Genomic DNA, 61,270 nt, shown 5'->3' with positions numbered 1-61,270 from the left:
AATCACTGGATTGTGTGGTCCAGACTCGATTATTTACAGATCGCCGTCATATAGCTGGAATAATCCTGAGTGCGGCGTTAAACAACAAACCCACCAAACCAGCGTAAAAGACGACTATGCTTGTCGTAAGAGGCGACTAACGGGATCGGGTGATCAGACTCGCTGACTTGGTTGATGCATGTCATCGTATCCCAATCACGTTAAACAACAAACAAACAGAGAAATAAACACGTGGAACTAGTCTCGAGTCTCTTTTTATCTAATTCGACTTCATAATTTATTCACAGTAACAATAAGAACAATATGGCGCCTCATGAGGATAATTTGCCCCACATTTTCCAGGTGAGAAAAGATAACTTCGGATTCAATACTGTTCCCTGTTTTCTCTTTCCTTTTTTCTCATTCGCGACACTTGTTATTGGATCTAAATGGGAATAGTCTGCAGGACATACAACTTTAAAACTTATGTTAATATACACTGTATCATCACTGTTAATAGATAAGTGTAATCTCCACACACGTGACGCCCTCAGGGCCCTTTCCCACAAAGCTATCATGTAGCGCTGCGACAGTCGTAAGTCTATGTTAAAGTATAGGAGTTACGATCGTCTTAGCGCTACGATCGCTTTGTGAAGCGGGGACCCTCGTTTCGAAGTTTCTTTGGAACCCTCGCCTTCTGGGCCCCGTTCCACAAAGCCATCTTAGCGCTAAGGTGATCGTAAGTCCCATACTTTAACACTGGCTTACGATAGTCGTAACGCTAAGATCGCTTTGGGGAACGGTGCCCAGACACGTGTGAATATTAAGGAACCCTTCACACCTCGTTTGGGCGTGTATTGACATCAGCAATCTCTCTGTAAACAACAACCAAAGGTGGAACAGGAATGATCTAATCTCGTCTACCCTGTCAACCAATGCAGGGAGAAAAACTATACTGACGGATACACCCGATGCGAGCTGTATATATAATATGACACAAGCGTACATTGAAAACAGCTTCACTTGAACGTATAGCTGTCTGTGTTTCGTGGCGAGTCGGTGTGTTGACAGTCAGGCAACATGACGCTGGTGTTGGTTTCGACGCTTTTTTCTGTCATCATTGCGCTAGGTAAGGATATGGTATTTTGCCACACATTATAAATTATTCCTTGATCGTGATAGACAAATCTGTAAATGGTATGATATTGATATTAATTTAGTGCAGGGTCACATCATGTTTATCTTTACGAAATAATTATGTTTGTTTGTTGTTTAACGCCGCATTCAGCAATATTCCAGCTATATGACGGCGGTTTGTAAATAATCGAGTCTGGACCAGACAATCCAGTGATTTACATCATGAGCATCGATCAAAGTAATTGTGATCGATGACATGCATCAACCAAGTCAGCGAGCCTGATCACCCGATCCCGTTAGTTGACTCTTACGACTAGCATAGTCGCCTTTTACGGCAAGCATGGGTTGCTGAAAACCTATTCTACCCCGGATCTTCACGGGTCGATTTCTGTAGTGACATTAGTGAATGGTAATATATCCTAATCTTATGAAATTTTGAGATTGATGTGATAAAGAGACAGCTGACACTGTCAACGTTTTCCATTTTTATAGCTGTACATAATTATATTCTGTCAACAAATGGATTAAACTAATTCATGATTTTGCGCCTAATTGTTTGTTGTAAATATACTCACCGACAAAAGAAACGCGAATACCATACTTGTTGGTTATTATATGAAGAATTACCTATATTCAAGAGACATCAGATTGGTTCAATGCACAAACGAATATACTGTTATGTTGTGTGAACCGACGCTCATGAACGCATCACATGTGACGTCACAGATCCATGAAACGAGATGCACCATTTGTCTCATGCAGGATTAGCGTGTAAAGTTTGGAAATCACGTACAGCATATTGTAATAAGAATACAGACACTGTGGTAACACTTGACTGATTGTTTGTTTTGTCATTAAGTGGTACACACTGGAAACATCTCTTCTTAACGTACATACTTCTTTATATGTTTCTATGGTTCGCGTTTATTTTGGCGATGAGTATAGTTGATTGCATGTATTGATTTAACATACTTATCATTCTATACTTTTGAAAAAAAAGGCAGGATCGAGTAAATTCTGGAGCGTTTTTGCAATCTTGTTGATTGTCAATAAAATTTTATTTTGAATCAGTTGTTTATAGAACAAATTCCTGCATTTCCGTTTCATCTCAGCAATCTGCAACAACGCCCCAGTGTTTCGCAGTGGGAGATTCATGATAGTGCGTGAAGACACCGCGATAGGTGAGTGGTACAATGGTAATGTGGCCATTTAACCCTGGTGCCTCAGTCTGGATTCAGGGGGTCTCCTGGGGGTCTCCTGGGGGTCTTCTTGCGTGTTGATCGGTGCTTCTACCACTCACATATAGCTTCCGTCCAGATGCGTTTCTTTGTAGCTCGCCATGAAATTTTTGGTTATGGTGTCTTTAGTTGCCATATAGGGTGTCATATTAGATTAGCAGAAAAATATTGGGCAAGGTTATAGCCAATATTTTTTCTGCTAACCTAATATGGCACCGTATACGGCAACTAAAGACACCATAACGAATTTATTATGCCGAAAAGTTTACAATATTTGGTATCTTTGTTGCACTTGTCATGTCAGAACTTAAAAATTAACACTTACAACCTAAGACGTTAAGGGTCAAAGGGAGACTACTCTTCAAACCTCAGGGGCCATACCTTGTTGATAAATTTAACTTCATCATTGTTAAAGGGGCACTGATCTAACGCAATTCCCCGTACTGGTTGTTGCCTTTGTTATTGTTTTTCCCCCGTGAGTACCCGGATGATGCGCAACGCAACTGAGCGTGACCAGAGACTGGGCTACCGTCTGCAAGGACAGCTAAATAAACTTAGAGGTTGGAGGCAATATTTGTTTTACGCATTTTTGAACACTGATGCGTTAACTATGATCTATAAAGATTTCGACAAAGGTCGCATATTAATTAATTTCTTCAGCCTAAACAAACAGACAAAAAGAACGGCGGAGCTCATCGGATGTCATCATTTGGAAATACCCCAGATGGTTATAGTTTAATAATAATAAAAAGTATCCATGCAGTGAAAGCATTTTCGGTTTTCGGATTGCGTCGATAATACGATTACTACTCCCTTGTTGCCATCCACGTTTTCTGGTATAACCCTACACTTGTGTATTTGTCGTCATTCACTTGATGCTCAGTTAATGAATTTATTACAGGTACAAAGGTTCCCATTTGGCATTTATTGTGTCTGGGGTAATTATTCAATCTAAATCCAGGTTTGAAGTGAGGTGAAATGTGTGTTGTGTAATATGCACGTGGCAGCCCAGCAAGAGGTGAATGATCAGTTGATTTACTTTTTTTGTAAATCAACGGATCGTTCGTAGTCATCAAAGGATTAACAGAAAATACGTTGATTGATTAATCACTGTTATCTTGCACAGTGGATATGTCAAAAGTGAGTGTTTACATGTCTAGGTTTACTAAAACAAAGGGAATACACTCATATCATGGCGTGAAGTGCCGATGTAAAGACAACATACTTTGTTTAAAGGGTTAACTGATAATACGTTGATTGATTGCTCATTGTTATCTATCACTCAATGGATTTTTTAGGAACCGTGGACGTTATGAAAATAGTTGTCACGTAGGCTTTCTCAGCCGACCCTTGAGACTTGACACCTATGTGAAACACCTGAAACAATCTAAGTGATCAGTTGAGAAACGAACACGGGTTATAATATCCCGAAACGATATATATCTTTTAAAGTATTTGATTGTTACAGAGACACGTGACATCGAATAAGTTTCTTTGTACAGCTGCAGATGAGTGAGATATTGTTCCTTTGTGTGGATATTCACGGATACATTCCTCGAACAAGGAAGCGGCCTAAAATTATACACATAAATTTGGTAGGTTGTAATTATGGTATTTGCATTTTGTTTTCCTTCATTTGCTGTAGCATTGAACCGATTCGTTCTTGTTCCTCTATGTCTTGGTTGGGAAATTCTTCAATGCGCGATAGATGTTGTTTTCATAAGTCTTTTCCTTTGTAAGCGTGTATATATTACCGTCAATTTGTAAAATGTGATTCTCTCAGGCAATTTATAAAATGTGTAAATATTTCAGTCATTTTGACTGAAAAATCTGTCTAGATTGACTTAAATTGATTAAGACGATCAAAAGGGCCTACAAACGCCACAACAGATTATTATGTAGGATTTAGAAGCCAAACAACATAGAAATGTACTTTTCAACGTAACATTTTCAGTCTCTTGGTGATGACATTAAACATCAAAATGTTTGAAATTCGTTATCATAATAATACAGATGGAAATGTTTTTCAGTCACTTTGTAAAATAACTGAATATTTAGGCGTTTAATAAATTTGAAAATGTTACACATTTTGACAGTAAAGAAATATACACACTATAAAAAAAGCAATGCTCAGGTGAAATATTTACTTTGTGTTGCAAGTCAAAATAGTGTTAACGAAAATCGCAAAATTACCAAGCAAGTGACTTATCAAAACTTCGTCACCATTACCGATGTTACCCACAAAGATACCTACATTGCCTTATTATCTCGAAAACTGTATTTCATTTTGTTGGTCAATGTGACCATACGCTCTTATTACTACCCATAACAGTGACTAATGCGCTTACGAATGGCACAGCAGAGGTCGCGAACTAGTCTAGATTTCTGCTATACATCCGGGTACTCACAGGGGAAAAACAGTAAAAAAGGCAACAACTAGTCCCGGGGAATTGCTTTGGATCAGTGCCCCTTTAAAGTCACGAACGTGATCCACAAAACAACATTAACGTCCATGCACATCAACATTAATTATATTAAAACACAAAACCGTGTCGAATAACGATTTTCATACCAGATTTTTCATGTGAAATATGTGAGGTGGGTGTTGGAAGATCCAAAATGGCTGTTACTGTCGGCATATGGTCTCATCATGTGGGGTCAGTAGTTCTGCTCTCTGATTGGTCGATCTGACTTTGAGGCATAATAAAGCTAAATATTGCTTACTGTGGCCGAAAAGATATCCTCCAGACAGAATATTTCTCCTGTATTCCCCTATCAAGCTAACCGAGTGAAAGGCGACTAAACGATGCGATTAACGTAACGCACCTGTCAATCAAACCATTATGACTGACAAATCAGAAAGAGGGACTTGACACGATTTCAGAATCCACCGTCTTGACCGGCAACTTTAACCAGTCGTGCCTAAGCGTTTGTAAATGGTGATCATCACTGTGAATTTAATATATTTTTAATACATAATATTTTTCGAAAAATAATTCCCGACAAAGACAACTTGCACAAAGGTCTATCCATGTCAATTTCTTTACCGATTCACCGTAAAGTATTGTTTCGTAAGATTTTTTTATGAATACATACCGATACATGGATATAGGGGTCTATTTATATATTATAAGGTGCAACATTAATGGTATATTTAGCGGGTAAATGTTGCTTTAAGTCCAGCTATTCGCGGCTAACATTAATGGTAGAAACTTGATTCGTATAATAAGACGGTACATGTAAATACCCAATGAAGTCCGTGTTTTCTTGTCAGGGACCGTCATAGGAAAGCTGACGGCGGTAGATCCGGATGGGCCCGAGGACCTTGTGTTGAACATCACCGACGATGCTACTGCGGAATTGGTGAGGCTGGGCCCGATGACCGACATGCCGAACCACGGGAAGACCGCCGACATCATCCTCAACACTATACTCGACAGGGACTACGTAGGTTGTCATCCCGGCCTCGCTGTCGGAGAAGGCGCTTTTGACATGAAATATAGTTCATGCACCCACGGGATAGCATGACATATAGATCATGTACCTACAGGATAGCATGACATATATGTCATGCACCCACAAATACCGCGTGCATTTGTGCATAGCACAAACGTAATTAATCCGCAAAGGTCATAAATCAGGTGCAGTTAAGCAACGTACGTATGTTGGTGGCGGAGAGTAGTTTCATGGGTGATCGTGATCTTGATTCCTGGAAGATTCTAGGTCTTCGGTCCCGCCCCACACGGAAGCACGCGTGGGACTCCTTTAAATAGGCAATAATTTGAATTTGTTCGAAATATGATTCTGGGTACCAGATGGTGACCGTTAACCTTTTAGCGCTTCGCAAGCACCTTCGTTTGTATACTCCCCAAGGAGCGGAGAATGAGAATCAAGTGCACACTGATCCATTGACGGGGTAATAATGTAGCATCATGAGCATTCACTTTGTGAATGGAATTTTGTAAAAGAGTGAGTGAGTGAGTGAGTATCGTTTTACGCCGCTTTTAGCAATATTCCAGCAATATCACGGCGGGGGTCACCAGAAATGGGCTTCACACATTGTACCCATGTCAGGAATCGAACCCGGGTCTTCGGCGTGACGAGCGAACGCTTTAACCACTAGGCTACCCGACCGCCCTATTTGTTAAAGAACTATCACTCTTTCTCCACGCTCAATGGCAGTTGGGTAGCTCAGTTATACATAAAGGGCTTCGCACGTCAAGCCATACACAAGTGATTGATGATACGTTGCTTCCTACGGTATTAATTGTGCTAACGGTATTAATGCTCCCTGCGGTATTAATTGTGCTAACGGTATTAATGCTCCCTGCGGTATTAATTGTGCTAACTGCAAATGCCGGACCGAAACCCTCCCATTGATAAAATGTTCTAAATAGAAAAAGCACTCGTAAAATCTGTTTTGGGTACACTTTTCTGTTTCCATCTCGTGTGAGGTGAGGTGAAATGGGGTTTAGCGTCGCGTCCAAGATTATTGCACTTATATAGCGACGTGCATGCACACGTGTGTATGTGTGTGGCTGCTTGTACTAGTTCGGACTGATGCCGATTTATAGTGCAAGTCTACTGAGATACCATGCCGCAGTGTGACATGAATACCCCACTCCGAGCCGACCAGTCCTTGTTTTAGCCCCTTAATGCCGAGCGCCAGACAGGGTAACAACAAGTACCATATTTTAACGTCTTTTGGTATGACGCAACCGGGGATCGAACCCCGGACCTTGTGCTCTCCGGTTGGACGCTCTACCACAAAACCACGGAGGCGGTCCAATCTCGTATGGAAATGACACAATCTGTATCATGCAATATTCAGTTTTCTCATGAGGATGTATCATCTTGTAACACCGACTTAATTTTCATGATTGTTTCCTGTATAATGCCTAGTGGTTTACTCGGCCTCCTGTCTATGTTGCAACAGGCGTCCCCGACACGGAAACTGGTGTTCGTGGCAACCGACGGGGAAACCTCGGTAGGTATATTTGGAAAGCCCTTTTAGCCTAAGAACGCAAAACACGAGTTCGTATTGAAATGCAAATCAGACTGGATATTGTCGTGCAGTTGGTCCCGCCTTCTTGTCAGTATTTTCGTTGCAGACTACAGGGACAGTGACTCTCAACATCGACGACGTCAACGACAACGCCCCTCAGTTCACGCAGAAGTCGTACGCTGCCAGGATACCCTCGGTAGGTGTAGAGTTACATTAAGAAAATAACTACTACTATTGAAACTAATACTTCTGACAAACAAACAAACAAACAAACAAAAGCTATGATTACTACTGCTGCTACTGCTACTAGTATAACTACTGCTACTTCAACAAGAACTACTACTACTGCTACTCCTGCTGCTACTTCTACCACTGCTGCTGCTGCTACTACTACTACTACTACTACTACTACTACTACTACTACTACTACTACTACTACTACTACTACTACTACTACCACAACTGACCGCCTCCGTGGTCTAGTGGTAGAGCGTCCGCCCGGAGAGCGTAAGGTCCGGGGTTCGATCCCCGGCTGCGTCATACCAAAAGACGTTAAAAGATGGTACTTGTTGTTACTCTGTCTGTCGCTCGGCATTAAAGGGCTAAAACAAGGATTGGTCGGCTCGGAGTCAGTATACTGTGTCTGAGTGGGGTATTCGTGTTAAACTGCGGCATGGTATCTCAGTGAGCTAGCACTATAAATCGGCATCAGTCCGGGCTAGTACAAGCAGCCACACAAACACACACACGTACATGCACGTCGCTTTATAAGCGCAATTATCTTGGACGCGACGTTAAACCCCATTTCACCTCACCTCAGTACCACAACTGCTGCCCAGTCGTAATTCGCTGTGCAGAGTTGCGTCCCATGGGCACGTCAAAAACCTATGATTCGCCCTGATTATGTTTCTAGGTCTGTCAGCACCATACCCCGTCGCTCTATGGCTGAAAACATGCCGATGCGACGTTAAAGTTTAACGCCCTCACTCACTGTTCCTAGCGGCCAGCAAATAGTATCTCTGCCACAGACCTGCGCCATGTGACGATTCGTCACATCTTACAAAGTCCATTCAAGATATCGCATTTGCTTTTCATCCCTTTCATTTTTGACGACTCCGCACTTTTTGACCACTACCCGTGAAGATCCGGGGTAGAAAGGGTCTTCAGCAACCCATGCTTGTCTTGAGAGGCGACTATACTTGTCGGAAGAGGCGACTAACAGTATTGGGTGGTCGGGCTTGCTGACTTGGTTGGTGCACTTCATCGTATCCCAATTGCGTGGATAGATGCTAATGATGTCAATCACTGGATTTCTGGTCCAGACTCGATTATTTACAGACCGCCGACATACAGCTGGAATATTGCTGAGTGCGGCGTTAAACAACAAACAGCTACGATTACTACTGCTGCTACTACACAACAACAGCAACTACTGCTACTACTGCTGCTGCTACTACTACTACTACTACTACTACTACTACTACTACTACTACTACTGCTGCTGCTGCTGCTGCTGCTGCTGCTGCTGCTGCTGCTGCTACTACTACTACTACTACTACTGCTGCTACTACTACTACTACTACTGTTACTGCTGCTGCTGCTACTACTACTACTGCTGATGCTACTACTACTATTAGTACCACTGTTACTGCTGCTGCTACTACTACTGCTGCTACTACTACTACTGCTGCTACTACTACTGCTGCTACTGCTGCTACTACTACTACTACTGATACTACTACTGCTACTGCTGCTGCTGCTACTACTACTACTACTACTGCTACTGCTGCTGCTACTACTACTGTTACTGCTACTACTACTACTACTACTACTACTACTACTTCTACAGTCCCATTACTCATACTACTGATATACAGCTGTGTGGCAGATAATGGAGATGGTGTCGTTGTTGTTGCAGACCGCCGCTGTAGGCGTCATCGTCGCCATTACCACGGCTATCGACCCCGACATGTCGTACGGCGGGATCGTGCAGTACACAATGAATGTAAGCAACATCATCAATATTTTTCTTTTCGTTGTAAGGACCTGATCACATAAAACATAAACCGGCTGTGCTGTAATCAATGCAGAATGTGTTCATAAAATAGACTTGTCCGACATGGCCGAGGACGGATTCTATTCAGGGAGTCATTATTGAATACGGGTAAATGTTTTTTGTTTTATTAAAAGTTTGTACGGTTTATCACCATCCTTAAGGAGGCTGTACATTTTGTTGATATCTCATATAAGAAATAATCGATCCGTGGTCGTTGTTTATCGTATACAGTAAACCACGGTTATAACGAACACGCTTATAACGAACTGACGGATATAACGAACTTACGTTTTTGGTCCCGGTTATGCTGTATTTATGCTTATAACGAACTACGGTTATAACGAACTAAAATTAGTAGTCCCTTTGAGTTCATTATAACCGTAGTTTAATATATATATATAAATATATACATATATATATATAATGTTTTCGAAAACTCTGAACGGAGAAACTGAGTAGTCATGATGTTTATTTTACAGAATTTCTAATATAGAGAACTCACAGTTGTCCAATTCCCTGAAATCCGTAAAACATCTTGACGGAATGCGGATAAACATAGGCCTTTCTCACCGGAAAGCATGGTACTCGCTCCATACCCCAAGGGAGCTAAAAACAATACTCACCACTAATGAGAAGAAACAATAAAGCGCTATTAAAATATCTTATTACCATATCTGACTGACTACCGTTACACTCCCCCCGAAATTAGAATTAACCTAATTTACATTAAACAATGAGAAATGCTGATGTGGTATACATATAAACACAATGGTTTGGCTAACAATACAGTATTGCAAGTGCAGATAGGCAAGTGTCATACCCTGACAATAAACAAAGGTTAATGCTTTTTGTCAAAACACATAATCATACAAAATAATAAACATGAAATTACACATCAATGTGACAAAGTTTATAGTTCGGATCGGATTCGGAATCATCACTCACAAAGTTTATAGTTCGGATCGGATTCGGAATCATCACTCACAAAGTTCAATAGTTCGGATCGGATTCGGAATCATCACTCACAAAGTTCAATGAACCCGAAAATGAATTTAGCACGGTTCGGAACATGAATTTACACACATTTGAACACAGTTAGTTCTCTTTTTCTAAGAGAAGCACAAGTTTGTGAACTGGTCTCACAAAGTTTGATTCACCACAGTCTACTTTCACAGTTCTGACTAGACTATCTTCACTAAGGTACACTTCTGAGATGCGTCCAAGTTTCCAATGATTCCTTCGAATATTGTCGTCCTTGATTATCACGATGTCGTTTACAGAAAGATTTCTACATGGGGCAGTCCACTTCTGCCGCAACTGAAGACTTTGCAGATACTCTTTCCTCCAACGACTCCAGAATTCATTAGCAATGTATTGAACTCTGCGCCATCGCTTCCTGGAATACATGTCCTCCTTAATGAATGTTCCAGGTGGCAGAAGGATTACCTTAGACTTCATGGTAAGAAGGTTATTTGGTGTCAGAGGTTCTGGAGAGGACGGATCACACAGAGTGTCAACAGTCAAGGGTCTGCTGTTTACAATGGCAGCAGTTTCACACATCACAGTACGGAGGGATTCATCATCCAACTGTGATCCAAAGTCATGAAGTAAAGCAGATATGACGTTTCTTGCAGTTCTAATCTGCCTCTCCCAGACACCACCCATATGGCTTGCACATGGTGGGTTAAACTTGAACTCAAAGAAATCACAGTCTCTCTGCAATAGGAATTGTCTCAATTCTCTTTGATCAAGATTTGTTAGAACACCATACAGTTCGTTCTTTGCCCCTACAAAGTTAGTACCTTGATCGCATCGTAGTTGACGGATCGGACCACGCACTGACATAAAGCGTCTTAGGGCGTTGATAAATGAGTCTGTACTCATTGACACAACAGTCTCTATGTGTATTGCTCGGCAACACAGGCATGTGAACAGAACACCGAATCACTTTAACTCCTTTCTCCCTTCCTTTATATAAAAGGGTCCGAAACAGTCTACTGCACAGAATGAAAATGGAGGAGCTTCTTCTGTCCTATCAATGTGAAGATTTGACATCTTCTGGACTTGAGCCTTGCTCCTGAGTTTCCTACACGAAACACATTTCAAAATGTAGTAGGACACACCTGAGCTACAACCTATGATCCAGTATCCACTTGATCTGATCTGATTGAGTGTTAGACCTTTTCCCTGATGATGAACTTGTTCATGGCAATGGCGGATAACAAGTGTTGTTATGTGGTGCTTCTTTGGCAAGATAACAGGGTGCTTAAGGTTTTCACTAATCTGAGCACGTTTTAACCGTCCTCCAGCACGTAAGATCCCATTGCTGTCCAGGAATGGATCCAGACGATACAAGGCACTGACTGATTTCAGAAATGTGTTGCGTACAGTTGCCTTCTCGTTCTTGAATGTTCCTGTTTGATTCAAGGACTGAAGCACTTTCAGTTCTTCGCCGAATGCTTCTTCCTGAACCAACTTTAAGATTACAATCTCTGCTTGTTCAATATCTTTGACTTGCACTGAACCAGCTACTGATTCACAATCTCTTTGTTTACTTTTCCGAAGCTTTCGTTTCAGATTCAGACAGTGAGCAACAGCACGCTTGGCACGGAACCAGTCGGAGAAATATTCCAAGCGCTGAAGTATTGAGTACGGAGGGCTGTTCTCATCTGTCTCACAGGCAAGTACCACAGATTTCTTTCCTTTCATTTCAGGGTCATCAGCTGCCACGAAGTATTCGGAAGTAGAGTTTGGTGATGGAATCTCCTTTTCCCAAAGGAAGTCTGGGCCACTTAACCACTTGGATGTCAACAGTTTGTTGACGGTTAACCCTTTGGATGCACAATCAGCAGGGTTGTCAGATGAACTTACATGATGCCACTGTTTAGGTGACGTTTTGTCTCTGATCTGTTGGATACGATTGGCTACGTACACATGAAATCTGCGAGAGTCATTTGAGATGTAGCCCAACACTATTCGACTGTCAGTCCAGTAGAAGTTTTGCACTTCGCCGAGATCTAATTCATGAGTGAGGAATTGTCCAACTTTGACTGATGTAAGTGCAGCGGTTAGTTCCAATCTCGGAATTGGGACGGATTTGATTGGCGCAACCCGTGCCTTACCCATTATCAGAGAACAATGTACCTGTTCATGTTCATTCATTAATCGGAGGTAGGAGCACTGTCCATAACCGGTCATACTTGCGTCAGAGAAGTGTTGCAATTCTGTTGCAACAACATTCCCAAAGTCATGTGGTTTCACACATCTTGGAATTCTCAAATCATGAAGTGATTTCAAGTCTGTTTTCCAAGCATTCCATGCCTTGAGGATACCATCAGATACCGGAGTGTCCCAATCATACTGATCCTTACACAACTCCTGAAGAATCGCTTTACCTCGGAGAATAACTGGGGCTAGTAGTCCAATTGGATCAAAGATGGAACTAACCATTGACAATATTGTGCGTCTTGTGACAACTTTGTCCTGGTGACTGTCAAGTTGTATCTGAAACATGAAACAGTCCGATTCTGCACACCACTGTACTCCTAAAGCTCTTTCTGTTGGCAAGGCGTCACAATCAATCTCAACGTCCTGAACACCACTTACATGATCCTCAGGCGGTATAGCTGACATGACCTCCTTAGAGTTGGAGATGAACTTATGCAAATGAAGGCCTTTCATTGCACATACACTTCTGCTTTCATTAATGAGTGTCACTGCATCACAGGGTGTAGGAACAGAACACAATCCGTCGTCGACATAGAAGTCGTTCTTGATGAACTGTGCTGTGGCTGAACTTATGTCTGTCACATGGTCTGTCACTGTTTGCTTTAGTGCAAAGTTGGCACAGCCTGGGCTTGACACAGCACCGAAAAGATGCACTTTCATTCGGAATTCGACAACTTGATCCTCAACGTTCCCATTTCTCCACCAAAGGAACCTTAGATAGTCCCTGTGTTCCTTGTTGACAAAGAACTGGTGAAACATTTGTTTCACATCACACATCAACGCAACAGGTTCAAGCCTAAATCTGCAGAGCATGCCTAACAGATTATTGGTTAAGTCGGGTCCTTTCAGGAGACAGTCATTTAAGCACTTGCCATTATATCTGGCACTACAGTCGAAAACCACTCTGATTTTATTTGGCTTCTTAGGGTGATATACCCCATGATGCGGAATATACCATCTGTTACATGCATGTAATTCACCTACAGGAACTTCCTCTGCATGTCCACCTTTAATCATGGCATTTATAAAGGCGGAGTAGTCACTGTGGAACTTTGGATTTCTACGGAAACGTGATTTTAGTCCATCAAGTCTTTGAAATGCCATCCTCTTGTTATCTGGAAGCTCTGGAGTTCCAACCTTGAACGGAAGCGGCATTTCATAATGTCCTTCTGCTACATGAATGCCTTCTTCCATCTGTTTCATGAATATCCTATCATCATGAGAGATGTTGGAAGCATTGTAGTCATTCTCATTAAAGTCTACAGAGAACATGCGGATCACATCATTTGGAACAAACTGCTCCTTCACAGATGTTCTTTGAGATAGATGAACTTCGGACGGCGGACGTAGCTTGAGCGGAATTTCACATGACATCACTCTGTGACTGATGCCAATTGAATTGGAGTTCTCAATTTGTGATTGATCAATGATACCGACAACACCCCATCCCAGGTCGGTACGTTGTCCAAATGGCTGACCTTCCTGAACTGGTGCGATAACCTCACGAGGTATGAGTGCTTGTGGGCAATTATAGCCTATCAATAGACCGATGTCAACATCGTATGTTGGCTTCAATACATCACACAGTTGTCGTAAGTGTGACAATGCTTGCACTTTGTCGGGGGTCGGAATATGGTCCTTATTGGCTGGTATCACATCCCTTGAATATGTTCCAGGGAGAGCAATCCTGAACACATTGTCCATTCCTCGAACTTGAAGACCTCTGACCTTCTCGCTTCTGACATGTGCATTTGCTGAAGTCATTGTAGAGAGCAACAGATTAACTGGTGTACCTGTGACACCGAGTTTGTTGCACAAGTCTTTTAACACAAAAGTCGCATCGGATTGGGTATCCAGCAATGCATATGTCAACAGTTCATTTGACGGATTATCGGAATGAGATACCCACATGGGTAAAATCATGGAGCACTTATCCACAGAATTGCTTCCATTACTGAGATGGCTAATACCTTTCAGCTTTGTCCCCTCAGAAGGTTTAGGGAGATCACCATGTAACATAGTAGCATGAAGACGTGAGCATGTCTTACATGTTAGCCTGTTCTGACAAAACTTTGAAAGATGTCCTGGCTTGAGACATCCAAAGCACACTTGACTGTCTATGAAGAACTGTTTTCTTTCAATCAAAGGTTTAGACAACAATGTCTCACAATCATCAAGCTTGTGTTGACCTTTACAGAAAAGGCAAGTTTCAAATTTCACATTTGATTTCTTGTCTAATTTACCTGTGACAGTGCTTAGAGATGAATCTCTCAGATTTATGTCAAACACTGTACCATGTGGTCGTTTAGCTGTCTGATGCTGTGACGATGCACGAGTGTTCCGGGACTTGTTCTCATGTTTCAATTCCAAGGGAAAAGAAGTGACAGGATCACACATTATTTCTGCTTCCTTAGCAATGAAAGTCACAAATCTTGAGAATTTAGGAAATTCTGATGTCTGTTCCCTATATTCGGCGACTTTACGTCTCCAACAATTGAGGAGCCAATCAGGTAGCTTCTGAATAAGCTTACGATTTTCACGTTCATCATTTAGGATGTCTAGTGATCTGACGCTTGACATTGCTGTTTCACACTGTCTGAGAAAGTCTGCAAACTTACGTAATGCATTACCATCCCTTGCTGGTAGTTTCGGCCATGAATCTAGACGGTCACGAAACGCACCTCCAATAATGAAATGGTTTCCAAAACGTTCATCAAGCAATTTGATCGCCTCACTGAATGCATTCTCTGACGATAAAAGAAAAAATCCCTCGACAGCCTCTTTGGCTTGTCCGTCAAGATAGCGTTGCAAATAATAGATTTTTTCACCTTCAGGAATACCTCGCCTCCCTATGAGGACATTGAATGCACTTTTCCATTTTGGGTACATTAGAGGGTCCCCAGAGAAAGTTCCTGGCTCTGGTGGAGGTAAACGCCCAATGTTTATCTGATTTGCTAAGGCCTTGATTAAATCTTCATTCTGAGAGTTTTGACTGAACAGAACATTTTGCGAGTCTTGAACGTTTTTAATCGGAACAGATTCTATGTCTACATTCACAATGTCACTTTTGACACATGACTCATGTGGAGCTTTAATTTCACTTTGTGTCAGATTCTCAACCTGAACTGAGTCAATATAATCTGGTACAAACATGTTTTTTCCATCCGGACATAAAGCAGGAGAATGAACAGAATCCTCATTCACTTCACTTTCTAATTTCTCTACAGCTTCTAATTGTGCCATAGCCATAGATAATTTCATTTCAGTTTGACACCTTTCAAGCTCAGCTCTCTTTTGATTTTCAACTTCAAGAAATTTCAATTTAGTCTTTAATGCTGCAGCTTCGGCTGTAGCAGCAATTTTGGTCTCATACAGTTTTGACACATTAGACATTTTTGATGACTTAGTCTTTACAGATTTACATGATTTGCTGTCAGCGAATTTCCGTTCACTCAAACCAAATTCAAGTTCACACAGTTTATCACTCACGGATTTAATTAAATCAAAATGTTTTGATTCAATCTCGTCAAATTTTGCAAGCAAATGTTCATCAGAATAATTGAATTCAGTAAGTTTTCCATGTTCACTACACACAATTGCCATACGGTCTTCTAAACAATCACGAATTGAACGCAGTTCAGATATGTCCACACTGTCAGATACTAACTTCATGACACTACTCGCCTGCCGACGCCATGCAGATAGTGCAGATTTTAAACGTTTGACACATAGTTCAATCTTATAATCAGTGTATTCTTGTGTAGGTTTAGCCGCACGGCTACTTAAATCATCATCACAATTGTTCATATTGTCAATATTCAAATCCATGCTGACACTATTGAAATTCAACTTACTCCCGGTACACGTTCTTTCCACTCAATCGATGTTTTACTATAATGTTTTCGAAAACTCTGAACGGAGAAACTGAGTATTCATGATGTTTATTTTACAGAATTTCTAATATAGAGAACTCACAGTTGTCCAATTCCCTGAAATCCGTAAAACATCTTGACGGAATGCGGATAAACATAGGCCTTTCTCACCGGAAAGCATGGTACTCGCTCCATACCCCAAGGGAGCTAAAAACAATACTCACCACTAATGAGAAGAAACAATAAAGCACTATTAAAATATCTTATTACCATATCTGACTGACTACCCTTACAATATATATATATATATATATATATATATATATATATATATATATATATATATATATATATATATATATATATATATATACACACACACACACATATATATAGTAATAATTAAATTAGTTGACATGACACTACTTCATGTCCGTTATTCACTTATGGCCTGATGAGACTCGTACGTGGTACGAGTTGAAAGCGCTAGCCAATTAAAACTGTGTTCAATCTTACTCCACTTATTTAATTATTACTATATTGTGCCTGAGAGTTAGAACTTTACTGTGCTTTTATATATATATATATATATATAAACAAAAAAACACTGCAGGGAGAATATTCTCTCTGCAGTGTCTTGTGTGTAGGATAAAGCACGCCCGAATGTTTAAACCAAGGGGTGTGAGGGGTGTTAGGTGTTAGACCCGAGGTTTATCCCAAGGATAAGGGTTTTTAATATCATTAAACCAGAGTGTGTGTGTGTGTGTGTGCGTGCGTGCGTGCGTGCGTGCGTGCGTGCGTGCGTGCGTGTGTTTTATCAAACTTATAAACCGAAAAAAGGAACTTAAAACAACATTTATCAACATTTTTATGTTTCAAACATACTTTCCATGAACCTTAGGAAACAGACGTAAAATATCTGTTGCTGGCGTACAGTACTTTAAAAAGGCAATGTGATTCATCAGAGCCTCTGTAGCCTTGTTAATGAGGAACTGAAGAATAACGGACGTCAACAGTTTGTGTATAGGCCGGACACTTACGATAAAGGGAGACGATTTGGGGGAGGTAACTCTTGTATGACAATGGTTCCGTCAAAGTGTTAAGTTCAGTTCGGTGAAATATCAATTGTTATGTTCGCTGCAGTGAAAATATCACTTTTCCCAACTTCAGAAAACTCAGTCGTTCACACTAAAAGTAGTTCACAGTAATGTTATAGTGCAAGCGACTTTCTAAAGATTGTGTGTCTCCATTGTCTGTTTAATTTATACAGCAAACATTCGGCGTATCCCCTCTAATCGTAAGCTCTCTCCAGGCCCTTAATCTCCAGCGTTATCTATAAATGTCAGTTAACACCTCCTGTAACTTGGTCACTGACCATGCATCACATGATGTCATACCTCCTCCTACAAAACGGGTTCGAATCCCGGTTCGCCCCGATTATGTTTCTAGGTTTGTCAGCACCATACCCGTGCTCGTGGGTTTCACCGATGTGGTAAACGTCTGAGACCTGCATCACTTCGGGCTTTCCTCCCACATTAAGCTGACACGCCGTGATATAACTGGAATAATGTTAAAAGCGGCGTTAAACCCAACTCACTCACTCACACTCACTCCTACAAAACCTGACTGACATGATCACTGAGGGAGACGACCCAGACCATCAACAGAAGCGGACGGATTGTGCGGCTAGTCGTGGCGTCGGACAAGGCCGTTGCCTCACAACGACCACGTCCGACTTCCTGCCTGTGTGTGACAGAGCGGGCCCCCGCACCGGGACCATTAGCAGCTTGGTCCCAGTGCGTTTGTCACGTTTTCACTATTATGTACTTTGTGGACTGTTTTTCATCCATCTACAATAAACATGGCTGCTGTCTTTTCAAGCTCAAGCCCTGACTTCTGTCTTCGTGGTCCACACTAAGCTACCACCCGCGTGCGAAACACATGCTCTTGGACAGTAAGGTGACCTCTGAAGGACAAAAATTGCTGGGACTGAAATCAAAATATGGTCTATTGTCTCTCTACGTGAGGGATTGTCCGCCTTACGCGTAAACCACATCGAATCGGGAGTACAAGATCTGAGTTTAACGGTTCCGCTGTTATATATCGTGAAAAAACTATGTCCTGAAGCATTTATAAAATACCAGTATGTGTTTGTTTGCTTGGCATTCACATCCCTTGTCTACAGTCTGCACTGTGCATACATAGCGTGATCAGGTGTAAACGTAGCACGCAGGGGAACGGCTGGTTTTCGCCTCAGTCTGTTTGTTGTTTAACGCCGCACTCAGCAATATTCCAGCTATATGACAGCGGTCTGTAAATTAATCGACTCTGGACCAGACAATCAAGTGATTGACATCATGAGCATCGATCTACGCAATTGGGATACAATGACATGCATCAACCAATACAGCGAGCCTGACCACCCGATCCCGTTAGTCGCCTCTTACGACAAGCATAGTCGCTTTTTACGGCACGCATGGGTTGCTGAAGACTTATTCTACCCCAGGTCTTCACGTGTCTCGCACCTTAGTATCCACGCATCGCCGCCCCACAGGGAAGATTTGTCACTCCGGAAGAAAGCTCAGGGATGACACAAAATCTGAAACAAGTCTGCTTGTCAACTATCGGTGGTCAGCAAAACTGATGGTGGTTGAGATGAGTGAAGATGTTGAAAAAAATGTTACCAAACCACCATCTAAGACGTTCCAAGGACTTGACCTTTCTACACATTTTCACTTTTTACACCATTCGAATGTGACCTTGGGTCAAGGGGACGCAATTCAACTTGTAGAGTCATGTCAGGGTCCATCTTCCCGAGGCAAGAGCGTCCACAAGCCAAAGTCTTGTTTCCACCCTTGCCACATCAAGCCCACTTTCCCGTGCTAAATATGATTGGACTATCGCACACATCGATAGTCCAATCAGAGAACGTTTCACAAAATCAACATCCATAACTGATAAACCTTCGTATGAAAGTGATTTACAGCTGTCTTTGTTGACGAATGTCTTTTTCATCTTTTAACCACCCGCATTGTTACTAATCCAGTTTTCTTCATAAACTCATTTTACATTAATTTGTAATATTGACACTTCAATGATTAGTTGTTATTATTATTGTTACATCTTTCAGTGGACATCAAAGTGAAAATGACAACATTTCTATCTCTGTTATCACAAAATTAATGACCTACATGTAAACAATATAAAAGTAGTTTCAGTGAATATGTCTAAAACACTTTTTGAATCAGGGAAAATGTATAATACCTTAAAGTTTTAGGGATTATGTTTATTCCCCGAGTAATTAGACATTATATTCCCTGCACGTTTCAGGGATTATACATACATTATAAACCTCCAGTGATGCATGACCATTGTTACAAGAGGTTGTTCTTTTCTCCGAAAATCCCTCTGCCCACGGGATTCTCGAACTTTCGAGTGCTACAATTGAAATTTCAGAATTAAAGTTATGTCATGTAAACGAAAAAGCATCTTCATATCTGTCGGTTTATAAGTCAGATATAAACCTTCTCCTTCGCCTACGCCCCGCGGGCTTTTCCTTTGCCGGACTGCATTATTTTCACGGATAGCCCGCGGAATCGGTTTATATCCTATACGTAAACTACGGATATAACGAACTCAAAGGGACTACGAATTTTAGTTCGTTATAACCGTAGTTCGTTATAAGCATATATACAGCATAACTACAGCAAATAGTCGGGACCAAAAACGTAAGTTCGTTATATCCGTCAGCTCGTTATAAGCGTGTTCGTTATAACCGTGGTTTACTGTATTCTCTTTTTAGCCATATTCCCTGTATCATGACGTGTATTCATGTGGTTGAGGATTGGTGTATTTGTGCATAGTATGCCAAGGGTTGTTATTTTGTATACATGTATTTCTTTATTTCGCATTGACAGACCAAAGAGCTGTTTGCCTATCAAGCATTCGACGTGAATCTCTACACTGGCCTGATATCTCTAAAAATGCCTTTAGTCACACAAAAAGGACGAGATCTCCATTTGGTGGTGGTAGCAACAGTGAGTATATTTGCAGACCGTGCCAGGGTCAGGCTGAGATGAGTCGGGGAGGTGGGGTGGAGTAGGGTTGGGTGTGTGTGTGTTTGGGGTGGTCAGTGCGGGACCCCTTCCTCAGAGGCATTATGGTCACTTTGTTTAGATAACCTAGGTGAGGAGGTAAGGTGACATTGGGTTCAGGGTTCCCACAAAGCCATCGCAGCACGGAGACAATTGTAACTCACATACTTTAACACAGACTTACGACAGTCGTAGCGCTTCGGTCGCTTTGTGGAACGGGACCGGGTATTATAGCAATTATATAGCGACGTGCTTGCGTGTTTGGGTGTGGCCGCTTGTACTATTCCGGACTAATGCCGGTTTTGTATTGCTTGCCCGCCCGGACACTGTATACTGACTCCGAGCCGACCAGTCCTTGTTTTATCTTCTTAGTTCCGAGTGTCAGGCAGGGTAACACGTACCATCTATTACCGTCTTTTGGTATGACGCGATCCAAAGACATATTGTATATACGTCTTTGCGCGATCGGAGATCCAACCTCCGATCTTCCGCTCTCAAGCTGCAGCCATACGTTCTATCCACTGTACCAGATAGATAAAGGTTAAGATAAAGTTAATAATTTGGAGTTTGATATAACAGTCCCCGTAATGTAGCAGTCCTCCGATGTAGCCGTCTTCGTGATGTAGCAATCCCCCGATGTAGCAGTCCCCTGATGTAGTAATACCCCGATGCAGCAATCTCCCGATATAGCAGACCCGTGATGCAGCAGTCCCGTGATGTAGCAGTCCCCCGATGTAGCAGACCCCCGATGTAGCAGTCCTCCGATGTAGCAGTCCCCGTGATGTAGCAGTCCCCCGATGTAGCAGTCCTCCGATGTAGCAGTCCCCCCATGTAGTAATACCCCGATGTAGCAGTCCCCGTGATGTAGCAGTCCTCCGATGTAGCAGTCCCCGTGATGTAGCAGTCCCCCGATGTAGCAGTCCCCCCATGTAGCAGTCCCGTGATGTAGCATTCCCCGTGATGTAGCAGACCCCGTGATGTAGCAGACCCCGTGATGTAGCAGACCCCGTGATGTAGCAGTCCTCCGATGTAGCAGTCCCCGTGATGTAGCAGTCCCCCGATGTAGCAGTCCTCCGATGTAGAAGTCCCCCCATGTAGTAATACCCCGATGTAGCAGTCCCCGTGATGTAGCAGTCCTCCGATGTAGCAGTCCCCGTGATGTAGCAGACCCCGATGTAGCAGTCCCCCCATGTAGTAGTCCCGTGATGTAGCATTCCCCGTGATGTAGCATTCCCCGCGATGTAGCAGTCCCCGTGATGTAGCATTCCCCGTGATGTAGCAGTCCCGTGATGTAGCAGTCCCCCCATGTAGTAATACCCCAATGTAGCAGTCCCCGTGATGTAGCAGTCCTCCGATGTAACAGTCCACGTGATGTAGCAGTCCCCGTGATGTAGCAGTCCCGTGATGTAGCATTCCCCGTGATGTAGCAGTCCCCGTGATGTAGCAGTCCTCCGATAAAGCAGTCCCTCGTTGAGCAGTCCATCGATGTAGCAGTCCCCGTGATGTAGCATTCCCCGCGATGTAGCAGACCCCGTGATGTAGCAGTGTCCGGATGTAGCAGTCCCCGTGATGTAGCAGTCCCGTGATGTAGCAGTCCCCGTGATGTAGCATTCCCCGTGATGTAGCAGTCCCGTGATGTAGCAGTCCCCCATGTAGTAATACCTCGATGTAGCAGTCCCTCGTTGAGCAGTCCATCGATGTAGCAGTCCCCGTGATGTAGCATTCCCCGCGATGTAGCAGACCCCGTGATGTAGCAGTCCCCTGATGTAGCATTCCCCGTGATGTAGCATTCCCCGTGATGTAGCAGTCCCCGTGATGTAGCAGTCCCCGTGATGTAGCAGTCCCCGTGATGTAGCATTCCCCGTGATGTAGCAGTCCCCGTGATGTAGCAGACCCCGTGATGTAGCAGTCCCGTGATGTAGCAGTCCCCGTGATGTAGCATTCCCCGTGATGTAGCATTCCCCGTGATGTAGCATTCCCCGTGATGTAGCAGTCCCCGTGATGTAGCATTCCCCGTGATGTAGCAGTCCCCCTTATGTAGCAGTCCCCGTGATGTAGCAGTCCCCGGATGTAGCAGTCCCCGTGATGTAGCAGTCCCCGTGATGTAGCAGTCCCCCGGTGTAGCAGTCCCCGTGATGTAGCAGTCCCCCGATGTAGCAGTCCCCGGATGTAGCAGTCCCCGTGATGTAGCAGTCCCCGTGATGTAGCAGTCCCTCGATGTAGCAGTCCCCTTGATGTAGCAGTCCTCGTGATGTAGAAGTCCCCGTGATGTAGCAGTCCCCTGCTGTAGCAGTCCCCGTGATGTAGCAGTCCCCGTGATGTAGCAGTCCCGTGATGTAGCAGTCCCCGTGATGTAGAAGTCCCCGTGATGTAGCAGTCCCCCGATGTAGCAGTCCCCGTGATGTAGCAGTCCCCCGATGTAACAGTCCCCCGATGTAGCAGTCCCCCGATGTAGCAGTCCCCCGATGTAGCAGTCCCCCGATGTAGCAGTCCCCCGATGTAGCAGTCTCCGGATGTAGCAGTCCCCGGATGTAGCAGTCCCGTGATGTAACAGTCCCCCGATGTAGCAGTCCCCCGATGTAGCAGTCCCGTGATGTAACAGTCCCCCGATGTAGCAGCCCCCCGATGTAGCAGTCCCGTGATGTAGCAGCCCCCCGATGTAGCAGTCCCTCGATGTAGCAGTCCCCGTGATGTAGCAGTCCCCCGATGTAGCAGTTCCTACATTACATCAGAAATATCAACTTGGGAAAAGGACGCTGGGTGGTCTGGAGAAGGACGAAAGTGATACACTGTTTGTCACTTGGCCTGAAAATACACGTGGCATGTATTTAAAGTGATCATGGAGCTGATGTGTGTTATGCAATACATAAGAAGAATACTGATAGATGACAATAAGAATGTTGGTATCTTGTGTATCACCTTAAGCAAAACAACCTGGGGCCCAGTCGCCTGAAGCCTCCTAAAGTTTATAACTCACATAACGTAAAAAGCATAAAGATAACGCGAGACGATCGCTTTGTGAATCAGGGACAAGAACTGGCATGGCTGCTTCATGACTATGTCAAATCACACGATCGCGTTTTGAATTTTTTTAAATATAATATAATAATATTAATAATATATATTGCGCTATACACACATGGGCATGCTCAAAGCACACACAAGCTGCTCTGCAAGCGCTTATCAATCAGAACTGCTGAAAAGTTTCGCATTAAGAGTGCTTTGGGGATTTTCAGTAAAATCAACTTCCTTTTTATGAGTTCCATTATCAGTATATCATTATTTATCCTGATACGCACCCATTCAACCAGAATCATAAAGTTATTGATGATCATTCGCAATTCGCCCACATCCACGTGCCTCTGTGTCGCACTGGTATTATAGCATTCAAGGGATTTCATGATGTCATAGAAGTATATCCACAAAATCTTTAGTCAACTGAACACCTTGTTTCTCTATGACAAGTAAGTGAAATAAACTTGAGTAGCATGCAGAGATCAAGCACTTTCAGAAAAAAGGACTAATACCAAGAGCCATCCATGGAGATATGAGTACAACACTAGGGAAGAATGCCCCTTTCTTTGCCACCATAAAGTGAGTGAGTGAGTTGTGTTTAACGCCGCTTTTAACAGTATTCCAGTCATACCACGGCGTGTCAGCTTAATGTGGGAGGAAAGCCCCAAGAGATGCAGGTCTTAGACGTTTACCACTTTGGTGAAACCCACGAGCACGGGTATGGTGCTGACAAACCTAGAAACATAATCGGGGCGAACCGGGATTCGAACCAACAATCATAGGTTTCTGGCGTGCCCAGGGGACGCAACTCTGCACAGCGAATTGCGGCCCCTTAGACGACTGGGCCACCCGTGGAAGGCCTGTCACGTCACCAGAAATGATCCAGAGAATCCAGGAAATGGTGATGACCGACCGGAGAGTGATTGAACGTCATTTTGCTGGTTCACTAGGCATTTCCGATGAGACTGTACATGCCATTATCACAAAAAAACTTTGGCATTGAAGAAAGTATCAGCTCTAAAGCTTCCGAAGCTTCTGACAGCTGATCATAAACACACCAGGCACACTCCAGCTCTGTTTGAAGCTGACCCGGCAAGGTTCTTGCAACGATTTGTGACAATGGATGAAACCTGGGGTCGTCATCAATCAAATCAGTGGAAGAATTTGACATCATCACCTCCAAAGAAGGCAAAGACTGCCCCGTCAGTTGGAAAAGTTATGGCTCCCGTGTTCGGGGATGCCGAGGGTGTCATCATGGTGAACTATCTTTCATGAAGCCAGACAATAAACAGACATACAGATTTATTCAGTATGATGGGCCATATGACTTAACGTACAATTGACACTACAACAAAGAGTATTGTCAGTTCAATATACAGCAAGTGCATCTTCTTGAAACTGATATCAAAAGTAGCACTGAAATGATAAATATACATTTTGTGAATTGGTAACAATCATGAACAGGTCAGATTTACTTTCATTGTCAAGAATATAAGAAGCGTAGATTTTAAACTCCAATACTCGTTAATTCTAAATATGACGTGGAATTATTCTTCAATTTCACCTCTGTCGCAATCGATACCATTACCAACATCAATACCGTTAGATTTACGACACATATTTACATTGAAATTATGCAATTAAATTATAAATTTACAAAAAGATGTTATTAAAGATGCAATTTTGAGGCAATCGCGGGATGTGAGACTAAGAGATGTCGGAAGCTGAGAAAAGAAGTGCTCTTCCATCACTACAATGCGCCAGAACACAAATAAGTCACTCCCATGGCTACAATCAAGGAATGTGGCGTTGAACGTCTTCAGCACCCACCTCATTCTCCTGATCGGGCTCCCCCAGACTTCCATCTGTCCCCAAACATGAAGAACCTTTTGGACAGCCAAGAGAAGCTGCGAAACTGGGATAAAATCCTTCCAACATCTTTGGCAAGAGTGTATCAATGTAAAAGGGGATTATGTTAAAAAAATATGTCACTTTAATGTCTTTAGGTAAAATCCTTCAAAGTGAGCCTTATAACTTATCATTCAAACCTCGTAGCATATGTTTGCTGACATTTATTTTCAGGACGGCGGCGGGCTGCAGTCTGCGGTTAACGTCACGATCTCCGTCGTATGACTCCGGCCACCGTCGACATCGAGCTGTGTGAGGACACGAAACATCAACCAAATTAACTGTTTTTATCATGAACAAACATTTCTATGTAGTCGTCGCGCATCAACAGAATGACCTAATGATAACAATAAACCGAATTGTGAACTAATTATGTCTGTAATGTATGTAATTATATCATATACGACTCATGTTAAACCTGTTCGCCTACATGCTACACCTCTAGTGAGTGAGTGAGTGAGTGAGTGAGTGAGTGAGTATGGTTTTACGCCGCTTTTAGCAATATTCCAGCAATGTCACGGCGGGGGACACCAGAAATGGGCTTCACACATTGTACCCATGTTGGGAATCGAACCCGGGTCTTCGGCGTGACGAGCGAACGCTTTAACCACTAGGCTACCCGACCTCCCCCTACACATCTAGGTGCATGTGACTCAAATGACGCATGTGCTTCAACAAGATAATGATACATGTAGAGTCATAGGTCATGGTTGTCAAGCTGATGTTAAGTGCACGACGTAGCATGTCAGTTGCAGATTATGCGACTTTGACATTCGTTACTAATTGAGGTATTGTGGGTTATAGAGAGATGCGAATGACAACAGATGCAAGGGGCGGTTGGGGGGAGAGGCGGGGTGGGGTGGGGTGGGAGAGGCGGGGCAGTAATTTAGTTGACTCTTTACCCTCGTATACTGGGGGTGTACACGTATACTGTTTCGTTACTGAGTCATTCTTCTGAGTGTATGTACTTGGTGTTCTTGTTGGGCTTTATGAAAATTAATCTGCACTCAGTGTCTTGTCCGCTGGGAGAAATGTATCAGAATGTAAAGTATCATATAGCACTGATCATTAGAATCAGGAATATGGTTATACTATCATATAACATAATGTAACGTCATGTGCGACGGGGTGGAGTAGGTCTTCAGCAACCCATGCTTGCCGTTAAAAGCGACTATGTTTGTCGTAAGAGGCGACTAACGGGATCGGGCTTGCTGACTTGGTTGATGCATGTCATTGTATCCCAATTGCCTGGATCGATGCTCATGATGTTAATCACTGGATTGTCTGGTCCAGACTCGATTAATTTACAGACCGCCGTCATACAGCTGGAATATTGCTGAGTGCGGCGTTAAACAACAAACAAACTAACTAAGGCGAAAACCAGCCATTCCCCTGCGTGCTACGTTTACACCTGAGCACGCTATGTATGCACCGTGCAGACTGTGCACAAGGGATGTGAATGCCAAGCAAATAAACACATACTGATATTTCCTCTATCAGCCATACAGCTGGAATATTGCTGAGTGCGGCGTAAACAACAAACAAATCATAAGCGACGGGTAGCTCTGTGGTACTCGGCGATGCAGTCCGCTATGCCGAGTTGTAGTCGTGTCAGGAACCTAGTAAAGGGTTCGAATCCTAAAGTAAGACCATCATGCATCACGCTTGTGTCTACGGGTTTCGCCAATGTGGAATACAGATACGTCTCGAGCATTTCTTCCACATGGATGGTGGACATCGTGATGTGGTAGGGGATATATATATTCCACTATTCCCTCCATAAGACTGCCAGAGATAGAAAAGTTTCGGAACCAAAAACGCCTAAAAATAGGATATTGAAAAATAGCAGAACAGATTACTGAACTACAAAAGTGAGTGAGTGAGTATTGTTTTACGCCGCTTACATATTACTAGTATTCAAGCAACATCACGGCTTGGGAGACCAGAAATGGGCTTCACACATTTATTCCCATTTGGGGAATCGAACCCGAATTTGGCGTTACGAGCGAACGCTTAAACCTCTAGGCTACACCACCGCCCACAGAACTACACAGAGATATCAAGCGACGGTAATGAATGGACAAGACAACGGAAAGACAACGTAACAACCAACAGAACATGTTGGCGGAGTATTATTGTAAGGGTGTTAAAAACCAAGAATGACGACTGGGGTATGTGGTGAAAAAAAGAAAGTTTGAGATGACTAGATCAATAATGAGTCATGCCCCCATGATTGGTGAAATATTCGTTTGTTCATAGTGACAATTTAAGGGAGCCTTGTCCAATCCTCTGGCAGCGCCTTGCTCAGTTCGGTTAAGGTATCGGGTGGCCTTTGACGTCAGCGTACACGTCTCCAGATCATGTCCGCGACGTGCTATATGAAATCCCGGCAATCGGAATAATCCCACCATCTATAATTACAGGCCCACCCCCAAATCTGTGATGACGTTGACGTTGACGTTTGCATGACGTTCGTTTGGACGCCCCCAGACACTTTCACGCCAATCAAAACAGTCCAGATTAAATTACGCCACATTCTACGCTCTTAACACCTTTGGCGTCTGGCTGGAATCATCTTCCCGCGGAAAGGTAGTAAACTGATTATATATAGAAATTCAGCTTCCACCCTTGCCCGACGAGGCTGGGATTTCGTGGCTCAATTGTAGCATCACCAGTGGCTATGGCGATTGGACTATATGCATAGACTCTATTTGCCAGACAAAAAAATAACTCAGAGGTTCCAGCCTAATCGGCAAGGATGGAAACTGGATTTCATAGTCAGTTAACTCCCTTGCCTCAGGAAGATGGTGTAGAATGTATTGATTTGTTAACGGTGGTATAACACGTGGTTGCCGAGCACGAAGATTAATTAGCTTCATACAGACGAGACCGCCTCCGTGGTCTTGTGGTAGAGCGTCCGCCCGGAGAGCGGAAGGTCCAGGGTTCGATCCCGGGCCGCGTCATACAAAAAGACGTTAAAAGATTGTACTTGTTGTTACCCTGTCTGGCGCTCGGCATTAAGGGGCTAAAACAAGGACTGGTCGGCTCGGAGTCAGTATACTGTGTCTTAGTGGGGTATTCATGTTAAACTGCGGCATGGTATCTCAGTGAGCTAGCACTATAAATCGGCATCAGTCCGGACTAGTACAAGCAGCCACACACACACATACACGTGCATGCACGTCGCTATATAATCTTGGATGCGATGTTAAACCCCATTTCACCTCACCTCATACAGACGATTTCTAAACGTCTGGTCTTTGACTTGAACAAACATTTGATTACCTATCTGGGCTCGATTTCGTGAGACAAGTTTTCTGAGTAATCTATCCTGGACTTGTGGTTGACCTTGGGGCCGATCAGTAACATTTTGTGTCTGCAGAAACCTGTTCCAAAGTCTGCAAATCACCGACTCAGATACCTTGAAAGTATTGACTACCTCTCGCTGAGTTCTAAACGTTTGAGGGCGGTCGGGTAGCCTAGTGGTTAAATCGTAGGCTCGTCACGCCGAAAACCCGGGTTCGATTCCTGACATGGGTACAATGTGTGAAGCCCATTTTCGGTGTCCCCCGCTGTGGTATTGCTGGAATATTGCTAAAAGCGGCGTAAAATCAAACTCACTCACTCACTCTAAACGTTTGAAGCACACCAACAGGTGTTCATCACGCTGTAGACGACGCACGCCCAATCTGATCACAAATACTGCATGAAAGCATAAGTAAAGAGTTTACGTGTAAATCAACAATACTAGTGACTCAGAGCCCACTGAACGACTGAACGACTGAAGTGTCAAAATCAAGAATGACGCACCATCGTGCCCCGACCATTTGAGTGGTCTACTACAATGTTTCGGGTGTGTGGGCGTTCATCTTCCCGAGGCAGGGGAGTTAACTGACTTTAAAAGTCCTGTTTCCACTCTTGGTTGAAACTGGACTTTTATAGTCTGTTAACTCACTTGCCTCGGGAAGATGGTGGGCGTTAGGCTTTGGTTACTAAATTCCTCAAATATTGCTTTTATTTTTTCAGATCTGTCGTTCCTTCTGACGACACATTTACATTACATTATTCCCGTTTTCTTAGCATGTACATATATACACACCCACGCGCTATGTCATGTGATTTCCCTCCCATATGTGTTAGTGAGTGAGTGAGTGAGCGAGTACGGTTTTACGCCGCTTTTAGCAATATTCCAGCAATATCACGGCGGGGACACCAGAAATGGGCGTCACACATTGTACCCACGTCGGGAATCGAACCCGGGTCTTCGGCGCGACGAGCGAACGCTGTAACCACTAGGCTACCCCCCCCCCCCCCCCCCCCCCCCCCCCGACACACACACACACACACACACACACACACACACACACACACACACCCTATGTGTTAAACACGTGTAGAATAGATTGGGACAGGATTGGAAGATTATTTGTTCTATGGTCAATTCCTTTCCTCATCGTCTAACGAAGGAATTTTTAAAAATTTTGATATCGTTTTGTTTCTTCGACAAAGTATGATGACTTCGTTCAGTGACACGCTGCAGTTATCGAGACCTGACATGAGTGAGCTCACTCAATTCCCTCAGCTCCCAACAGTGACACCCCGTTCACACGCTGTACTGGAGCTGTATAATTTGTCTCTCGTCTCTCGACAGCCCTGAGACAGATTTGTGCTTCGGTTCGTGTTTTTTACGAAAATTCTATTTTTAAGCAATATATGTGCTGAGAAAGTCCTTGCAATTAACCACCAGTAATTCAGAGGTAAATGTCAGATTTACAAAATAGCAAAAGCACACAGACAAAATATAGTGAGAATGAAACACGTTTCTTGGCCCTTTACGGCTAATGGAATCTGTTTAGTCGGACTACGAGACTGCCTAATCTCTTGCTTTGAGGTTTAATATATATAAGTAGGAATCGAAGCCCATCACGTCGCTAGCTAGGCAGATATTTGAAGTACGATGAAAACAGTTTAATGTCAGATTGTGTCAGTATTGTGTTGGGGAAATGCAACACTAAATTTGAGTTTTGGGAATTTACAACTTAATACATTAACGTGAATCGGAAAAGAAGTGCTCCCTGTAGAATGCGATTGCATTGACGTGTCATAGACATAGACAAACACATACTGGGCGGAAGAGCTAAACTGGTTCCATTGTGGTTCGCGGGTCATGCCTAGCGCAGTTAACCTGAAGGTGGTCGCTGATAAAGTGTACAAATCTGTACCATATATTAAAGGTCCTTAACTAGGAATTTTAATAATCATGACATAAATAAACCTTGACAGTTACCCTTGGTCCATACAAAACGTCGCTGAATAATTTTCGTAATTTTGGTTACTCTCACAAGAGGACTGGGAACATTGCCTGCTATGTTTACTGTCGTCCAATCGCAGCCTACGAGATATCACAACCTGTCTAATCGTTGCTGTAGACAGGAACCCAGTTACAGGAAGAACGCAGTTAGCCCAGTGCGCCACAAGCCCAGAACCATATTAGACTTCATTAGTCATTAGTCATGTGAGTGAGTAAATCGGTTTGGTTCAACTCATCTTCCCGAGGCAACGGACTGACAATAAATGTCCAGTTCACCCTTGCCGAACTAGGATGGAGTTATGGAGTTATATTTTGGCTGGACGACCGAGTCTATGCATAGTTCAATCAAAATCGCGTAACGAAATCGACATCCGGTTTGTAAACTGCAGTGCAGATTTCGGTCGATTGCAGGATTTGCAAAGCACGTGTACCGCCAACTCGGCGTCAACAGATATTTCCCAAATATTTTCATGTTTTTAATCAAGTTGCTCAGCTGATTTGATGCGCTACGCGAATAAAGATACGTTTTATCTCAACATATATTTTGATTATCGATCCCGTCTTGACTGGGCACTGCCATTTTGTTTGAAGCAAATGCAAGTGATATGTGAGGTGCAATCTGATAGGTCAATAGGAGGGTCATAGAATGGACATAACTCGTAATAGCCACTGATGGCGCTACGATCAACCCCGGAAATTCCAGCCTTGTTCGGCAAGGGTGGAAACTGGACTTGTATTGTCAGTTAACTCCCTTGCCTCTGAAAGATGTCGTCCATGAGCCAGAGAAAATTTGACTACCAAACAGAGGGACAAATAACCAATATGATCTTCAGCTAGCTTGATGTCTCAACTGCATGATTTCATGTGATGGACATTTCAGATGCCCAGCTAAATACGATTTTGGCGGCCATTTCCTAGAAACCATGGGGGCACGGGTGGCCCAGTCGTCTAAGGCGCCGCGATTCGCTGTGCAGAGTTGCGTCCCTTGGGCACACCAAAAACCTATGATTGTGGGTTCGAATCCCGGTTAGCCCCGATTATGTTTCTAGGTTTGTCAGCACCATACCCGTGCTCGTGGGTTTCACCGAAGTGATAAACGTCTGAGACCTGCAACACTTCGGGCTTTCCTCCCACATCAAGCTGACACGCCGCGATATAACTGGAATACTGTTAAAAGCGGCGTTAAACCCAACTCACTCACTCATTTAAAGAAGGAAATGGGATTCGTCACTACACCAAACGTTTGAACGTTTGGCCAACGTTGGCGTACAACTGATAATGTAATTGCCATCATTGCGGCCCCTGAATTCAATTACGTTGAGGTAACATAACGCCAAAGTAGAGCCTTCAGACTCGGCCAGCTCGTAAAGGGTTATGGGCAGTCTGTGAATTTGTGCGGCAGTTAGTGTCTTGTTTCGAAGGTGAACGACCCGGATGTAAGGGACCCCGTATGTTGTGTTGATGAGGCGTCTCCATGAACTTGGACGACATCTAGCAGAGCCATGTTACTGATAAAGTGCCCAAAGTCGTGATATTGTGCTCTGGGAAACATTGAAATTGCTTGCCACTAATGTCAGTGATTCACCAGCCTCAAGCCTATCACCAGCGTTATTTCTCGCATTATTATTGAGTCTTGAGACATTTTAAAAATTTCATTTGTCAATTGAATGATTTGTGAAAATGTCATGTGTCATATACTAACCCAAGAAATCCGTACCAAATTCCATGACTTTATTGTGAAGACAATGCTTTTCTGTTTACAAAGAAAACTAATCATGCAAATTTCAAAGATCGGTCATATATTAACTATATCACAATCTCATTAAAATTAGATCTTAGTTCTCGCTACCGCTAAACAAAAATCTGAGGATATCCCATTTCGGGTCACATAAGACCGACCTTGCGCGAACTTTGACCAATGAAGTTACTGACAAGAAGTCGATATTAGCCAATCAGAAGGCAGCTTTCTCGCCCTTTACGGCACTAATTTCAAATTGGCGACTACGCTTCGAAACATATTTTAACAAATTCTCTATAAAACATTTGAAACCTGAACAGAGGAACATTTCGAAATGGCTAACTGATGGCCTAGATTGTTTGGCCTATCGTTCGGAATAACCCGTGTTAAAGTTTTCGAGGTTTCATGCTTAGAAATCGAATTCCGACCGTCACTTTCATGATCTGGTAAGCAACGCTCTGATTGGTCGGATGAAAGGTCGTTCTGACGTGACCCCTAATGGTATGTCCTCAGATCTTTGTTTAGCGGTATCAAAGACAAAAAGCCGTTTCCATAAGTTAAAAAAGTATAAGTAAAGAAGAGCATGTTTTTTCATTGCAATATTTCCATCCACAAATTTACTTTTGAAAATAGTGTGACCACCTATACGTGTCCTTCACGAGTACAGGTGTGTTGGTGACCAAGTATAGTGGATTCAAACAAGCGTATCCTGCCACGGCTATGGGACGCAACACTGCATAGGGATCCATGTCCCATTAGACCACAAGGACAACACTAATCGCAACTGTAATCGTAAAACAAAAAATGAAACACCTTGTCCCGTGCGTTGACCTTGATGGACAGGCAAGAGCTGAACATCCTATTACTGTCCAATTGTAATTGAGCTCGTGAAGATCCGGGGTAGAAGAGGTCTTCAGCAATCCATGCTTGCCGCAACAGGCGACTGCGACTAACGGGATCGGGTGGTCAGGCTCGCTGACTTGGTTGATGCATGTTATCGTATCCCAATTGCGTGGATCGATGCTCATGATGTCAATCACTGGATTGTCTGGTCTAGACTCGATTATTTACAGACCGCCTTCATATAACTGGAATATTGCAGAGTGCGGCGTTAAACATCAAACAGCTACGATTACTACTGCTGCTACTTCAACAACAACAACTACTGCTACGGCGTTAAACAACAAACCAACCAACCAATGGTAATTGGTATCGATGTGACATTGGGTGCATGTTCGGTTCACGTTCAGCTTGCCGAGTTCTTGCACTCAATTAAAATATTAGGATATTTGTTGGGATGTTTGTATGAGTGACTGACACGTTCATGTACAACAGTAGTTCGAGATTGTCACTTGGTGACATGTAGGTCGTCATCTCCAAACATATGCCTGCCAATTCCCCATTCTGCAGTGAACACGGCCAGAGTACGCGTCGCGTTCACGAGTTTAACACGTGTTAATCGGCACCTTTGTGGTTGGGAGTCAGGTGAGGTGAGGTGAGGTGAGGTGAAATAGGGTTGAACGTCGCGTCCAAGATTATTGTACTTATATAGCGACGTGCATGTACGTGTGTTTGTTTGTTTGTGTGTGTGTGTGTGTGTGTGTGTGTGTGTGTGTGTGTGTGTGTGTGTGTGTGTGTGTGTGTGCTGATACTTATCTGGACTGATGCCGATTTATAATGCTAACCCACTGAGATACCGTGCCGCAGTTTAACATGAATACCCCACTCACACACAGTATACTGACTCCGAGCCGACCAGTCCTTGTTTTGGCTCCTTAATGCCGAGCGCCAGACACGGTAACAACAAGTACCATCTTTTAACGTCTTTTGGTATGACGCGGCCGGGGATCGAACCCCGGACCTTCCGCTCTCCTGGCGGGAGCTCTACCACTAGACCACGGAGGCGGTTCTTGTTGTAGGAATTACAAACACAATGTGTATTCAGAGATATCGGCCCTGGTCATGTTTGTGGTAGTGATTGTGTAAGGCAAAATAACATTTTCGCATCCTTGATTTTCACTCAATGAAAATACGTTGTTTTTTATAATAAAAGTAAAATATGCATCACATTTTGCATGATGAATTTATTGTCACGATGATTTCACAAGAAAGTCTTTTTACACCCACTGACCAAGCATGTAACAATACAAATAGTTTGTGAGTTGTTTCCAACGCCCTTTTGAACAGGATTTCAGATATGACAAGGCATATTAGATTGATGATGGGATGAAAGTACGAAGTGATGTAGATATTAGACGTTTACAGCTTGGGGAAACCTAGAACAACCTTGAAACAACCTTGAAACTTAATCAAGACAAGACGTAATTCGCACCCAAAATCATAGTTTCCTAGGATTCTGGCACAAAGTCTCCTAGGTTTCTGGCACATAGATTCCTTGGATTCTGGCACATAGGTTTCTAGGTTTCTGGCACATAGGTTCCTAGGTATCTGGCACATAGGTTTCTAGGTTTCTGGCACATAGGTTTCAAGGTTCCTGGCACATAGGTTTCTAGGTTTCTGGCACATAGGTTTCTAGGTTTCTGGCACATAGGTTTCAAGGTTCCTGGCACAAAGGTTTCTAGGTTTCTGGCACATAGGTTTCTAGGTTTCTGGCACATAGGTATCTCGGTAACTGGCACATAGGTTCCTAGGTTTCTGGCACATAGGTTTCTGGCACATAGGTTTCTAGGTTTCTGGCACAAAGGTTCCTAGGTTTCTGGCACATAGGTTTCTAGGATTCTGGCACAAAGGTTTCTAGGTTTCTGGCACATAGGTTCCTAGGTATCTGGCACAAAGGTTTCTAGGTTTCTGGCACATAGGTTTCTAGGTATCTGGCACATAGGTTTCTAGGTTTCTGGCACATAGGTTTCTAGGTTTCTGGCACATAGGTTCCTAGGTATCTGGCACATAGGTTTCTAGGTTTCTGGCACATAGGTTTCTAGGTTTCTGGCACAAAGGTTTCTAGGTTTCTGGCACATAGGTTTCTAGGTTTCTGGCACATAGGTTCCTAGGTCGTTGGCACATAGGTTTCTAGGTTTCTGGCACATAGGTTCCTAGGTTTCTGGCACAAAATGTTCCTTGGATTCTGGCACATAGGTTTCTAGGTTTCTGGCACATAGGTTTCAAGGTTCCTGGCACATAGGTTTCTAGGTTTCTGGCACATAGTTATCTCGGTTACTGGCACATAGGTTTCTAGGTTTCTGGCACATAGGTTTCTGGCACATAGGTTTCTAGGTTTCTGGCACATAGGTTCCTAGGTTTCTGGCACATAGGTTTCTAGGATTCGGGCACATAGGTTTCTAGGTTTCTGGCACATAGGTTCCTAGGTATCTGGCACAAAGGTGTCTAGGTTTCGGGCACATAGGTTTCTAGGTATCTGGCACAAAGGTTTCTAGGTTTCTGGCACATAGGTTTCTAGGTTTCTGGCACATAGGTATCTCGGTAACTGGCACATAGGTTTCTAGGTTTCTGGCACATAGGTTCCTAGGTATCTGGCACATAGGTTTCTAGGTTTCTGGCACATAGGTTTCTAGGTTTCTGGCACATAGGTTTCTAGGTTTCTGGCACAAAGGTTTCTAGGTTTCTGGCACATAGGTTCCTAGGTCGTTGGCACATAGGTTTCTAGGTTTCTGGCACATAGGTTCCTAGGTTTCTGGCACATAGGTTTCTAGGTTTCTGGCACATAGGTTTCTAGGTTTCTGGCACATAGGGTCCTAGGTTTCTGGCACATAGGTTTCTAGGTTTCTGGCACATAGGTTTCTAGGTTTCTGGCACGCAGCTCTGCACAGCAAATTCTGGCGCGTTAGAAGACAGGTCATGTCCTCCGTTTTCTGGGACTCCGCGGGCGTAATCATGATAGATTATCTACAGAAGGGTTCCACCATTAACGGTGCATATTATGCAGATGAATTGCGCAGATTGCGTAATGAAATCAAAGCAAAGCGCAGAGGTTAACTAAGCCGAGGTGTCTGGCTCCTCAAGGACAACGCACCAGTTCACACCGCCCAAGTAGCAGTGAGCGCTGCACATGAATGAGGCGTCAAGATCCTGCCTCACCCAGCCTATTCTCCAGATCTGGCCCCCTCTGACTTCTTCCTCTTCCCTCAACTCAAATCTGTACTCAGGGGCCGAAGATTTGGGACAAATGAGGAGGTCATCACTGCTGTAGAGGAGTTTTTAGGGTCACGTGACAAACAGTAGTTTTCTGACGGGTTAAATATGCTGGAGAAACGGTGGAACAAGTGCACTGAGGTCAAGGGAGATTATGTTGAAAAATAAGTAAAACAGTTTTTATATAAATCGCAAATTACTTATGGAGGCCGGAAACTTATGGGACACCCCTCGTATATGTGCTTGTAGAAATCAGTGGAAGACGTTAATAAGGACATGTTCGTCGTTGTTTAGGATTATTTAAAAAAAAATTGTATTTGAAAAAACCCTAAATATAATGCAAACATCATATTCACAATCACTTATAAAATCGTTGAGTCTGTTCTTTTCACATACATGATGTACATATGGAAGTGTCGGCACTTGCTAGCCCTTCTCTATTATTCAGATCCCTGCGCAGAGCCCGCAGAGATAACATGGAAATAAATACTGTCAATTTCACATGTAAACACCATTGACGAGCCTGTCATTAAACCAAGTCAAGACGGTAATTGATATTGTCAAATCAATCTCTACACAGAACAGTTACAATATTAAATTTATATCACAATAGCAAACTGAGATTAAAAGAAAACAGCAATGTCGATTTTCATAGCAATTTATACACTTGAATGATCAGGCTATAGGGTTTGAATGTCAGGAGGAAGTGTTGATGTATACAAGTGTCAATCAATAGCCTGCATGGCCATTAGACGGTTGGAATAATGCAATTATTTAAACAAATATTGATCTCTGCATTGTCGATTACGTGTCAAAATTAACAAAATAATAAAACAGACTTCACATAACCCGAATCGTTAATGCAAGAACCATGTGGGTGTTTACGGCGGGTAACGCCATTGAGATACGGTGTTATTATCCGACACTGTGTTTCATTATCGTATTATATTTCACAAGAGCACGATTGCATATTTGGCAAAACATTGTCAGTCGAAAGGTAGAGGCACATCATTATGATTTCTGTAAACTTTACGTTGATCGTTTCAGTGAAAAAACGAAAAGAGCAAAATATGTTTATTCTGCCTTTGGGACACACATCAGTTGTGGGGTAGCCTAGTGGTTAAAGCGTTCGCTCGTCACGCCGAAGGCCTGGGCTCGATTCCCCACATGGGTACAATGTGTGAAGCCCATTTATGGTGTCCCCCGCTGTGATATTGCTTGAATAGTGCTAAAAGTGGCATAAAACCATACTCACTCACTCACTGTTGTAAGAGAGTTATTGCACACAAAGGCGGAGACGGCAGATGACTGAATCTTGCGGATGTTGCTATTTTCGGGGGACTATATTTTATTTACTATTCGGTCTGCCGTTAAAAATACACACTGTCGTCTAGAACGCAAAATATAATATGTATGTGACGCTCGAGGGTGGCTGAGTCTAACTACGATGTTTATTACACCCTTAACAGTTTGTACGTTAGAAATACAATACTTTCTATCAGTGTCTGAAACATAGCAGAGTAGACTGAGAGCCTTAAGGGCCAGCACATTTAAAAAACTGTAGGCCCCGTGAAAAACTGTAGGCCCAAACATTTTAGCTGAAGCAGGGAGACATACTCTTGCAATATAAATTACAAAACACAACCAGTCAACCAGAAGTTTTTACTGCTGTCACGCCGAGTTCCTAAAGACTTGATGGTAACGAATGAAGCCTACATTTATCGGGAAATTATCAAATTGTCAAACATCTTTGCGACTACATGTCATACACCATTTGAAAGATCTAATTCTAGTGTTTATTATGAAAGTTATGTTTATCACACTACAGTAAAGAACGGTTATAACGAACTCAAAGGGACTACTAATTTTAGTTCGTTATAATCGTAGTTCGTTATAAGCATATATACAGCATAATTACAGCAAATAGTCGGGTCCAAAAAAGTAAGTTCGTTATATCCGTAAGTTCGTTATAAGCGTGTTCGTTATAACCGTAGTTTACTGTACTTATATGATGCTTAATGAATAATTACTTAAATTAACTGCAGGCCGTAAGGTCCTGCTGAAATTTAAAACCATCAGCCCGAGAACAAATCTGTCGGCCTCGGGCCTACAGGCCGATGTCTATTTCCAACACTGACTTCCATTCTTACAGGCCGCATTTGAACCAAATACACTCCGGGCAGCATACTCTGCAGGCATTAAAGTGACAGGGTATCCTCTGTTAATGGAAATGGACTAAACTGGCTACCTCATTATCTGCAGCGACTAAACTGGCAACCCCGCTGTCATCAAGTATCTGCAGCTAAAACGGGCTAATTCCAACAGCCAACCATGCGGACATGGTGTCAACTGTAGGGGACGATGTTCCCTCCTTTGCCACTACATACAGGAGGTGCACAGAGGAAGAGACAAGAAAATCGTGATTAAAGACTTGTTAAGATTATACCTTGTATGTCACAACAAGTGACAATTGTCAGTGTCAGTGAAATATCAACTGCAGACACTTAGGTTAACTTTAGTGAAACTTTTATGACTTACAGCTAGGGTTAGCTAGCACAGTTGAATGCTGCGTTCGTGGCCCTCTACTGGAGAGGCACAGTTCAACGCTGCGTTTGTGGCCTTCTACTGGAGAGGCACAGTTCAACGCTGCGTTTGTGGCCTTCTACTGGAGAGGCACAGTTAAATGCTACGTTTGTGGCCCTCTACTGGCGATACACAGTTAAATGCTACGTTTGTGGCCCTCTACTGAAGAGGCACAGTTTAATATTACGTTTGTGGCCCTCTGCTGGAGAGACACAGTTTAATATTACGTTTGTGGCCCTCTGCTGGAGACGCACAGTTTAATATTACGTTTGTGGCCCTCTGCTGGATAGACACAGTTTAATATTACGTTTGTGGCCCTCTACTGGAGAGGCACAGTTTTATACTACGTTTGTGGCCCTCTATTAGAGAGACACAGTTTAATGCTGCGTTTGTGGCCCTCTACTGGAGAGACACAGTTTAATGCTGCGTTTGTGGCCCTCTAGCAGAGGGACACAGTTTAATATTACGTTTGTGGCCCTCTGCTGGAGAGGCAATGCTTAATACTACGTTCGTGGCCCTCTACTGGAGAGGCACAGTTTAATATTACGTTTGTGGCCCTCTATTAGAGAGACACAGTTTAATGCTGCGTTTGTGGCCCTCTACTGGAGAAGCACAGTCTAAAATTACGTTTGTGGCCCTCTGCTGGAGAGACACAGTTTAATATTACGTCTGTGGCCCTCTACTGCAGAAACACAGTTTAATATTACGTTTGTGGCCCTCTGCTGGAGATGTAATGCTTAATACTACGTTTGTGGCCCTCTACTGGAGAGGCACAGTTTAATATTACGTTTGTGGCCCTCTGCTGGAGAGACACAGTTTAATATTACGTTTGTGTCCCTCTACTGGAGAGGCACAGTTTAATATTACGTTTGTGGCCCTCTACTGGAGAGGCTATGTTTAATACTACGTTTGTGGCCCTCTACTGGAGAGACACAGTTTAATGCTGCGTTTGTGGCCCTCTACTGGAGAGACACAGTTTAATGCTGCATTTGTGGCCCTCTACTGGAGAGACACAGTTTAATGCTGCGTTTGTGGCCCTCTACTGCAGAAACACAGTTCAACGCTGCGTTTGTGGCCTTCTACTGGAGAGGCACAGTTCAACGCTGCGTTTGTGGCCTTCTACTGGAGAGGCACAGTTAAATGCTACGTTTGTGGCCCTCTACTGGCGATACACAGTTAAATGCTACGTTTGTGGCCCTCTACTGGAGAGGCACAGTTTAATATTACGTTTGTGGCCCTCTACTGGAGAGGCTATGTTTAATACTACGTTTGTGGCCCTCTACTGGAGAGACACAGTTTAATGCTGCGTTTGTGGCCCTCTACTGGAGAGACACATTTAATGCTGCGTTTGTGGCCCTCTACTGGAGAGACACAGTTTAATGCTGCATTTGTGGCCCTCTACTGGAGAGGCACAGTTCAACGCTGCGTTTGTGGCCTTCTACTGGAGAGGCACAGTTCAACGCTGCGTTTGTGGCCTTCTACTGGAGAGGCACAGTTAAATGCTACGTTTGTGGCCCTCTACTGGCGATACACAGTAAAATGCTACGTTTGTGGCCCTCTACTGGAGAGGCACAGTTTAATATTACGTTTGTGGCCCTCTGCTGGAGAGACACAGTTTAATATTACGTTTGTGGCCCTCTGCTGGAGAGACACAGTTTAATATTACGTTTGTGGCCCTCTGCTGGAGAGGCACAGTTTAATATTACGTTTGTGGCCCTCTGCTGGAGAGACACAGTTTAATATTACGTTTGTGGCCCTCTACTGGAGAGGCACAGTTTTATACTACGTTTGTTGCCCTCTATTAGAGAGACACAGTTTAATGCTGCGTTTGTGGCCCTCTACTGGTGAGGCACAGTTTAATGCTACGTTTGTGTCCCTCTACTGGAGAGACACAGTTTAATGCTGCGTTTGTGGCCCTCTACTGGAGAGACACCGTTTAATATTACGTTTGTGGCCCTCTGCTGGAGAGGCAATGCTTAATACTACGTTTGTGGCCCTCTACTGGAGAGGCACAGTTTAATATTACGTTTGTGGCCCTCTATTAGAGAGACACAGTTTAATGCTGCGTTTGTGGCCCTCTACTGGAGAAGCACAGTGTAAAATTACGTTTGTGGCCCTCTACTGGAGAGACACAGTTTAATATTACGTCTGTGGCCCTCTACTGGAGAGGCACAGTTTAATATTACGTTTGTGGTACTCTACTGGAGAGAGACACAGTTTAATGCTGCGTTTGTGGCCCTCTACTTGAGAGGCACAGTTTAATACTACGTTTGTGGTACTCTACTGGAGAGACACAGTTTAATGCTGCGTTTGTGGCCCTCTGCTGGAGAGACACAGTTTAATGCTGCATTTGTGGCCCACTACTGGAGAGACACAGTTTAATGCTGCGTTTGTGGCCCACTACTGGAGAGACACAGTTTAATGCTACGTTTGTGGTACTCTACTGGAGAGACACAGTTTAATGCTACGTTTGTGGCCCTCTACTGGAGAGGCAATGCTTAATACTACGTTTGTGGCCCTCTACTGGAGAGGCACAGTTTAATATTACGTTTGTGGTACTCTACTGGAGAGGCACAGTTTAATGCTGCGTTTGTGGCCCTCTACTGGAGAGGCACAGTTTAATGCTGCGTTTGTGGCCCTCTACTGGAGAGGCACAGTTTAATATTACGTTTGTGGCCCTCTACTGGAGAGGCACAGTTTAATGCTACGTTTGTGGCCCTCTACTGGAGAGGCAATGCTTAATACTACGTTTGTGGCCCTCTACTGGAGAGGCACAGTTTAATATTACGTTTGTGGTACTCTACTGGAGAGGCACAGTTTAATGCTGTGTTTGTGGCCCTCTACTGGAGAGGCAATGCTTAATACTACGTTTGTGGCCCTCTACTGGAGAGGCACAGTTTAATATTACGTTTGTGGTACTCTACTGGAGAGACACAGTTTAATGCTGCGTTTGAGAGGTAATGTGTTATAACCCACTGAAGTAAACTTCATGTACTATACATGTTGTTCTTTAACTTTTAACGTTGCTCTCAGCAATATTCCAGTGATTGACATCATGACCATTGATCTGTTCAATTAGGATACGATGACATGCAACCAAGTTAGCGAGTCTGACCACCCGCTCCCATTAGTCGACAATCATGGGTTGCTGAAGACCCATTCTGACCCGGGTATTCACGAGCGCGTACATACGTACATCCACCGGATGTTACAACAAATGTACATCCAAGTTGCGTGTATTCCAAGTCAATTATAACCATTGTTATTGATTTAAGAAATACGAGATATAATGTCCCACGATGTAATATGTGAATCGTCATTATTGAGTGTCATTCGCTATCAAATTACGTACTGTGTACAAATTGCCATATGTGTGCATCTGCATTCGCCATTCCGAGTCAGTATGGAGCGTTATTCATTTTAAAAATACACGTAAGATGTTATATTTACATATATGATATTATATATTAAAGATGAATTTGTTATTCATCGTTGGTATTGAGCGTTAATCGTTTTCAAAATACATACAGGGTGTAAAATTCCAATTTTTATTATGTACAAATGACTTCACAGATCCATTACTTATACTTTCAAGGTATATTCATCAAGAAAATGAGATCCTAATACCTACATGAATTCCTGGAACGAACGAGAATGCATTTCACAGTTATAAAGTTCTATTTCATAGTTATTTAATGTGGAGCACAAGTAAAAACTGTGTTAGGAACGTCTGTTACCTTGTAAATGTAGATGTTTTGTTGAAAAAAACACATCCCTGGGCTGTACTAAAAGCAGTAGTCGTAATACTAAAATTTATATGAGAGTATTCCAAGATTGTACAAAAACAGTTATATATTTAACGCTTCCATGGAGATTCCTACAGTAAGTGATGTATGGTCTGTATGTTGTTACCACCTGACTTTGCAGTAATTCCAGCTTTTGGATGAGGGCTGGTCAGGGAAGGTTTGATCAGATAAAAATAAAAAAATGCAGCAAAGAGGGTTTGGGTGATCCTTGCACAACCAGGCTGGTTAGGCTCATCATCAGCTCAAGGCCCTTGCCCCCTCTACACGCAGCCCAGACAGCGAATGGGACTTCTCCCGGGAAGCGCTGTCTAGTCAAACCCACCCAGAACTTTTCGGAGAAGGCGAAGACTCCCCAACACTGCAGCCTTCTGCATTACCAAGGTTTTCAGAAGGGCTGTATTCCTGGCAAACCCGGGTACTCTCCCAATGTCAGACAACAGATTGGGAGGTACCAAACCTAAGGCACCGAGAAAAATGCGTGACATTTCGAAAGCGATGTCTGCATATTGGCCATGTTTTATTCTAAATCGTGTCAATAACATTAGTGTCAATAGTGACGAAAAATTCAATAATAGAGATGATTTCATTGGATTTATCAAAAAGGACAAGATCAGGTTTGTTGGCCTGCGCTTCTGAGGCTGTATACGGGCCTATAGCTATTCCAAAGAACTTTGTATTTATCATTTTCCATGACGCTCTCTACATATTCTGGGTCGTACCATGGATGGACCTCTGCGTCAAACAACAAGCATTGCGAAGACGGTAATAAAATGATCGAGCCACTCCATCATGTCGCTTAAGATTCTGTGTTTGTGCCAAAGTTGGACAATGTGTTGGACAGTCTCATTAAATTCATAACATTATTATTATTATTATTATTATTATTATTATTATTATTATTATTATAATATACCGCAGAGTATACCGCAAAACGGATAGTGCCAGAATATCTCAGTCACACAGATATGTTTTTAGATAGTATAGCACTGATGACGACAGCTGATAACCCAGACTGACAGTTTGTGTTTTAATATGTAAATATGTCAGTCTCCTCTGAGCTTCTGCCCAGCACGTGTTGCTTGTGATGTGTAACGTAGAATGTAGTAGTCCCGCACAGAGTTTTCACAGGGGATTTGAATGAAGATTACAAGACTCTTGTTTCAATTTATATGTATAAAGTAACTTGATAAGTCATCAAACCGTCATCGGAAAACATTTTAGCATGATGTTCCTCAATCTCACACGTGTTGTTTGCCGGTGTGTTGAAATAGGCTTAAGATAAAAACAAGTAAGTACACTTGGGCCGCCGTGTAATCTCTTGTTTTTCTCATCAACAACATCAAAATATGAGATGTGGAAAAAAAGATGCGACTAGGTTTCCTGCATCGCTCAGTCTCTCAGATGTACAGAATCTGGATCCGGGAGATCGGGATGCCAACATTAATTTCTTCTCAAAATTGTACATAAATGGGCATGTGCGGTGTGTATGCGTGTGTGTGTGGGTGTGCGCGCGTGTGTGTGTGTTTGTGCGGTGTGTGTTTGTGTGGAATGTTTGTGTGTGATGTGTTTTCTTTCCCTTTGTGTGTGTGTTTGACTCTTTGCGTGTTTGTGTGTTTGTCTCTTTGCGTGTTTGTGTGTTTGTACTTATGTGCGTGGTATGTGCATGTGTCTGTGTCTGTATGTGCTTGTGTATATCTCTGTGTGTGTATGTGTGTGTATGGTTGTATATGTGTGTTTGTATGTGTGTGTGATGTGTTTTCTTTCCCTTTGTGTGTGTGTTTGACTCTTTGCGTGTTTGTGTGTTTGTCTCTTTGCGTGTTTGTGTGTTTGTACTTATGTGCGTGGTATGTGCATATGTCTGTGTCTGTATGTGCTTGTGTATATCTCTGTGTGTGTATGTGTGTGTATGGTTGTATATGTGTGTTTGTATGTGTGTGTGATGTGTTTTCTTTCCCTTTGTGTGTGTGTTTGTCTCTTTGCGTGTTTGTGTGTCTGTACTTATGTGCTTGATATGTGCATGTGTCTGTGTCTGTATGTGTTTGTGTATATCTCTGTGTGTGTATATGTGTGTATGGTTGTATATGTGTGTTTGTCTGTGTGTGTTCGCGTGTAGCGTTTTGTGTGTACGTGTGTGTGAAGGGGTGGAGTGGGCTGAATCGAGTGGCATGGGTCTCTCTGCGACTTTCTGATATACCTTTTAAAGTATCGGGCTCTGCTGAACATTGCTGGAACATAAATGAAAAGTTATACAGCAGCCATGACAGGGACACCGACGATGAGGGGAAGTGAAATGGGGTTTATAGTCGCGTCCAAGAGTATTTCACTTATAAAGCGACAGTCGTAGCGCTAAGGTGATCGTAACTCCCATACCTTAACATAGACTTCCGACTGTCGTAGCGCTAAGGTGATCGTAACTCCCATACCTTAACATAGACTTCCGACAGTCGTAGCGCTAAGGTTCTTTTGTACAAGCGACCCAGGATATGGATTGTTTGATAGGCATTACTTATAAGTTGACGGAAGACAAAGTAGACACAGTTTATGTAAGGATCTATACCGAAACGTCGCCTTTACATTATTAAAGAAGTTGTTATCCATAAATTGTGTCTACTTGGTCACCCGGGAAATGGGCCCAGCTCTGCCTCGCCGCTGGTGGTAGAAAATCCAAGATGGTCACCAACATGGCTGATATCTCTAATGATATTAATCTATACTCAATAAATTATCTGGTTAATTTATACAAGTCATGGTAGTAATGTATTGAGGTTTACGCCGTGAAATAGTAGTGTTACACTATGCCCACTCAGCAGATCCAGTCGTAATCCACACATCGGTAAAGACAACCGATCTAATCTACATCCGAAACGTGTGGTCACCCAAAGATGAGGTGAAATGGGGTTTAACGTCTCGTCCAAAATTATTGCACTTATAAAGCGACCTGCATGCACGTGTGTGTGTGTGTGTGTGTGTGTGTGTGTGTGTGTGTGTGTGTGTGTGTGTGTGTGTGTGTGTGTGTGTGTGTGTGTGTGTGTGTGTGTGTTAGTGTTAGTGTTAGTGTGTGTTAGTGTGTGTGTTAGTGTTAGTGTTAGTGTTAGTGTTAGTGTGTGGGTGAGCGCCACACAACATGTACCATCTTTTAACGTCTTTTGGTATGACGCGGCCGGAGATCGAACCCAGGCGGGCGCTCTACCACTAGACCACGGAGGCGGTCCCACCGACGATGAGTGAGTGAGTGAGTGAGTGAGTTAGTATGGTTTTGCGCCGCTTTTAGCAATATTCCAGCTATATCCCGGCGGGGGACACCAGAAACGGGCTTCACACATTATACCCATGTCGGGAATCGAACCCGGGTCTTCGGCGTGATAAGCGAAGGCTTTAACCTCTAGGCTACCCGACTGCCCCCCCCCCACCGACGATGAACAAGCGTTTATTTCTTTGGTAAACCTGACTACGTTTGAGTTGAAAAGACTGGCATATCGCTGTGTGGTCTGGGGTGAAATATGTTATTTGACAAGACAAGTGAAATTACGTTCTTTTATTCGCTCCAATGGAAATATCGATTTTATATACCATGATATAATTTGACGTAAATATAGTATTTCGTCACTTAAAACATATTAATCTACTGAAATATCAGTTATGTAAATTCCGAAAGCTTAATGTTTTTCGATTTAAAATAATGGAAATATAATACACTAGAAAATCAAGGAAGTACTGCATGCTCTTTTCCCATCGGAAATCAACAGATGACAGATCGGTTAACTTATTATGCACACACATTTCCCCAGCTTCAAAATATTTTGGTAAAACGTTCATGTATAATGTCCCCTTCTATATATATTGCAAGATGTTGTGGAGAACTGGCGTTCTGGAGGGGAGGGTGGTGTTGGGGAAATTTCTAAGCTACAACACCAATCCCATAAGCTACAACGCCAGCACAAACTGGAATGAGATGTTTGCTATTCATTGCTATAAGAGCTTAATGCAGAGTGACGTCATATGTATTTCCTTTGTATGAGTAATATTTATAGTGTTCCTCGGATAACTACATGCAAATATTAACAGAAACCGGACACAGGTAGAGGGAACAAAGCCATTTCATGCAAAAGATGTGAACCACACGAATAATGCCATTGTACACGCCTGTTTGTTTTCATTATAGTCCCAGGTCAAGTACAATACACACGCCACAACAACCAACATTTCACATGTCGCTGTAATATCCATGCCGAACGTGACAACAGTGTTTGACATCGCTCCCGAACGTGACAACAGTGTTGGATAACGCTACTGTACGTGACAACAGTGTTGGACATCGTTCCCGTACGTGACAACAGTGTTGGATAACGCTACTGTACGTGACAACAGTGTTGAACATCGCTCCCGAACGTGTCAACAGTGTTGGATAACGCTACTGTACGTGACAACGATGTTGGATATCGTTCCCGTGCGTGACAACAGTGTTGGATAACGCTACTGTACGTGACAACAGTGTTCGACATCGTTCCCGTACGTGACAACAGTGTTGGATAACGCTACTGTACGTGAAAACGATGTTGGATATCGTTCCCGTGCGTGACAACACTGTTGGATAACGCTACTGTACGTGACAACAGTGTTGATTACGCGACTGTACACGACAACAGTGTTTGACATCGCTCCCGTACGTGACAACAGTGTTGGATAACGCTCCCGTACGTGACAACAGTGTTGGACATCGCTCCCGTGCGTGACAACAGTGTTGGATAACGATACTGTATGTGATATCAGTGTTGGATAACGGTACTGTTCGCGACAACAGGGTTTGACATCGCTCCCGTGCGTGACAACAATGTTGGATAACGCTATTGTACGTGACAACAGTGTTGGACATCGTTCCCGAATGTGACAACAGTGTTGGATAACGCTACTGTATGTGACAACAGTGTTGGATAACGGTACTGTACGCGACAACAGCGTTTGACATCGCTCCCGTACGTGACAACAGTGTTGGATAACGCTCCCGTACGTGACAACAGTGTTGTATAACGGTACTGTTCGCGACAACAGTGTTTGACATCGCTCCCGTACGTGACAACAGTGTTGGATAACGCTCCCGTACGTGACAACAGTGTTGGACATCGCTCCCGTACGTGACAACAGTGTTGGATAACGATACTGTATGTGACAACAGTGTTGGATAACGGTACTGTTCGCGACAACAGGGTTTGACATCGCTCCTGTGCGTGACAACAGTGTTGGATAACGGTACTGTACGCGACAACAGTGATGGACATCGTTCCCGTACGTGACAACAGTGTTGGATAACGCTACTGTATGTGACAACAGTGTTGGATAACGGTACTGTACGCGACAACAGCGTTTGACATCGCTCCCGTACGTGACAACAGTGTTGGATAACGCTCCCGTACGTGACAACAGTGTTGGATAACGGTACTGTACGCGACAACAGTGTTGGGCATCGCTCCCGTACGTGACAACAGTGTTGGATAACGCTCCCGTACGTGACAACAGTGTTGGATAACGATACTGTATGTGACAACAGTGTTGGATAACGATACTGTATGTGACAACAGTGTTGGATAACGCTACTGTACGTGACAACAGGGTTTGACATCGCTCCCGTGCGTGACAACAGTGTTGGATAACGCTACTGTACGTGACAACAGTGTTGGACATCCTTCCCGTGCGTGACAACAGTGTTGGATGACGCTACTGCATGTGGCAACCGTGCTTCCGGGCTTATCAGTGAGATTATCGTTATGACTTCTCCTGTTACTTCCTTGTACGAGTCCAAATGTTGAACGTAATGGGTGAGCACAGACATGGGGAATCAAACCTGGGTCCCTGGCGTGGCTGATCCCAAGTTTCGAGAATCCCTGTGATTACAAGAGGGCGTTCTTGACTGCAAACCGGTGCACATGGCAACCAGCATGCCCTGTCATCGATTGCAGTAAACAATGTATTTGCTCATAGCTCCATCACTTAACGAGATATTAACGAGACTTCCAGTAGAGCCCGTATATCACACACTGTCTGATTCAGATGCAATATGGTGACAGAATACATCATCACGTAATTATGAAACTGACGTGTGTAGATGTACATAACTGTCATCAATACAACATACTCATGATTTAGCGACACATTAATAATATCCAAGTGTGTTATTGTCATACAACAACATATGGTTAAAAGACTCAAATATGTGAAACAACCGCTTGTCGCATACAGCATCCTAAATGAGGACTTGGGGATACTTAAAATGAGAATATAGGAGATCTTATTTCCATTATTATTCTTTTTTCCGTTCCGAATGTCCCCAATCTTGCAATAACCACTGTCTCATTATATACATATAGATGTGCGTGCTGATTACATGCCGGATATATGTTATGGTGTGTTTTATCACCTTGGATTATACATAAATACATCCATTTCTTTGTCTCTACTAGCTAAGAAACTAGCTAATTACAGGACCGCCTCCGCGGTCTAATGGTAGAACGTCCGCCCGGAGAGCCGAAGATCCGGGGTTCGATCCCCGGCCGCATCATACCAAAAGACGTTAAAAGATGGTACTTGTTGATACCCTGACTGGCGCTCGGCAGTAAGGGGCTAAAATAACGACTGGTCGGCTCGGAGTCAGTATACTGTGTCTGAGTGAGTTATACATGTTCACCTCAGTGGGCTAGCACTTTCAATCGGCATCAGTCCGGACTAGTACAAGCAGCCCCCCCCCCCCCCCCCCCCCACACACACACAGGTCGCTATATATGTGTACTAATAATCTTCGACGCGAGGTTAAACTCCAATTCACCCCACCTCACCTCATTTATGATATGTTTGACTTTCAATTCCAAATATCTTAATAGCGATAATATATCTTAGAAATGAACTTTGCTGGCGCTTAGATAGCAATCACTGAAAACTTAGGTGTGATTTTAAATATAATTTGATTTAAAACTTTTTAAAATATAAAATAAAACCAAGGCATAACACATAAGCTTTTGATGGGTATCTTCGACGTCTTTCCTCCTAAATACATAAATTTACATTTCAGTCTTGTGATTACAAATTCATTTCTTACCCAAGTCTTCCTTGAATCAATTTATTTTTATACAAAATTATTCAGCCACAGATTACGTTTTCACAAACTGTTGCAGGTATGAGTGATGGTCAAATAGACACAATGAAATTTAAAAAAATTCTTTCAATATTCTATTATATAACAAAACGGTATACTTTCTTTTCCCCCCTAAGTTTACTATTTCGTGGGGACAGAGGCTCACAAGATTGGGATTTAAAGTTAAATACTTTATTGTTCAATGAAGTCTTTGTTCCGCTTTTATGAGTTTGAAGAACATGAATACACTTTATTGTGGATATCAGCCTCTTAATTCTTAGTAACAACGTTCCAGGTCCACTTCTTGCCCCTTTATGGTAACAAAGAATAATTAGTTGTTATCCATGTTATCCATGTTATCCGCGTTATCCAGCACTGTGTTGGCAGAGTTCGTCGTGCGTGAACTTCACAGGGGGAACTCTATGCCCATCGCAGTGTCACAGTATTTCTCCCCAATGTAAGTTTTCATGTGTATTTAAATGTGAACCAGTATGCAACGGAATGTCCGCAAATAGTTATCACTCACTCACTCACTCACTCACTCACTCACTCACTCACTCACTCACTCACTCACTCACTCACTCACTCACTGGTGGTAGAGTGTCCTCCCGGAGAGCGGAAGTTCCAGGGTTCGATCCCCGGCCGCGTCAAACCAAAAGACGTTAAAAGATAGTTCTTGTCTGGCGCTCGCCATTAAGAGGCTAAAACAAGGACTGATCGGCTCGGAGTCAGTATACTGTGTCTGTGTGGGGTATTCATGTTAAACTGCGGCATGGTATCTCATTGTGCTAGCACTATAAATCGGCATGAGTCCGGACTAGTACAAGCAGCACGCTCCCCCCTCCACCCCCCACCCCCCACACACTCACTCACTCAATCACTCAATCACTCACTCACTCAATCACAAATAGTAAATGAACATTGAATTGATGTTTTCACCCTTAACTATTACCGATGATATCAAATGAAATTATTATTCAGCACTTTGTTTTTGCAGAATGGAGGGTGATTTGCTGTTTATTCATATTATATTTGTCAACTTAGTGCAAGGAAAAGATACCTGATTCAAAGAGAAGGCATTCAGCGTTTGTCCGACCTCGGAAAACCAGATGTTTGAAACACCTGACACGTGACGTCGCTAAGCGATACGAAACTCTCATTTATAAAGTATATCCAAATCGAACAATCACTTAGCTTTTCAACACACCCGCTTAAGGAAAATCATGTTAACCTCATCTCATGCCTGCCGCACATCAAAGAGTTCAGTACTGACGCAATATTGATCATTAATAGTCTGGAAATAGATACAATCAGACCAGGCACAGAGCAATAACATTAGGCGACACATCTCAGGCCACGCGGACGATGAATCATTGAATCATTGGATGAATCAAGGGAGTATTATGCTACACTTAATGTTTGATACATATTGGAAAGAAAGTTACGCCGAAGAAAGAGTGCCAAATGTGCATAATTGAATTCGTGGATGAAACAAGGCTTGTTTGTATATTGGTTTGAATAGGCCGCTTTATTGGTTTACAATAGGACGAGCTCGGTGGTCCAAATGCTACTCCATCGCAAATATCTAACCAGGTCACTAGCTCCTAAATATTTGCTTATGGGAGACTTCCGGTCATACAAGGCGACGCAATTCGGCGTAGTTTAACCATTTTGTTGACATCACGCTATTGCTGTTGCAATTGATTCTGAGCCAGGACGCTCGTCACGCCGAAGACCCAGGTTCGATTCCCGACATGGGTACAATGTGTGAAGCCCATTTCTGGTGTCCCACGCCGTGATATTGCTGGAATATTGCTAAAAGCGGCGTAAAACCACACTCACTCACTCACTCACTGAGCCAGGAATTCACTGACCAATCCGAACATGCTTTATAAACAAGTAAACCCGACTCAACTACAGGTCATCATGCCATTATGGGATTACAGCAAACTACGTTTATAACAAACACGCTTACAACGAACTGACGGATGTAACGAACTATTTCTTGATCCCGTCCATTTGCTTTATATTTGTCGTACACATGCTTATAACGAACTACGGTTATAACGAATTTAAATTAGTGGTCCCTTTGAGTTCGTTATAACCGTAGTTTACTGTATATATGAACCAACATGGGTTACGTCGGAGAATCGGATGATCGAATTAATTTGCTCTGAACTGTAATCCTCAGCCACGCCGTTATTTAACTAAAATATTTTTGAAAGTTAAACCCAAAACACTCACTCACACACTATTTTCCTGTAATGTTAAGATCGCGTGAAATAACTTTTTAAATATCTAGTTGCTTAATTATTTACTTATCAGCGAATGTCAACCCTACTACCAGCTACCGACAGTGAACTGGCCTCTAGTTTTAACATAGGTCTATCCCTGGATACATGTCTATTGTATCAAGACGTGTCCCCCACCCCTCCCGCAACCCTCACCCCAGGGGCACGTGGTTTTCAACGTGGTTGTCCAGTCTTATGGAAGATGTGTGCAAATGGCAACGATGTCTGGTGGAACTCCTTATTTGACCTGTACTCTATGTTACCGCGTTTTTCAAGTCACTTGCCGTTGCATTGTTACGGGTGCCAGCGGTAGGGTGGGGTACTCTCAACTTTTCCAAAAACCTGGTATCATTACTAATTGATAGTTAATAAACACTTGCTTGTAATAGAGTCGGAATCGTACCCCGGACCCATTCCCACACCACCTCCCCAATCGCGACGCATCCTTACAATAGGTTGTGTTGTGGAACAGGTAGATTGTAAAGCCCGTAATCTTTATACAGACAGCTGGTGTCTCAGACTCCTAGGCCTACTGTGTATGTGTCTTCACCAAGTCACTGAAGCCCTCACTTTCTGTACTTGGGTGATAGCGTTCCAGAACCATCTACATCCTCCACAGGAACCTATGGCTACATATGGACGGGGTTTGTCCGCACGTCACGTCACGTCACGTCACGTCATGTGCATGCCTCACTGGCTCCGATCAGACATGTTACGTGAGCGAGCTGCATCCGTTGTTTAATATTTAATCATGGTTGATGTCGTGTTTAGTTGAAATAAGATATTGGTAACGAACTGAAGACATTTTCTTTTGTGTGGGTATGTACTCTCAGAGTGAGTGAGTTGGGTTTAACGCCGCGTTTAACAGTATTCCAGTTATATCACGGTGTGTCAGCTTAATGTGAGAGGAAAGCCCGAAGTGATGCAGATCTCAGACGTTTACCACTTCGGTGAAGCCCACGAGCACGGGTATGGTGCTGACAAACCTAGAAACATAATCGGAGCGAACCGCATTTCGAACCCACAATCATAGGTTTCTGGCGTGCCCAAGGGACGCAACTCTGCACAGCGAATCACGGCGCCTTAGACGACTGGGCCACCCGTGCTCCCTGTATTGTCAGAAAATGCGAGTTAAATTCAACAGCTCTATCTGCCCATACAGCCTAAGACCTCGCTTATCCAGACGGCTGCGTCCTTTTAAACAAATGTTTTGAATAACGAATCATGAGCTATGTCACAGTATACAGGGAGAGTCCTCGGCAGTCATTGCAAGGTGCCGGGACTAGATGTCACCTTATGGACCAAGCTATAAAATTACTAAAACGTATGGATAATGCTGTAATTATTTAGGGTATTGTTTATGTACCTTTGGCCTTGGAAACAACTTACGTTTCTTTCTTACATTATTGATTGTTGCAGTGCTGTCTGGGAAAATCGTGACGCATGCTCGCACCATATAATTGTTCCAAGAGAGTTCATTAAGGGACCTAACGGTATCCATGGGTGATAAGTACACGTGTCCGCAGACTCCCCCCGGCCTGCCAACAACGTTGTATATTAATCATACGAAATATGATTCGTCAAGCAACAGTCACAAAGTTGTTCTGTGGGCAATCTTCGCAGTGAATATTTGTCCTAATTTAATCCATGTGTTTTATTGAACACGCTCGACAACCCGGCGAAGACGCTTAACTGCTTGCAGGCCAGAAATCCGACATTTGAAAATCGATGGAGTGATCTGATTGGTCAGTTTGTCAGTGATGGGAGCTCATCTTTGTATTGAGTTTGCAACAGCGGTTCTATCTCGTTTCATGTCAACTCTCACATTTCAAACTTTGCAATTTGGATGACTTACAGCCAAGCCGAGCCAATGTGTCATTCGTGGGCAAGAAATACTCATTGGGGCTGATTTAAACAACGTCTGTCACAACTTGTTGATTTTTTGTGTCAAATTACCCTTTTCTGGCTCCACAAACACAATCTGACTAAATATGATATCACCGAAACACAAAATACGAAAATCGCACAATTGGGGTACGTCTACTCGATGACTGTACAGTCCAAGGTCACGTGACTCATCATATAATTAACTGATGAGGTTGCGACCAGTCGGAAGAAAATAGCCATTTTCAAAATTGAGATGGTATCAGGAAATATGAAAACATCACGTCTTATATTGAAACCGGCCAAAATCAATTCTGAATGTGCAAACAACGAACACTGGCTGACGTTTTTAGACCCCAGACAGGTCAGGGATGGGAAGAAATCTCGAAAATGTTAAATGAAATTCAAAACTGCGCTACTAAAATGAGTAATTGAATGAAGAAACGACTCCTTCCAAATCCCCAAATCGCCACTTGTTTGAGGGAACGGTCTTACAGAGTGATTGTAAGCCCATTTGTTAACCTTAAAATAACCATTGAAAAATACATCAGCGAGTTTGTACGTGTGAGTCATTTTAGGTAAAGAACAACCAATTTCGGATGGCATTGTATTCTAGATGGGTGTAATTTGTTTAACCATTAATTCACTTTGTTTGTCTGGGGATAAACACAATTAATTCATAATCAAATTTCATGCGCATTGATATTTTCGTTTGAAGTTGTAATTCACAAATGAATTTTAACATGCTTCGCCATATTTAGACTTTAGATGTAATGAAGTATTAAATAGACCAACTAAAAAATGGAAGAACGCATAATTGAGTATTTCAATATCACAGTTATTATTCGAAGTGTCTGAATTGTATCTTTTGAACTTATAACAATGATGAAAGCGGCAGGATTGAAAAAAAGTAGTATAAGCGGTATTCACAAGTAAATGAAACATTATCTTTTCTTTCTTCGGCATTGATCGAGGGAACACATGCTAGAATTAATGTTGTAAGAATCCATTGCCAAATGACTTTGAACAGGTGTTTGGATTAATGGGGTGAGGTGAGGTGAAATTGGGTTTAACGTCGCGTCCAAGATTATTGCACTTATATAGCGACGTGCATGCACGTGTATATGTGTGTGGCTGCTTGTACTTGTCCGGACTGATGCCGATTTATAGTGCTAGCTAACTGAGATACCATGCCGCAGTTTAACATGAATATCCCACTCGGACACAGTATACTGACACCGAGCCGATCGGTCCTTGTTTTAGCCCCTTACTGACGAGCGCCAGACAGGGTAACAACAAGTACCATCTTATAACGTCTTTTGGGGATCGAACCTCGGACCTTCCGCTCTCCGGGCGGACGCTCTACCATTGACCACGGAGGCGGTCGGATTAATGGGGAGTTGACTGTGACACAATGGGTGTTGGCTGTCGGTAGTCCATGGGTGGGGTAGCTGAAGCAGCAGATGCTGAAACTTGATGTCGAACCAGCATCCATCCCGCGTGGGCTTTCTGTAAATCACATATACCTGTGTCCGGATGTCACCCAAACGGTACACGCCCACAACCTGGTTTCTTTCGACTTTCGTCTCACATTAATTGAGCGGTTAAGGCGCTAATTGAGCATCTTGGGTTAAAAGGACAAATTTGTCACACTCATACATTGAACCATTCCTAATGTTTCTGGGTGGCGTTGTACAAAGCGATCTTAGCGCTAAGGTGATCGTAACTCCCATACCTTAACATAGACTTACGACAGTCGTAGCGCTAAGGTTGTTCTGTACAAGCTAACCAGGATATGGATTGTTCGATAGGCATTACTTAGAAGTTGACGGATGACAAAGTAGACACAATTTATGTAAGGATCTATACCGAAACGTCGCCTTTACAATATTAAAGAAGTTGCTATCCATAAATTGTGTCTACTTGGTCACCCGGGAAATGGGTCCAGCTCTGCTGCGCTGCTGGCGGTAGAAAAATCCAAGATGGTCACCAACATGGCTGACATCTCTAATGATATTAATCTATACTGAATAAATTATCTGGTTAATTTGGTAGTAATGTATTCAGGTTTCCAATTCCTCATTCTGCAGTGAACACGGCCATAGTACGCGTCGCGTTCACGAGTTTATCACTTGTTAATTGGCACCTTTGTGGTTGGGGGTGAGGTGAGGTGGGGTTTAACGTCGCGTCCAAGATTATTTTTGTTATATAGCGACCAGCATGCACGTGTGTATCTTTGTATGTGTGTATGTATGTGTGTGTGTGTGTGTGTGTGTGTGTGTGTGTGTGTGTGTGTGTGTGTGTGTGTGTGTGTGTGTGTGTGTGTGTGTGTGTGTGTGTGTGTGTGTGTGTGTGTGTGTGTGTGTGTGTGTGTGTGTGTTGTGTGTGTTCACAAGTAAATGAAACATTATCTTTTCTTTCTTCGGCATTGATCGAGGGAACACATGCTAGAATTAATGTTGTAAAAATCCATTGCCAAATGACTTTGAACAGGTGTTTGGATTAATGGGGTGAGGTGAGGTGAAATTGGGTTTAACGTCGCGTCCAAGATTATTGCACTTATATAGCGACGTGCATGCACGTGTATATGTGTGTGTGTGGCTGCTTGTACTAGTCCGGACTGATGCCGATTTATAGTGCCAGCACACTGAGATACCATGCCGCAGTTTAACATGAATACCTCTATCAGACACAGTATACTGACTCCGAGCCGACCAGTCGTTATTTTAGCCCCTTAATGCCGAGCGCCAGACAGGGTAACAATAAGTACCATCTTTTAACGTCTTTTAGTATGACGCGACCGGGATCGAACCTCGGACCTTTCGCTCTCTGGGCGGACGCCCTACCACTGGACCACGGATGTGGACATCACCCCAAAGACCTAGTTAACTAAAGCATCCGCAGGACCTTCCCCCAGACACAGATAACCACACAAACAGAAGCACCGACGTGAGAAGATTCCTCCGCAGTGTTAGGTCCGATAGCTGATCGGCCGCCCGCTTTCGTAAGAGGTGTTCAGGAATAGGCGTTAATTACTTTCTCGGTAGACCTATCGCCCAATACCCTCAACATTCAGGTGAACTGTCAACGCTATATGCAAATGGGTGTCTGTACTAGAATAGTGTGCGTCTGTCGTGAGAGGTATATAGATAAGACAAAACTAATAGCCAGAGTGAACCAACACACGTGTTCTTGACTCCGCTGAATCTGAACAGACTTTGGTCTGACCTCCTGAGGACCATCAAACATTAATGAACACATGCACTAGCTTAACTCGTCAATATGTCTAATTTCTTAATAACCCTGCACTAGCTTAACTCGTCAATATGTCTAATTTCTTAATAACCATGCACTAGCATAACTCGTCAATATGTCTAATTTCTTAATAACGATGCACTAGCATAACTCATCAATATGTCTAATTTTTTAATAACCATGCACTAGCATAACTCGTCAATATGTCTAATTTCTTAATAACCCTGCACTAGCATAACTCGTCAATATGTCAATTTCTTAATAACCATGCACTAGCATAACTCGTCAATATGTCTAATTTCTTAATAACCATGCACTAGCATAACTCGTCAATATGTCTAATTTCTTAATAACCATGCACTAGCATAACTCGTCAATATGTCTTATTTCTTAATAACCATGCACTAGCATAACTCGTCAATATGTCTAATTTCTTAATAACCCTGCACTAGCATATCTCGTCAATATGTCTAATTTCTTAATAACCATGCACTAGCATAACTCGTCAATATGTCTAATTTCTTAATAACCATGCACTAGCATAACTCGTCAATATGTCTTATTTCTTAATAACCATGCACTAGCATAACTCGTCAATATGTCTAATTTCTTAATAACCATGCACTAGCATAACTCGTCAATATGTCTTATTTCTTAATAACCCTGCACTAGCATAACTCGTCAATATGTCTAATTTCTTAATAACCCTGCACTAGCATAACTCGTCAATATGTCTTATTTCTTAATAACCATGCACTAGCATAACTCGTCAATATGTCTAATTTCTTAATAACCATGCACTAGCATAACTCGTCAATATGTCTAATTTCTTAATAACCATGCACTAGCATAACTCGTCAATATGTCTAATTTCTTAATAACCATGCACTAGCATAACTCGTCAATATGTCTAATTTCTTAATAACCATGCACTAGCATAACTCGTCAATATGTCTAATTTCTTAATAACCATGCACTAGCATAACTCGTCAATATGTCTAATTTCTTAATAACCATGCACTAGCTTAACTCGTCAATATGTCTAATTTCTTAATAACCATGCACTAGCATAACTCGTCAATATGTCTAATTTCTTAATAACCATGCACTAGCATAACTCGTCAATATGTCTAATTTCTTAATAACCATGCACTAGCATAACTCGTCAATATGTCTAATTTCTTAATAACCATGCACTAGCATAACTCGTCAATATGTCTAATTTCTTAATAACCATGCACTAGCATAACTCGTCAATATGTCTAATTTCTTAATAACCCCGGACTAGCATAACTTGTCAATATGTCTAATTTCTTAATAACCCTGCACTAGCATAACTCGTCAATAACTAGTATAGCCCCTCAATGTGTCTTCGTTTCTGATAACTCTGCACTGGCGTAACTCACTGATATGTCTCAGTTTGTAATAACTCTGCCCTAGTGTGACTCCTCATTATGTCTTAGTTCTTATTGAACTCATGCACTATATGGACTCAATATGTCTTCGTTTCTAATAACTCTGCACTAGCATAGCTCCTCAATAAGTGTCTGTTCCTAATAACTCTGCACTAGCATAGCTCCTCATAAAGCCCCTGTTCCTGATAACCCTGCACTAGCATAGCTCCTCATAAAGCTTCTGTTCCTGATAACCCTGCACTAGCACAGCTCCTCATAAAGCCCCTGTTCCTGATAACCCTGCACTAGCATAGCTCCTCATAAAGCCTCTGTTCCTGATAACCCTGCACTAGCATAGCTCCTCAATAAGCCTCTGTTCCTGATAACCCTGCACTAGCATAGCTCCTCAATAAGCCTCTGTTCCTGATAACCCTGCACTAGCATAGCTCATCATAAAGCCCCTGTTCCTGATAACCCTGGACTAGCATAGCTCCTCATAAAGCCTCTGTTCCTGATAACCCTGCACTAGCATAGCTCCTCATAAAGCCTCTGTTCCTGATAACCCTGCACTAGCATAGCTCCTCAGTAAGCCTCTGTTCCTGATAACCCTGCACTAGCATAGCTCCTCATAAAGCCCCTGTTCCTGATAACCCTGGACTAGCATAGCTCCTCATAAAGCCTCTGTTCCTGATAACCCTGCACTAGCATAGCTCCTCATAAAGCCTCTGTTCCTGATAACCCTGCACTAGCATAGCTCCTCAGTAAGCCTCTGTTCCTGATAACCCTGCACTAGCATAGCTCCTCATAAAGCCTCTGTTCCTAATAACCCTGCACTAGCACAGCTCCTCATAAAGCCTCTGTTCCTGATAACCCTGCACTAGTGTAACGTCTCAGTATGCCTTAGTTCAATTTTAAACTTTACCAGCGTAATTCCTCAATATGCTCTAGTTCTTATTGCACTCTTGCACCCTCATGACCCGCCTACATTACTGAGCTAACACACGCGAGTATATATCATTGAAACAATCAGAAACTGACTGTCGTCCCATCAGCTGACAACGTAATAGAAACACGAAGATAATCCTGGGTTGGTAGTCAATGTTAAACTACCTCATCAGGTGATGTGGAAGCGATGATCCTCGACATGAAATGTTGAGAGGTTTCTGTAAGCTGGCAGACAAACTTCGTTCCACTGTTGAAATAAGACGGTCGGAAATTGGGCTCGTAATGGCATTCAGATCGTTTGACTGGCTTTGTGTGCCCCGTCATCATAGGGGTCAGCGGTTTAAGTTTCTATAAGGAATGAATAGTTTTGAAAGAAGTATTTATCACAAGAGGAATATCGTTAACCCAAGTAATGACCTTTTGTGGACAACTACCACTACTACTACTCCTCCGCCACCACTACTACTACAACCTCCATGTCAATATATCTGTAAATCGACCACACAAACCCTGATACTATATGGCCATGCGCCTATTATTCATTTACATCGAGGGAGGGTTATTTATCTCAAGCACGCTAAAGCGCAATGGCCAGTGCATATTTCATAAACATGATTTGATGAATCCTTTTAGTTTGAAGTGACAGTCCACGATCCAAAGCTGGCACTTCCTCCACGACGTCGCACTTCCTCCACGACGTCGCACTTCCCCCACGACGTCGCACGTAACACAGCTCGGCGTACAGGGTAAGTACTATGGCCTGCTATTTGATGACCCTTCGTAGTTCGGTCGTAATAGATTCATTTGAAAATTCACCATGAAATGCAATTTAAGCGTTAAATCTACACTTGCATCAATGCTCATTTTATCCTACGATGTCCAATCTATAAAATCTTCCTTCTTCCACTGAAAACTATTGTTCTTATGAGATAGTGAGTATGGTTTTACGCCGCTTTTAGCAATATTCTAGCAATATCACGATGCCCCATCTATAAAATCTTCCTTCTTCCACTGAAAACTATTGTTCTTATGAGATAGTCAGTATGGTTTTACGCCGCTTTTAGCAATATTCTAGCAATATCACGATGCCCCATCTATAAAATCTTCCTTCTTCCACTGAAAACTATTGTTCTTATGAGATAGTGAGTATGGTTTTACGCCGCTTTTAGCAGTATTCCAGCAATATCACGGCGGGGACACCAGAAATGGGCTTCACACATTGTACCCATGTCGGGAATCGAACCCGGATCTTCGGCATGAAGAGCGAACGCTTTAACCAGTAGGCTACCCGACCGCCC

The 61,270-nt window shown here is 43.0% G+C and overlaps 1 protein-coding gene across 1 annotated transcript; it reads left to right on the top strand.

Annotated features, from left to right (window-relative positions):
• Positions 1–586: 586 nt before the first annotated feature.
• Positions 587–25,902, top strand: LOC124133839 (cadherin-related family member 1-like). Its single transcript, XM_046498418.2, has 8 exons — positions 587–1,108; positions 2,229–2,297; positions 5,629–5,801; positions 7,291–7,341; positions 7,466–7,555; positions 9,278–9,364; positions 20,433–20,552; positions 25,707–25,902. The coding sequence occupies exons 1-8, from the start codon at positions 1,060–1,062 to the stop codon at positions 25,755–25,757; spliced, it is 690 nt and encodes a 229-aa protein (XP_046354374.2). The 5' UTR covers positions 587–1,059; the 3' UTR covers positions 25,758–25,902.
• The last annotated feature ends 35,368 nt before the right edge of the window (positions 25,903–61,270 follow it).

This window comes from Haliotis rufescens, unplaced genomic scaffold, assembly GCF_023055435.1.
Source record: "Haliotis rufescens isolate VD_foot unplaced genomic scaffold, xgHalRufe1.0.p SCAF_20, whole genome shotgun sequence".
In the NCBI taxonomy this organism is placed as follows: Eukaryota; Metazoa; Mollusca; class Gastropoda; order Lepetellida; family Haliotidae; genus Haliotis; species Haliotis rufescens.
The sequence above is the reverse complement of the archived record's forward strand: the minus strand, read 5'-3'. Positions and strand labels throughout refer to the sequence as shown.

Excerpts from the sequence above, each read along its gene's own strand:
- LOC124133839 (XM_046498418.2), top strand. The coding sequence starts at position 1,060 with ATGACGCTGGTGTTGGTTTCGACGCTTTTTTCTGTCATCATTGCGCTA. Across the intron at positions 7,556-9,277 it reads ACGCTGCCAGGATACCCTCG|ACCGCCGCTGTAGGCGTCAT; the intron begins GTAGGTGTAGAG and ends TTGTTGTTGCAG. Across the intron at positions 20,553-25,706 it reads ATTTGGTGGTGGTAGCAACA|GACGGCGGCGGGCTGCAGTC; the intron begins GTGAGTATATTT and ends ATTTATTTTCAG.